Here is a 72,089-nt window from a genome sequence, read left to right on the forward strand (position 1 = left end):
TCTTCAGTACATAAAAGGAATAAAATAGTTTGGTGACCAGAACAGTAGACTGTTGAAGAGTCAGTGTTAGGTTTCCACCATATCATATACCTGAGTCTGGCCAATGGAATGTGGGCCCTACTGTGTGCTTGGAAGCCTTGTGTTCAAGGTGGCAGACCTACAACATTGCTAATTGCTAATTTGCTGTGTGATGTGTTCATCTCTTCAGCCATGCTTCAGTCATGAGCAAAATCATGGCAACTTAGGGAGGAAGGAGCAGGATCAGTACCATCCAAACAAGGTATTGGTTTCTCAATAAATAGGGCTGATATTTAGTGTTTATTACACAGAAATAGACACACACATACTGTATACATTCACATATACATATGCAGATTCCTTTGTAATATAAACACTTGTTATTAATTACATATTAAGAAATGGTTCTCAGAGCAAATAGTTCAGAAATGTTGGGAAAGTGTGAAATATTCCTAAAGACAACACTTCTGAAATAGTAACCAGTGGGAAATTGTGGGAAGGGCAATCTCATTGAGTTTTTTCTCTGTGAAACATGTATAGCAAGATGTAATTTTCCTGCTACTTGGAGGACTAGCAATGATGCATACAAAAGCCGAGAAGAAAGCCTGACATATGGAGATGATTGATAATTGTAAGTATTTGTGGCAATGCCATTTATTTTCAGAATGGCGAGATATTATTAAGAACATGTTGTTTTATAAATGATGCAAATGCTTATTCCTCAAATAAGATATTAGATACAATTGCTGCCAACATCTGACCCTCATAGAATGTGTCATTTGACAATTGTCTTTCCTAATTTTTCACATCTAAATGGTAGAAAAGAAAATGGCATTACAGAAAGTAGTACAATATGTGTTCAATAGTTTGGACACAAAGTGATATTTTGTCTCATATTAGTGATACTTGGGGGTCCTAACTCACTTGGGTGCAGCTATGGGGCTTAAGATATGTTGGATGCAGTGGATGGAAGAAGACAGCAAAGTTGCAGATCAGGGACCCGCTATGGCTTGGCTGAGCCTCTGCTCAGAATGCTAGTACTTGCTCTCTGTGGTATGATTAGGATGGCTTCTTGTTCCATATCTTACACTGATGTAGATCCAAAGTTTCACAGCATGTAGTTATTTAGAAAAATTGCCTTGGAGCTGAGTCACTTATCTTTTTATTATCTATTTTTCCCATTATTTTGCCCTCTCTGGTTTCCATTGTGTAGCCTTCCCTTGATTGCTTATTTTCTGTTATCATCTGTATCATCTTAACCATTTAGCATTGCAAGATATTTCTTAAAGTCACCTTTAATGAATCTGTTGGCATTATGCCATCTGAATCCACAAATAGAGTAAAAAAATCCAAGACATCAAATTCTATTGATTGAGATGGATTTCCACCTAACATCCTATCTAATAAAAGAGAAACATGGTAATTGGCATACAACCACTACCTTTCCCATTGACTAATCAGCGAGATATGCAAATTAATTGACAGCCAAGATGGCAGCTGGCAGCCAGGCAGCTTGAAACCAACATGGGGCTTGCTTGCTTCAGTGACAGAGGACTCCAACGTTCCCCGCCTGCCTTGCAGGCCTCTGAGCCTGCAGTTTAAGAAACATTGTAATGAATATAGAAGCTAAACAAAACCCCAGAAACCTGCTTTCAGCGAGCCTGGGAACTCAGAGCTGGAGTTGATACAGAGTTTCAATTATAGAACCTAAACAAACCAGATACCTGCTTTCAGGAGCGGAGGCCTAAGAGCTGGAGCCTCAGAGCTAAAGCTGGCCCAGAATAAAAAAGAAAAAAAAAGAAAAAAAGGAGCAGTTGGGAGCTTCAGTCACCCGCCAACCTGAAAACAGCCATCATCCCCTTACCCAGGCTGGCCACGCACCCCAATGGGGACCCCCACCCAGATCCAGGACACCCTTCAGGGCAAACCAGCCGGCCCCAACCCGTGCACCAGGCCTCTATCCTATATAGTAAAAGGGTAATATGCCTCCCAGCATCGGGATCAACGTGACAGGGGGCAGTGCCCAAACCTCCTGATCGCCCTGCGGCTCTGTGTGTGACAGGGGGCGGGGCCACAACATCTCTATCTGCCCTGCTCTGTTCCTGACAGGGGAAGGCACCCCAACACCCTGATCAGCCCTGCTCTGTGCCTGATAGGGGGAGCTCCCCAACCCCATGATTGCCCTGCGGCTCTGTGACAGGGTGCGGCACCCCAACCCCCTGATCGGCCCTGCTCTGTGTGTGACAGGGGGCAGCGCCTCAATCCCCTGATTGGCCCTGCTCTGTGTGTGATGGGGTAGAGCCATAACCTCCCCATCGGCCCTGCTGTGAGTGTGAGTGTGGCAGCGCCCCAACTCCCTGATCGGCCCTGCTCTGTGGGTGATAGAAGGCAGTGCCCCAACCCCCACCCCACGGGCCCTGCTCTGTGTGTGATGGGGTAGAGCCATAACCTCCCCATCAGCCCTGCCCTGAGTGTGACAGTGGCGGCGCCCCAACCCCCTGATCCACCCTGCTCTGTGTGTGGCAGGGTACGGAGCCCCAACCCCCTGATTGGCCCTGCCTTGAGTATGACAAGGAGTGGTGCCCCAATCCCCCAATCGGCCCTACCCTGAGCATGACTGAGGGTGGCATCACAACCTCCCAATCTGCCCTGCTCTGTGCATGACAGGGGAAGGCGCCCCAACTCCCCAATCGGCCCTGCTCTGAGCCTGACCAGGGGCTGCACCTAGGGATTGGGCCTGCCCTCTGCCACCCGGGAGCAGGCCTAAGCCAGCAGGTCGTTACCTCCCGAGGGGTCCCAGACTGCGAGAGGGCACAGGCCGGGCTGAGGGAACCCCACCCTCCCCCCTGAGTGCACAAATTTTTGTGCACCGGGCCTCTAGTTCTGTATATAAAAGGAAATGATTTAAGCACACTTTTGAAAATAACAGATATCAAACTCTTGCAAAACAACATTTTTGTCAGCTAATTGTAAATGAATGAGAAACATATGGATTAAGTTTCCATCAAAAACACACATATTTATAAATTCAATAGAATTTTTTGGCAAAAGTCTTTTTATTTTGCCAATTTCAAAATATTTGGAAACATTTGAGAATTGTTTTCAAACATTAAAAGTCACAGGATATTTATTATTTTACAAACAAAAAGAAAGAAAGAAAAGAACTATAAAGTTACTTCTACAGAAATAATTACCAAGTGGATAGGGTTGTAATCTTGATAGCCCACGGATTATTTCAAATCTAATTACCTGACAGAAAAGAACATCTTGTTTTGAAAACCAGAAGCATGTTGGAAAACTCAGGAAAATATTAAACCCCAAGACATAAAACTATTCTGTTTACTCTCAAAAGATACATTTCATATTAATGTGAATGAGTATTTATTGAACTTAAAATAAGAGAATAAAATGTATTGGGTTTCATTGGTTTTAAACAGTAATTAAACAATATGACTTTAGATCTTATAAAATTAAACAAAGTTCTGTTTTAATTGTATTTCAATAAGTGGTAAAAATGTAAGGTGATTCTATTAGTCATGAACTTTTTGGTTTTGTTGTCTAAGATGGCTTAAATAATCTTAAGACAAAAATATTTCAAACATTTAAAGGAAAAGGAATATATTGGATATCACAATGCAGAAGTCCAGGGCACGGGCTAAGTTTTTTCATAATAAATGTGTGCGGGCCCAGCTTCAGTGGCTCAGTGGTTGCGTGTCGACCTATGAACCAGGAGGTCATGCTTCAATTCCCGGTCATGGCACATGCCAGGTTGTGAGCTCGATCCCCAGTGGGGGCCGTGCAGGAGGCAGCCAATGAATGATTATCTCTCATCATTGATGTTTCTATCTCTCTCTTCCTCTGAAATTAATAAAAATATACTTAAAAAGTTTTAAGTGTCCAGGAACTCATTTCCTGGCTCTTATTTCCCCTCGCTATGTTGGCCTTTTTCTTAGGCAGTACGTCAGAAAATGTCAGTGAAACGCTTCCAGCTCTTAGGTTCCCAACCATTGCGGGAAAACAAACATCTCTGGGACAGTTCTAACAAAAGAGATTATAATACTGCAATGCTTCTGTGTGATGTATTCATCTCTTCACAGCCATGCTTCAGTCATGAGCAAAATCATGGCAACTTAGGGAGGAAGGAGCAGGATCAGTATCATCCAAACAAGATGGACTGAGGGTGGAGGCATTGATTTCTCAATAAACAGGGATGATACTTCAAAAAAAATACTAATAAGGGATACTAATAAGATAATAATATCAGAGACTTACAAGGAGGAGTATTTTTTATTTCTTCCAGCACTATCTACAATTTCTATAACATTGGTGGCATTATTCGCTATCCTGATGTAATGTACTATATTGGTTGTTTTCTGAAATGTGATAAAAATGAATGATTTAATGTTCCCTGCCTGGTTAATGGCATTTTTCTAGTGAGTTTTAATTGAACAGGGCTAGGGAAAGTGGACTCTTCCCTCTTTGAACTTTCTCTTAGATCCTTTTTGTTTTTCTTTAAGATTGCTTTGTGATCATCTTCCCTCTTTTCTCCCCAGCAATCTATCAACGAGGCCAGGGTAGGACATCTGGCCCCGAGCCTCCTGCCTCAGAGAGTTTGGGGCTGAGGAAGACAAGCAGAGCTAACAAGGATAGAAGATATGGATACGGTGATTGAGATCATATCTGCTTAGGCTTGAAGAGAAATCTTTCTTTGGTTTCTTTTTTGAACTATTCTCCTCATCAAATTGTAAGATTCCAAGAGCCAAGATCAGCCAGATGGGGTCAGGATCAGGGGAAAGGAACCCAAGAAATATTCTGGTTAACCTCTAAAATATGTGTAATGAGTTGTAGAATCTCATGCTATGCAATAAGATAAAAGACTGACTGCATAGGGTTTTGGACACAGCTCTGGCTAGTGATAAAGTCCATCCTCTGTTTATCTTCTCGTACCACTTCTATAATCAGAACAGGGCTGGTTGAGGATTCCAAGATAGTGTTTGTCATTTTTGTATTTTCTTTGATGACAGAAAGACTAGTAATAGAAGTTACCCTTTATGGGATTTTACAAAGAAAAGAAGATCTCTAAGGAAAGAGCTATATATTTAAAAAAGAAAGCAAACAAGCAAAAAGGAAGAAAGAGAAAAAAAAGAAAATAAAAAAGCCCTTAAGTATAAAGAAATATTTTTAGGTATAGAAAAATCAGGGTAAATTTAGTATTCAATTTGCTTGTGGCTTCTTGAACAACTTTAAAAGGAAGATTTTCCATTGAGAGTAAGTTTTTATGGATGTGTTAAAAAACAAATTGAAAACTAAAGAATGTTTTTAGATATTTTAGTCAGATTTAAAAAAATTCTTTTTGCATAATGTTGAGTAATTTAATCCTCTGTGCTTATATTATATTCCAATTTAACAGACAAGGCAAACAATGTCTTTGTTAGTGGTACTTAATCTGCACATCCTGTTTATGTATTCATTTGTACTACTCTCAGAGTTAAGAAGTATTTCTGAAATTCCTGTTTTATTTTATGAGTGACTCAAAAAGTATTTACTCTGTCTAAATAGTTATAATAATATTTGTTAGCCACTGAAACATTTTCATCTTCATTTAATGAAATTCTTGTTAGTAGAAATATATCAGCACTGAAGCACTAACTACTCATTTGTGTAACATTTATTTTTCTAGTATACTAACAGATGTATAATGAGATAAACAATGACAATCATATTTGCTAATATTTCTCCAACACTTTTGTGTGTGACAATCATTGGTTTCAATATCTTACATGTCTAAACATGTTTAATCCTCAAGGCAAACTATTGAAGTACTTGTTATTATTCACATTTTACCAGGACGACACTGAGCACTGACAAATAAATACAATCCATTTTTTTGCTGTTTTATTTCTTAAAGCTTTTTTAAACATGTATTAAGAGAATGCTTGAGTCTGTGAAATGAACCTTACTTTTTACAGCAATCTTTGTAATTAACGGGTGTTAAGCAATTATATGATATAAAATATACTACAATTGCTTTAAAAATAGCTTCCTAAAATTGAGGTACAAAAATAAATATTAAATATTTACAAAATGTGTACATAAAATGTTTGTCAAACTTAGAATTGTAATAACATTATTTGATTGAAAACCCATAATTATTCAACAGACATTTACTAGGCATTTCTATTTTTGCTGATTTTTTCATTTTCTCTAAAAGAAAAAGTCAGAAGGCAATTAAGAAACACACACACACACAAACATACACACAGAGTTTGGAATCTATTTTCATTAAGATAAATCATTGTTTATTCTCAGGTTCTATTGGCATTTTATTTAGCTTTATTGAGGTATAATTGACAAAAATTTAAGATATTTAAAGGGTATACCATGTGATTTAATATTCATTTACATTGTAAGAGGATTCACACTGTCTAGTTAATGAGCACACATTTTATTTATTTATTTTGAGTAAGGAACTCTAACAGTATGGGTTGGCTTGAAACTTAACCACTTTAAGTATATAATCTGTACATATAAAAAGCCTATGTGGCCATTATGACCAGATGACCGGATGACTGGATGACTGGTGAGTAGCTATGATGTACACTGACCACCGGGGGCAGACGCTTAACATAGGATCTGCCCCCTGGTGTTCAGTGCGCTCCCACAGTCAACCTCCCGCCACTGGCCAACCTCCTGTGGTTCCTCCCCCCAGCCAGCCGCCCCGATTGGCCCCAATTGGGACTGGGCAAGACAATCGGCCCCAATTGCCTACCAGATCGAGGCACCCCACCCATGCACACATTTGTGACCTGGGTCTCTAGTATATATGGACTGGTTTGTCTTTTAAACTTAATAGTTATAGTAAATAGAGTTTTCTTATCATATACTAGAGGCCTGATGCATGAAATTTGTTCAAGGGTAGGCCTTCCTTCCCCCAGCTGCCGGTACTGGCTTCTGTCTGGCACCCAAGATCCAGGCTTTCCTCCAGTCACCAACAGGCACCCGGGACCCAGGCTTCCTTTGGCTGCCGGCAAGGCATCCGGGACCTGGGCTTTCCTCGCAGCCCTGGCTTTGTCCAGAAGATAGTCCAGAAGGATGTCCAGTCTAATTAGCATATTACACTTTTATTATTATAGATCATTGGAAACTGGCTTTCCAAATGATACTCTTCAGCATAACATTTCTTCTAAAGCTGAAATAAATTATTTGGTGCACAAAGCTATGCCCCCACTGCATCTGCTACGTTCATCTTACTTCCAGATGTTCACGTCACCCCCCTTCCTTTCACAAAACAGCTCCTAGAGAAGAACCAACTCTGAGATTTGAAAAACGAGCACATATCCAGGCTCTCGTACTATTTTCCAGTAGACTAACACAAATTGGAATGGATGCTCCAAAATTTCCTTTGTTGTAACTCCATAGTTAAAGTCTACGCTGTTCCTACAGTGTTGTCATCACACAATTAGCATTATTATTATGTCTGGGATTAGTTATTGTTAACCTCAAACATCTGATGTTCTGATATAGCAGTTTAAATGTATCTAGACTTTCATTTTTTGAAATCACTTTTATAATTTTTAATCTGGAAGTGTATTACATTGTATAAAGTATATTTATTTTTATTATTTTTAATCCTCAACTGAGGATATTTTTTCATTGACTTTTAGAGAGAGTAGAAGAGAGAGGGAAAGACAGAAAGAAATACCAATGTAAAAGAAACACATAGATTGGTTTTCTGAAACTGAGGTATGAGCCCCTGATCAGAATTGAACCCTGGAACCTTTGGTCCACAGACCAATGTTCTATCCACTAAGCCAAACCTGCTAGGGCATATTGTATGAAGTATAAAAGAGGCATAGCCTGTATCTTTGGGGAGAATACAATTAATGACAGGAGATTAAGTCTGTCTCTGAAACATTTCATCAGTTCATTAGTTCACATGATAAAAAACCATGTGAACATAGAATTACAGAGATCTCAGCACCAGATTCTAGCCATGTTTTCTTCTGAGGTATGTCATTTTGGGGGCAAGACAGCTAACATTTTTACTGACAATATTTCCCCTTTATAAAATTGGAATTGTAATAACTATTCACATTGGGATGGAAAGAATTATATACAATGGTAGAAAGATACCTGGTTCATAATAGGTTCCTAAATATTCATTTTCTTCCTTTTCATTTGCATTAATAGAATAATATTATCCTGAAAGAAAAATCATCTAATAAGTATGAAAATTCATTAAAGTTGCTTGCATGGACTTCCATTTGCCCTGTTACTTGAAATGATGCTTTGATTTTTAGTCACAGCCACAAACTCTTGTACAGATCATGCATATTATGGAAGGATGGGATATGGATAATATACACATATAAAAAGAATTGAAACCCTCAATTAAGTCCACTGTATGTTGAAAGAACTTAAATTTGAAAAAATTATATTCACCATAACTTAAAATATAGTTTTGCTATGGCCCTACTCATATTAATTACTAATAAAGTATATGGCCTTGATCTGAATGTCCATGACATTCTTAATTTATCATAGAAAAATTGACAAATTATTTTATACATTTTGTGTTTATGTTCTTAGTCTTTGATTTACCATTTATTATCCACAGTCTGTGAAACTGTCACTGGAAAAAAATAAAAAAATGTGTTTATATATTGTTACAAACTTAAATTGTAGAAAATTTGAAGAAAAATTTAGCATTATTTTAAAGAGATACTGTTTTAATACTTTCTAAAACATGGAATACCCATTGACAAATAAGTCATAATATTACTATATTGATTATTGAGAGTAAATTATGAAATTTATAATCATATTGAATACATTTTATACAAATAGATAATTCTAAGCTTCTTAATAATCTAGCATTGTTTTAAAGAATAAATATTTATTTTGAAATATTTTTCCCCCATACTACTGATTTTGTGGGAAAGTCTTAAAAACATTATTAGGAAATATCATGCAAAAACTACCTTGCAGTGAGGATTAAAGCATGCAGAGCCTTCACTGTTGGCTCAGTTGGTTGAGCGTGTCCCATGCATTGATGATTTTCCAGTTTGATCCCTGGTCAGAGCACATAGCTGGGTTATGGGTTCAATCACTTGTCGGACTGTTTTTGGGAGGCAACCTATCGATATTTCTCACTCTCCCTCTCTCTGTAAAATCAATTAAAAGCATATTTAAAACATGCAGATATATCATGGTAATTACAATATTCATGGCAGAAGTGACTTAAGACACTCATTTTGGTTTAGCACAGGGATAACTAGAACAAAAATATCTTCTTTCCCACTAACAGTAAGTCTGTTCAAAAACTGAAAGTTATAGACAAATAATTTTCCTTTACTTAACGTAATTGAGATTTGCTCCATCTCTCATTTTCCTACAAGTGGGAAAGATCAGACACTTGATAAGAGCCTCTAAAAATAGAAATTAATTTAATTATTTTGCTTGTATAGATGGAGGTATTCAAGACTACGAAATAGGTGACATCACTCAGATTTAAGGAATAACTGAAACAAATCCTATGAACTGGTGCACAATGAATTATTAAAAAATAAAATCCATCCTCTTTCCCTGTGGAGGCGGAGGCAGAGGCTTGGGTGCGTTCAAGGTTGGGCTTCCCCATCACCCACCGCCATGGCCATGGCCGAGAAAGGCGTTGCTGCTGGAGGTGTAATGGAAGTTAGTTAATACTGTTTTGCCAGACGTGCTGAAGACCGCCCTCATCCACGACGGCCTAGTCACGCGTGGAATTCGCGAAGCTGCCAAAGCCTTAGACAAACACCAAGCCCACCTTTGTGTACTTGCATCCAACTGTGATGAGCCTGTGTACGTCCAGTTGGTGGAGGCCTTTGTGCTGGACACCAAATCAACCTAATGAAGGTCGACGACAACAAGAAACGAGGGGAATGGGCAGCCTCCGTAAAATCGACAGAGAGGAAAACCCCCCAAAAGTGGTTGCAGTTGCGTGGTGGTTAAGGACTATGGCAAAGAGTCTCATGCAAAGGATGTCATTGAGGAGTACTTCAAATGCAAGAAACGAACAAATAAACTTGGCTTTTATTTATATATAAAAAAAATTCATGCCCTAGCTGATTTTGATTAGTGAATAGGGCGTTGGTCTGTGGACTGAAGAGTCCCAGGTTCAATTCTAGTCAAGGGTACATGCCCAGGTTGCAGGCTTCTGGGGGGTGCAGGAGGCAGCTGATCAATAATTCTCTCTGATTATTTGATGTTTCTATTCTCTCTCTCTCTCCCTTCATCTCTGACATCAATAAAAATATGTTAAAAAATAAAAACATTCATTAGATGGCTGTCCATATCTACACTAATAAAAGAGAAAAATGGTAATTGGCTTATGACGCTACCCTTTTCATTGGCTAATCAGGGCTATATGCAAATTAACTGCCAACTAAGATTGGCAGTTAACTGCCAACAAGATGGCGGTTAATTTGCATATGTAGGCACAATGCAGGGAGGCAAAAGGGAAAGCAGGAAGAAGCCCCCTGCCACTGACAGTGATCTGAAACCCAGGGGGGAGCTAAGAGCTGGGGGGCAGGGCAAAGGCGGCCCTGGGGCCACCTTTGCCCTGCCCCCCAGCCATGATCGGAGAATCAGGCGCCTTTGCCGCCCTGGCCAGTGATAGCAGGAAGTAGGGGTGGAGCCAGCGATGGGAGCTGGGCACAGTCGAAGCTGGCAGTCCCAGGAGCTAGGGGTCCCTTGCCTGGGCCTAAAGCGAAGCCCACGATCACGGGGCTGCTGCAGCTGCGGGTCTCCGCTGCCCAGGCTGGACGCCTCAGACAGAGGCGTCCTGCAGGGGCAGGGGCAGAGCCCGCGCGATCACAGCGCCCCCTGCTGCCACTGCAGGTCCCTGCTGCCCGGGCCGGACACCTAGGCCAGAGGCATTAGGCCTGGGCAGGGGCGGAGCCTGCAACCGCGGGGAGCTGGGGGTCCCCTGCCCAGGCCTGACACCTCTGCCGGAGGCCTCAGGCCTGGTCAAGGGGCCGATCCGGTGATTGGTGATCAGAGGGTGATGAGGGTCAACTCCTCTGGCCGAGGCATCAGGCCTGGGCGGGCGGCTGGGGGTCCCCAGCCCAGGCCTGATGCCTGGGCCAGAGGCATCAGGCCTGGGTGGGGGGCGGAGCCGGGGATTGGGGGGATATGATGGTCCCCTTGCCCAGGCCTGAAGCCTGGGTCAGAGGCCTCAGGCCTGGGCGGGGGTCAGAGCCAGTGATTGGGGGGAGATGGGGGTCTCCTGTTCAAGCCTGACACCTCTGGCGGAGGTGTCAGGCCTGGGCAAGGGGCTGATCAGGCGATCGGAGGGTGATGGGGGTTTACGCCTCTGGCCGAGGAATCAGGCCCGGGCAAGGGGCAGAGCCAGCAATCGGAGGGGTCTGGGGGTCCCCTGCCCAGGCCTGATGCCTGGGCCAGAGGCGTCAGGCCTGGGCAAGGGGCCGATCCTGCGATTGGAGGGAGATGGGGGTCAATGCCTGAGGGCTCCCAGTATGTGAGAGGGGGCAGGCTGGGCTGAGGGACACTCCCCCCCCCCCCACACACACCCAGTGCACGAATTTTGTGCACCGGGCCCCTAGTCAATTATAATAATTTACTACAGTAACTTAAGAAGTAGAAAGTCAATTTGGTTAAATTTTAAAAAATCCATTTTTACATATAAACAAATATTTAATAACAGATTTTTCTGCTAAATATTTTAATCCCACTGGCTTTAGCTCAAAAATGATTAACAATTTGTATGAGTTGCTCTTTACAACCCAACTTCTATGAAAAGTTCATGATAAATTGCCATATTGGGTCAAATTCATGGCTTGCATAACCAAGTGTTCTGTTTCTGAATGACACCAAAGGACATTTAACTAAGATGGGGAACAAAATTGGCCATTGCACTTATCCCTGGAGAATCCTGTTTGTATTTTTTTCATCCAAGATGAATTCTCTCTTAGTTTACTTTTTCTTAAGCCAGTTCCCTAATTATGTCCAAATATTTTTCATAGCCTTGTGATTTTTCTGTAAAAAATAATTTTTATGAAAACCACACACACACACACACACACACACACACACACACACACACGGATGCTCTCTTATTCACACTTTTTTGCTCTCTTAAAAAATGTATATATAGACAGGCTACCATGAGTTTTCCATGGCTGACGGTGATTTATATTTCCTTAAGTGTTGTTTTATTCCCAATTCCTTATTAGAGTTTCATCTGGGCTTCTTAGAGCTCAAGAGCTATTATATAAGAGTTTCTACTAATTAAAGAAAAAGATTCTGTGTTAATTCATTCAGGCTGCTCTAACAAAATATCACAGACTGGGTGGCTTATAAACAACAGAAATTATTTCTGGAGTCTATAAGTGTGAGAACAGGGTGTGGATTACTGAGCCTTGTGGGGTTTCTTTTATGGGGACCCTAATCCTATTCATAAAGGCTCCTCCTTCATGACTTAATTGCCTCCCAAAGGCCCCACCTCCTAACACCATCACTGTGGGCATTAGGATTCTTGCATGTGAATTATGGGCAACACAACCACTCAGACCATAGCAGATGCATAGAGACTGATAGCTTTTTACATAGATGATAAGGGTGGGAAGAAGGGTCCCAAGAAGGTTCTCAATGGGAACTGACTCTTGAATGACATAGTTAAGGATGTGTAAAGGATCACCCAGTAAATAATGAAGCATCTGCCCCCAGTGGTCAGTGCACGTCATAGTGAGCAGATGCAAAGAGCAACTTGCCCAATGTCATGGAATCCAAGGCATGTTCAGGAAAGTGCAACATTCTTTTAGTAACTATAATATAGCGACTTATAATATAAGGTGCATTTGGGATGTGTAACTGGAAATGTAGGGTAGAAAATAAACTCATTCAATGGCATCATTACCAGTGTTTTTCAAACTTTAAAATGAGGAATACTTAAATTTGTAACCCAAGATATATGTATATATTCATATCGCTATCTTTTTAGAGACAAGCAAACCTTTCTCTGCATATTCATTATGGTTCTACTAGAGGCCCGGTGCACCAATTCATGCATGGGTGGGGTCCCTCGGGGTGGCCTGCAGGGATCAGGCAGAAACCTGCAGTCCAATGCTGCCTATAGCTCTTACCTGCTGCTCCTGCGCATCCTGGCCCCACTGCACCTGTCGTGGCCTCGAGCCAAATCAGTCCCGATCAGGAGAGGCTCACTCTACCACAGTGGCACTCACCAGCCATGAGCCCTGTGTCTGGTGACCTCCTGAGGGGAGTGGCCTGTGGGATCGGGCTAAAACCAGCTCTCTGACACCCCCAAAGGGTCCTTGATTGTGAGAGGGTGCAGGCCAGGACAAGGGACCCCACTGAAGCATGATCGGGGATGGGGAGGGACTGTGGGAGGGCTCTAGGGCATGTCTGACCAGACTCCAGCAGCAAGCTAACCTACCAGTTGGAGCATCTGACCCCCATGGTCAGTGCACATCATAGTGAGCAGTTGTGCAGCCTTAGCATATCATTAGCATATTATGCTTTGATTGCTTGAACAGTCAACCAGTCATGGGATGACGGGACACTTAGCATATTAGGCTTTTATTATATAGGATAGGTCAGAAATCTTTGACAGGTCTTACTGGGCTAGAAAATCTAACCAAATCATTGGGTACTAGTAGGGTTGTTCTTTCTGTCTAGAAATTCTAGGAGAGAGTCTTTTCCTTGCCTTTTTCAGTTACTAGAGACCACCAGAATTCTTAGTTTCCATCTTCAAAGCCATCAATGGTGGGTCAAGTTCTTCTCACACAAACATGTCTCTGGTTCTGTGCCAAAAGAAGAACTGGAAGAGGTTTAATGCTTATAAAGGCTCATGTGATTAGACTGAGCCCATTTGAACAAGAATCTGCTTATCTCAAGTTTCTTACCCTTAATCACATCTGCAAAATCCCTTTTGTCATATAAGGTAACCTCTTTATAAATTCTGGGAACCAGGATATGGACATCACTGGGGCCTTATTATCCTATTTAATGCAGTCAACATTCTTGTTCCCTAAGATTTACATTTGTTCCACATGTGAAATTTATTCACTGAACCCAAGTTCCTCAAAAGTCTCATTCATTAGCATCTAAACAAAGTGTCCAAAAATCTCATCTAAGTCTCATCAGCTCAAAAGTCCCAAATGCCATCATCTAAATGATCGAATTCAGGTATGGTTGAAGCTCTCAGTGTCACCTACCCTGGGGTACAATTCTCTTCCATTTATAAATCTGTAAAAGTAAAGAAACATGATATCTGTCCCTGAAATACAATGGTAGGACAGGCGTAGGATACCAGTTATAGACATTCCAGTTTGAAAAAAAGAGAGAAAATTAAAGGGGGAAAAATGGAGCGCTGGTCCCAACAACGTCTAAATCCAGCTGGGTAAACTTCGTTAGGTTTCAATGCCTGTGAAGAATGCTGTGTGGTTCGCAGCTCCTTCCAGGTTCCGGGCTTCCAGGTTTTGAATCATCTCTCCCTTTTCATAACATATAGCAGGTGTTTGCAGCAGCACAGGTTTATCAGCTTGGTTCCTGCCAGTAGAATTTTAAGGGTCCCATAGCCTCCTTTCATTTCATTTCATTTCATTTCATTTCATTTCATTTCATTTCATTTCATTTCATTTCATTTCATTTCATACTTTATCTCTTTTTGTCCAAACTGGCAGTGTTTCTGCAGCGTAACATTTCCAAGAACCTTGTGGCTCTCCCATGTATGCCATGGAGATGGGCTGCACTACAGAAGGGACTTCCACAGCTATTTCTTAGATAGTTAGTTCTCTATTTTTGGCTTCTGCTGAGATGATCTGAGGGACAACACCCTTAAACTTTCTAGATGTTTCCTGGGATGGAGGGGATCTGAGAGTCACGCTCTTGATCTCTTCAAAGAACTCCTTGTGTGACTGAGTATTGTGACCTTTTGATCCTTTTGAAGTATTGGCAGAAAATTGTTACAGCCACACCCTCAGCTTGTTCTTCAGATAGTACATTCCTGGCTGTGTTATCTCTTAATTTTAGCATCTTTTGCAATCTGGATAGGCTGAGGATTTCCCAAATCATCACCTCCTGGTTCCTTTTTGTTTAATCATTCTTCTCCCAATTTATCTCCTTCTCCTTGCATTTTACTGTAAGCATTGAAAAGAAACCAGGCTGTTTCTCCATCCCTTTGCTTGGAAATCTCCTCAGCTAAATATTATATTTCATCACTTATAAGTTTTGCCTTCCACGTAACTATAGAAGACATTCTGCTAAGATTTCTGCCACTCCAGATAAGGAAAACCTTTCCTCTAGTTTTCAATAATGTGTTGCTTATTTCTTTCTGAACCCTCACCCACAGCACCTACTATGTCCATATTTCTATGAACAGTCTGTTTGCAATGATTTAGGTATTCTCTAAGGCAATCGACATTTTCTCTTCCATGCTCGTCACACCCTTCTCGCCTTTGCTAGGAGAGCCATTGGCATCCACATGCCTCCTAACAGCATGTTCAAGGCAATCTCAGCTTTTTCAACATGCTCCTCAAAATTCATTCAGGCTTAATACCTGCCCAATCTAAAGCCACTTTGACAACTTTTGAGGTATGTGTTACAGCACTATCTCACTCTCTATTGCTGCCAAAACAGATTCCCACACGGCAGTGCCTTTAAAAAACATTTTATCTTATAGCCAGTAAAACCCCTTTCCTGGCAATGCTCCCTACACAGAATGAAGGTTCTCTTTGTTCCCTTGAGTTTCATTCAGCTGATGCCCACCTTTTCTAAGGAATAGAATCAACAGTGATTTTTGTCTCCTTAAAATTCATATTTTGCTCATAGACTGCACACTACTCAGCATAACTGACCGTGTGCTCTGCTGTTTCATTATTTATCTTCATAATACATGTCAAGTTATTTTAAGAATACAATCTGATATCTCAGAACAGAAATTTCTGGCATTCCTGGCATTTATTATAGTGTTTTTATACAGTAACCACTCTGATTCCATTTGTGAATGATGACGCAAAACATGACAGACAACAGGATAGTTAAAGAAAGTTTGCTTTATGAAGTGAAATTTTTAGAAAGCCCAAATGCATACTGTGCTAACATTGAGAGATTGTGCATGTAATACCTAATCATTACTCTCCAATTTCTAAGTTAGTGATTATTTATAAAATGTTTTAGTTTGTAAATGCTTTCAACACACATCATCTCTTTGATCTTCAGGCACACAAACACTCTTACACTAGGGAACAAAATAGAATAATATTTAGATTTCGTTTGTGTTTGCTGACTTACACAAGGTCAAGGAAGGTGCTGGTAGCAAAGCTGAAACCTAAGTCCAAGACTTATGATTCTAAAAACTGGTGTTTTCCCCACTGTGCTATACTTTCCTCTTTCGTGCAAATATTATACTAAACTGATAACTGACACACATACTAGTCATCCCATTACGTTAAAGTTCGTAAGAAGTAAAGATGTTACAAGAAGGAGTAATTAATTTTATAAACCTCCTTCTTGGTGTTGTTATCAGTGAAAATATGGTAATACTGTACTTGTCAGAGAGAGTAATTATTCTAATTGCAAAAGAGGTCATGTCAGGAGCAGTTGAGTTAAATCATTTCACTGAAAGAACACTGACTATTTAAATTCCTTTTTCTAAGCATTCAGTACATTTTGATAATTTATTCTTACAATGTCTTAGAGTATGTGTTGAACTTTTTATAAAAGCACATAATAAACCAGAGGATGTGCCTAATAGATAGCAAAGGAAGTCCCAACATTTAGAAAGAAGTTGTATTATTAAAAATGAAAATATTTTATAATTTATAATTATACTTCTAAATGATGAAATACTTATATTTATGTCAATTTTAGAAGTGCTGGTATAAGATACAAGGCATTTTACATCTCACAGCATTAGCAGTAGGCAGAGAAAAAAATTAAAACGTGGAACATCAATAATTAAGTGGGTGACTAAGGAATGTTGGTTGATGTGCTTCGTTGTTACTTGAGAAGTAGCAAAGGAGAAAATTTGACATTAAAATGTACCAACTGGAATGCATCATCAAGAAATATTAAAAACTAGAGATCGGAGAGGAAATAGCTGAGGGTGCCCATCTAAATAGTTGATGGTACCCATCTAAATATGGAGTTTAAAGAGAAACTCCATATTGCTTTAGCCAGGATAGCAGAAGAGTCCTGCTAATGAAAGTGAATCTAGATCAGAGACCCATTGCTTGATCCTGTGGTCAGCTGTAGCCATGCGACTCATAAAACTCTCTCATGGATTCCACGTTCTCCAGATCTTCTGATTAGAGTATAGATTGCAATATATACTTCTCTTTTAAGGACAAGTACTGGGTGGGTATAAATCCCCAATGCCAACCCCTGGCTGTTTTCCTTTTTGTTAATGAACACCTTTGCATTGACTTCTATAAAATAGTCTCTCATGAATTGTTTTGCTAAGTCAACTTACTGCCCTCAAGGAACAGATACTGTCTTCAGTTAACTTCTGCAGCCAAGCCATTTCTTAGAATCACATGCCGAAGTGCCCAGAAGTGACATGAGGACTCGGGAACCAGACTCATGAAGTGGTCAGCGCTCCAGGGAATCCAGATAGGACACTTCTTTCAGATGTTTGCTGGCACCACAGACTCTCGCTGCTGCCAGCATGGCTGCTATGAATTTTTCATAACTGCACACGGTGTTCTCAACGGCTCCGTGTTCCCCATTCCCGAGTCAAAGGCCGGGGCGGGAACATCTGATTGGCAAAGCCTGCAAGAAAGTGAGGAGAGTAAATATCTCAAAAGAAGGAAGTGTGTTTGGATGCTGAGCAGCCAAAACATGGCAATCATCCATGAAACCAAGGTAGATTTTGTGCTATAAAGTGAGGACAACTCGTAAGGATCCGGACTTTTATGAAAGGCTGGGGGCCAACATTTTTTCTTCTCTTTTTCTTTCACAAAATGAGCAGTTTTCAGTGAGGGGGAGACCTTTAACTATCATCTACTTCTCAAAGCTTCAGCTGAATAGGGAAGGGTAATAATAACAACGTGTTCCCCTTAGATAGAGTCCATTTATTTTTTGGAGGGGGTAGTGCAGATTGCTTTGAGAGAAAAGTATTTCCTGTACCAACCTTTTAGCATTACTTTTAGAGCTACAGAGGAAATAGACCTAATTATTCTAAAAATAATGATCTCTTTTAAGTTAAAGATATGCATGACTTTTAAAAAATAAATTTCCAATTTAATTAGTCCAACTGTGTTTAAAAATTCTTCATATGGTGCTCTCTTGGCTCAATATCCCTGCTTCTGCCATTCCCCCTTGACACACACAGACACACAAACATACACAAACACACCGCCACAGACACATGGACACACACACACACACACACACACACACACACACTTGTGATACTGAGAAATGAAAAGAGAATAAGGTCTGACAAGTGAACGGTGTGGAAAGGCTAGCATTCTATATTTTTATTGCTAACTTAGGTTACTTCTTTGGAGGCCACATAGCACTATTCACTCATATTGAATTTTTCTACATTTGTTTCTAAAGTGTTCTCTTGTGGGCATAACCCGTTTGGCTCAATGGATAGAGAGTCAGCCTGTGGACTTAAGGGTCCCAGGTTGGATTCCGGTCAAGGGCATGTACCTTAGTTGCGGGCACATACCCAGTAGGGAGTGTGCAGGAGGCAGCTGATCGATTCTTTCTCTTTCATCAATGTTTCTAACTCTCTATCCCTCTCCCTTCCACTCTGTAAAAAATCAATAAAATATATATTTAAAAAAAAAGTGTTCTCTTGTGAAATCATGTCTCTCTTTTCAAGGAATGATGTCTTTATCTCAGTGCCTGATATGGGTTGAACCTGCGAGTTAGATTTCCAGTGTGGGTAACATTTGGGCATGGGTCCTGAACCTGCACCCAGCTTGGGGGCATTCTTTCCCAAATGCCGTCACCTTAATCACATTAAGCATTATCACATTAATACAATACTGAAACGTCCTTTAAAAATCTCCATCAGATGACACTATGAAAGACTCTGATAGCTGCATTTTGGAAACAGATCCATCCATGTTTTGTGTAGGTGTTCTCAGCTGGTAAGGAGATATCAATATCTCTGCAAGGCTTTTCAATACACACATTTCTTTCACACTCTAGAGGTCAAAGAATCTCCTTCAGAATCTCCATGATTCATTTGGTGTGAGAAATGGCTTGGTCCTAGGTCTTTTTCTAATCAAATTCATTCATGCATGCCAAATCCAACCCTGAAGTTAGTATTATGTGGCTATGGGAGAGGGTGGTTTTGTCACTAAATTGATATTTCTTTATGCAACTCCAAAGAGGAATGGGGATTTTCCATTAATTCAGGGCCAGGCAAATCCTATAAAATAATTAAAATGAAATATGTGCCTTTGAGGACCTGTCATTCTATGTTTTATCCTGCTTTTGACAAAGACATCATCCTCTACAGAGAAATCATTCTTTCCACTATAAAACTACTAGAAGTGTGATGATAAATGGCAATCGACACTCAAGTTCGGGATTGGAGAGTATTAAGGAGTGGTGAGGACTGTGGTAAACAGAAGAGTACATTTTTTCATTGTTATTGTTGGAGAGCCATTACATAGATTGAGCCAATTGTTGTCGTTCAGGAATGTGAGTCACTGTTGCTAGATCTTTCAATTTTTTCAGAAGAGGCCAGAAATCTGGGTTTTTATGTGAAATTTCCCACTTTTAAACATTCGTAACATTTTAAAAGACCATATAGGAGCCAAATACAACATATCTGTTGGCCAGGTTCAGCTTGCAAGTTGCCAGTTTGCAACCTCTGTTCTAGAGACCTGGAGCTGGAGCCCAACAACAATAGCAACGTGCTCAGTAATCGTTGCTCCCCGAGGACCTGTGGCTCTTAACAGAAATAGATCCTTGATAAATCTTCCCTGGCAGCCTGCCCTCATCTCTCCAGATTCCCAAGGTGGCAAGCCTCATAGGCGCCCTGCAGGGTCTCACGGCATCACTTTAACCATTAACTTTCCCACCAGACCATGAATTCCTTAAGTGAAGGGAAAGTCTTTGCTCACACAAATTGTGCAATAACTGAAGCATGTTAATTGCCATGAATAAGCCCCATTTTACCAAGAATTCTTCTATAATAGAATTTTCAACATTTCTCCCCCCATGTTCAAAGAGAAGATGCTCTTGAAACACTGAGTTACTTTTTTTTTAATTATAAAACTATTTTTATTGATTTCAGAGAGGAAGGGAGAGGGAAAGAGAGATTGCAACATCAATGATGAGAGAGAATCATTGATCGGCTGCTTCCTGCATGCTCCCCATTGGGGATCGAGGCAGCAACCTGGGCATGTGCCTTGACCAGGAATCCAACCATGACCTCCTGGTTTCTAGGTCAACGCTCAACTATTGAGCCACTGCAGCTGGGTTGACTTATTTTTTTAAAACATAAGTGTGAAAGATAATTTTTAATCTTTTGACTGAGCAGTTTTCCCCTCCTCCTCCTCCTCCTCCTCCTCCTCCTCCTCCTCCTCCTCCTCCTCTTCCTCCTCCTCCTCCTCCTCTTCCTTTTTCTCCTCTTTCTCCTCCTCCTCCTTCTCCTCTTCCTCTTTCTTCTTCTTCCCAGTGTCATTTTATTTTTTGTCCATCATCATTTATCCCCTCTATGCCCTCTTCCACCTCCAACCACCCCTACTCCCCCTGCCTCAGAATAATTAGTTCTTACCTGTTAAGAATACAGCATAGTGTAGAACAGAAACTAATTGATAAGATGTTTCAAGATCAGGTAATAGGTATTGAGTATCTACTAAGTGCCCCCAAACATAGATGCAAAAGTAAGCATGCATGAGGTGAGCAACAAGTGTCTGACAAAAAGCCACTATGTAAAAAAAAAGAACAAATGTCTGTCAGAACTGCCGCAGAGGTGTCCGCCTACGGTCTCAGGACCTGATCCTCTTGGGTGAAAGGCGTCATGGCTGTTCTTCATTGGATCTCCTCTGAGGGCGCTCCGGAGACAGGTCTGGATGTGCTCCCTGTCATTCTCAGATTCTCTCTTTTGTGTTTTGCAGATTTTCAAATATCCCTGCTCATGCCAATTTTTGTAAATCCCAGAGAGGATCTTGGACCACATATGTGTTTTAAAATACCATTGGAAGAAGCAAGTTAACAAATGCCAAATAGTTATATAATATAAGCTTTTAGGAATTATAATTTTGGACTGGTGTCATTTCAAGAAAGCAATTCTGAAGTTACTGTAACAGTAATAGCTACTATTTATATAGTGTGGGCTATTTATGTTAAATATGATTCATGTGTTAGTTTGTTGAGTCTTCACTAAAAATGACCAAGGGATGGTTATATGTGCTGGATGCTTTATATGTGTTACCATTTTATTACTCACCAATAAATAAATAAATAAATAAAATAATAAGAAAGGTATTATTATTTCAATTAACACTTGGGGAAAAACAAGACTTAAAGAGGCTTAAATATTTTGCTTAAATTTGCCTTGTTGGTTAAGCGATTGGGCCTAGATTTGAATGTTACCCCCATGAAAAGTCATGAGTTTTCCATCACACCGCTAATTCTTTGTTTGGGGTCTAAAACAGTTTCACCCAGCGATTGCTATTTGTGGGGCATTTCACCAGGCTCCCAATTGCCTCAGATACTCATATATACATTAGAAACAACGCGGCCACAAGTAATTATTTCTCACAGAAAGCCAAATGGCGGACTACGCAATATGGTAATCTGTTTTCTGTGAGACATCAGTTTGAGACGGGGACTAGCATCGGAAGTTTACGTGGGCAGTGTTCTTAGAAACACCACCGTAGGGAATGTGAAGAAAGGAGTCTGGGTCGAGGGAGAGTTGGTGGAGCTTTATTTTCAATAAGGATTCAGCTGAGTTTGGGAGGAGCTCCAAGATGGGATGGCTCTTCAGAGTTCTCCTGTGTTGAGGGGAGACACACAGGACTTCAACCCTCACGTCAACCAGTTACTGGATACAGGCTTCCCCAGGAAGAGGACATGTCTTTGAGTGAGGAGGTATTCTTTAGCTTATGCCATTCTGGAAGAGGGTTTGACAGTTCAAGAGACATAAGTTCATAATCTTTCTAGAAGCTGGGAGAAATCCTGAACGGTGAATCTGGCAGCCCAGGAGAGCACTCACACAAACACCCTGACTTCCTCTCACATGACAAGAAGACTAGATATCAATGGTCGCCAAGTCTGGGTTCAGCCATTCAATGATGTCAAGATTTCCGCATGACTGTTTTCCTTGGTCTTTTGTTTTGGTTTTTTTTAAATTGCGAGATGTCAACTCCAACTCTAGGCATCAAGCTGAGAACAAGGGAAGAGAGGCATACACTGTACAGCCATACACAGACTATATGAGTGTTTGGGTGAGGAGGGGGGAGGTGAGGCTGGGAGAGGAAAAACAATACTCCCCTTCAATGGTGCTTATCCCAACTGAATCCATATGAATCTGCAGAATATGATGGAAGATGAAGAATAAAATAGGGATGAAAACAGAGTGAGGGTAAATCACTGATTACGTGGAAATTTCAACCTTATAAGCAACAGGTAACAAAAAGGATGAAGAAATCCAGTTCTATCTAATGAGAACTAAACTGTGCTTTTATTTATACCAATCTCTGTTTGCACCATCAAAGACATTTAGCTTCTTATTAACTGTTGCTCAATGCTGATGTTTATTGGCATTGACATTGGATAAGAGTCCATCTGTGGTAAATTAGCTTAGTAAGGCGTGTAAGTGGGGTCATAGAGTCCTAGTACTTTAGGGATGGAGAGACTTTGGTAAATATCTAATGCAAACTCATCCTTTTACACACAGGAAACTGAGATTACGTAGGGGCACGTTTAAAATAAATATAGGTATGACCTTTTGAAAATCGCTTCCCCCTCCTTTTCCATTGAGCAACAGTTATGTGCTTTTCTGGTCTTGTACTTCTCTGTGAGCAAAGTTGATCAGAGTAACTGTCACACACACAAAAAGTTGAAATGATTCACCTCAGGGAAAAGAAATAGAGACATGTAACTCAGCAATTTTCAACCTCTTTCACCTCATGGCACACATAAACTTACTGGAATTCTGTGGCACACCCAAAAATCTGACAAAAAAACAGGTATACTTTGATTTATCACACTGGGCGGCTATTGTTGTGTTGGCTGTTGTCATGTTTTTATTTGACAACCTAAGAGAAAAGGGGTCCGTGCCCCTGACTAAGTAGTCAGGTATTGCATGTTTTAAAAATTCTTACAGCACACCGCTGTGCTGTGGCATACCAGTTGAAAATTGCTGGCTTAAGTAGTTATTGTGAGATTGAAGTCTACTTCATGAGCCAAACAAATCAAACATTAGAAGTACCATCTTTTGACAAAGTAATTATTTAAAAATAATACTTGATGATTATTGCTTTAGTTACAGAACAATTAACATGTTTCTGAATCAGCAAAATAAAACGGATCTTTTAGCAAGCATCTACTTAACTTGATGACTTCCCAATAGCCCAAATCTAAGCAGATTTCAATAGCAAACATTTGTTTAATGGGAAAATCTATCCAAAGAGAAACTTTTGTTTCCTCTATAGCGGGGAAATATTGATATGCTATTAGGTTGATCCAGAAAGCCAAGTGTTTTGTAGAAATTTTGACTGGTTTGTTGTTATGTGTGATCCACGTGAAGGAACTATTGAAAAAAAATAATCAATGAGCTAAGTCAATCACTTTTGAAAATGCTACTTTGAGGATTGGATAGTTTAATAAAGTAACTTTTTTCTAGCATTGGATGTGCTACATTGGGGGGTATAAGCAGAGTTCCAGTGTGTGAGTGACATGGCACAGATGAACAGGCTAGTCTAACTAAACAACACAATCATTTGCAATAGTGATGATCATCAGATGGACTCTTAAGATGTGTGATGCTTTTTTTAGATTCATTTTTATCTTGCATTAATTAGCAAACCATCCAGATTATTACTTTGTTTCTGCATTTATTGATTCTAAAATTTGTATTCAGTCTGATTAAAGTTGTATCATAAAAGTTTATGTTTTAAGAGGGTACTTTGGTTAGACTGTTGGTTAAACTTCCTCATTTTACAAACAAAGGAACCAAGGCCAGATAGGGTAAACGATTTTGTCAAGACCACAGAGCTAGTTAGTGACAAGCTTCCAGATTTTTTCATTATATTGCATTAGTCTATGAAAACAGACAGGAGATTTCCTCAGTCTCTGCTGTCTTACCATAGTCTATAAAATTAGACTATTCTTTGAATCAACCTAGCTTTTTATTTTTTAGAACAAGACAGTATATGAGGAAGATACCAAGAAACAACTATTAAAATTTAACATAGAAGAAACAGAAATGCTATAAAATCTTACCATAGACTATAAAATTAGACTATTCTTTGAATCAACCTAGCTTTTTATTTTTTAGAACAAGACAGTATATGAGGAAGATACTAAGAAACAACTATTAAAATTTAACATATAAGAGAAGAAACAGAAATGCTATAAAACATAGAGGTTTAGTATACTATTGGAGGGACAAAAAACATATTTCAGTGGAACATAAGGACTGAACTACATGAAACACATTTTAGTAGTTGAAGGTCACATGCCTATATTGAATCATCAAGGCCCTTAGTGTATGTATATTACATATTGCATATACCTAAAATTTGCAGGGAAAGAGAGACTTCAGAGGAGATTTAAAATATGAATAGGACAAATTTTGCCTACAAATTGTTGCACTTGGAAACAAAATTCAATTCAGCGATATGCAAATATTTCTTGGGACTTCTAATAGAAAATGAAGTATTGACTTAATTAAAGTCAGTGCATTATATAGCATATAGCTGTGTTATATTTTATTAAAGTAATTCTAATATTTTTGCTCTTAGAAATTAAACTTTTGCTACTTCTAACTCCAGGTAGATGTGGATTAATCATAATAATAATTAACTATTCAAGGAAACATTTCCTTTTCTCTTTCAATTTATAACTAGAATGTGGTTTCAGTCATACAGTCATTATAGACATCTATTTCTAGGAAGTAGGTATTTTCAGTGTGGGATGTTTGTGATAGTTGTTGCTTATCAATCATTTTTATAGTGAAATATAATGTAGGCTCTAACCAAACTTGACAAGTAGAAAACATTAGCATCAAAATTATTGTAAATACAATATTTCACTATTTTTATCTAACTAATAAGTAGAACTCCATATTCCCATGGATTATAAAAAATGCTCCTTAAATCAATAGAGAACTAGAAAGATTTATTTATTCTAATTTTCTGCTTCCTTCCCCTCTCCAAATTAGACAGAGCTTGGCATAATTCATTTTTCTTGTGAAATAAAGTTCAAACACATAATTCTCAATTGTAGTTAATAACAACAATTCTGAATTAAAAATGTGACCTCAAATCTTAAATAAAATGGAGGCTTCCAGAGCTGAGAATATAGTGCTTGGAAAGATTTTATGATCAATCATGCATTTCTGACTAGCCAATAAATAATGCTGTTGCAGGCATATAAGTCAATATCCATTGTTCCTTAGAGCAATCTAGAAATATGCACTCCTTTATTTATTTTTTTTTAAATTTTTATTGATTGAGGTATTACAAATGTGTCTTTATCCCCCCATTGTCCCCTCGTCCCCCCATTCTTGCCCTCAGCCTCACCCCGTTGTCTGTGTCCATCGCTTATGCTTATATGCATGCATACAAGTAATTATATATGTGTATTTTTTCATTATGAAACAATTAGATCAAAACACTCTCATGCCACTCTCTGCTTTTTTTCTGTTAAATTCCTTCCTTGATTATGCCTTCATAGTGACATGTAGGATCAGAATGGAGAGTGGGGAAGCTGTTTTGTGTCTCTTGCATCTTTATGATTGTTCTCTACTATCAGTTGATTAAGACACAGACACCTCAAACCCCCACCCCTGACATTAAAACAAATCCTCAGTGTTAAAATAGTTACGAGTTAATTCTCTGATATTAGAGTTAAAACCCTGAGATTATTTTAATCAAGGGCTACTCATGGAAACTGATGTCAGAGAAGACTTGAAGGGTAGTGGATAGTCCAATAGTAACACAGCCATGTGACAAACCCAGTGCCAGCATCAAAGCAGGCCAAGATGTGAGATGGTTGCCACTTGGACTATAGCTTCCAAGTTCTTTATCTATACCACCCAAAGGAAAGTGAAGCAATAAAAACATAGAAAGGCAATGAAAAAAAAATCTGAATTAGTGTACCCCTTATTTTAATGGTTTACATACCAGAAACAATTTATTTTAAAAGGATACCTATTGTGAATGCATTTCCATTGAAGGCCTTAAGAGTGATCTTTCAAAATTACTATGTATAAGAACAATTTATACATACTATGTGTTTATACATTATTTTTTGTAATATGCAGGTAAATTATCCATCTTTGGTCTTTTAGTAACTATTGTGAGCAACACTGAATTTATATTTCCCTGGAGAGATAAAAGAATTGGAAACGGATCTGTACTATATATGTCTAGCCATGGAGTAACAGCTATAGGAATGACTTATTCCATATAAACAACGGATCTGGTGATTTTCTATAAAACAACTTAGACTCAAACATGGACGTGTGGAATGACTTATTAAATACCTCAGCGTATTTATACTCGATGCATTCTATTTTTATAGTCCTGGCAAAATTCAGATGCTGTTGGATGTTGCTGTTGAATTAATGTGGCCACATCAGGGTGAAGCAACTATAACACAACCCTAAAATGGGATTAATAAAATACCTATGTATTAATAGAACATAATGCTAACTTAGTTTCATGTATGTTCGTGCTTTTTCACTCACATTTATTCTTAAAGCTCCCTTTAGAAAACTTAAAAGTTGACAGACAGTAAGATGAAATATTTAAAGAAGGAAAGGTGAAGAAGAATGAATGGGAAGAGCATAAATCCCAAGGAAAGCTTTACACTGTAGGATAAATAAAAAAATGTAAGCTATCTAAAGAAAAATAACATTGCTATGCAAATCTGAGCTATGGTTAACTAACCTCCCCCCCCCCCCCCACCTCTCACCATGCACACACTGTTGGTGCAGCATTCACTGGGGAAAATTCACGAAATGCTCATTTATTCCAGAGCCGCACATCGTCGGGCAAGGTAGGAAAGGCAGGCTGTCAGTCCCTGGGAGATGAGTCCTCATCGCATGACTGAGGCTTCTAAGCTACGAGATTTCAGAAGAGCCAGTCCTCTGCACTAGTCATTTGACAGGACAGAGACTCTGCCCCATTTGTGTGTTGCCAGCCCGTCCCCTGACATGATCAGGATCAGGGGCCGTGCCTTTCAGGTGATCAGAATTGGTGGCCTAATCACAGTGCTGAATGAGTTAACATGGAGCTTTGTGGGACTGCAAATTTTTATCTGATAGGCCAAGGGAAAGGGCTCACTCAGTTTTGGACAAGTTAAACCTTATCTATCAAACATGAATAACCATTATTTTTCATGAATATGGAAATTATCAACTATTCATGATATTTCAGATAACCGGTCTTGTATAGTCTCTGTTCCTTTTTTATTTAAAAATTTTCAAAATTGATTTTAGAGAGGAATAGAGAGGGAGAGGAGAGAGAAACATCAATGATGAGAGAATCGTTGATCGGTTGCCTCCTGCACACCTCACACTGGGAATCGAACCCACAGCGTGGGAATGTGTCCTGACTGGGAATCGAACCGTGACCTCCTCATTCATAGTTCGATGCTCAACCACTGAGCCATGCTGGCTGGGCAAGTCTCTGTCCCTTTTACCACTTCACTGAATTAATAATGTGGCTATTTATTGCTATCTGGTTTATGATACTGGAAAGCACTATTACTCAAATATGAGACTTTTTTTTTTTTTGCCAGATTATAAAATAAGGAAAAGGTAATTTTAATCAATTTATATAAAGTTACCTTTTGCTTAAGAAAATGTTTGAATAGTAGCAAATTGGCTTTAAATCAAATTTCAGTTAAAGGAGTCATATTTGTCTGCATGTATCTGACTGAGTCAGGTACTAGGTATTTAACAAACTTGCTTTTCTTTTTTTTCCTTTTAAATGCCAGTATAACTCCCACTATCCTGCCTCTCATGACACTGGTGTGGACACATGACTAAGTCTGTCAAATAGAATGTAGAACTTCATCCTTGGTCCACAAGAATCTACCTCCCATACTCAAGTCTCTCTCTCTACATAGCTGGCCAATCCGAGGTCAATGCATGGGGTGTTCTCAAGATTTGTAAACTATGTGTTGAAGATGATAGACTTTCCTTTAACTTAGAGCCCTGAATGCCTCGTCCCACCGCCCCCCCCCCCCCAACCTCAACTGCTGATGTCAGTTTAAACTAGTAAAACATAAACTGCTGTCAAGGTAAAATCACTGTGATTTTTGGTTACCTGAAATACCACAGAGAAGTCCTTGATAAAGTATAGATGGACTTAAGGTCATCATTTCAAATAAAAAAATTACATACATAGGGAGACACATTTCTAATAAATTAATCTATTCAAATCAGCAATGGCATTCTATGTTTTCATATGGCTCATGAACTAGGAATAGTTTTAACATTTTTAAAAAGATTGTTTAAAAAGTAAAGAAAAAAACAAAGAAAAAATATATCACAGAGACTATTCTGTGCCCCCCAAAATCTATCTGGTCCTTTACAGAAAAAATTTGCTGACCCCTCTTCTAAAGTGCCTGCTGTGTTTATAGTTGGTGCTTAATGTAAACTTATTGGATTACTAGGAGGACTTATTAACAGTGAGTTTAGGGGACATGTGGATCAAAGGGTTTAAGGACTGAGAGGTGCTCTTGTTATTACAAACATAACATTTATAACCTAAGCTTCTCAGATAGCTTGTGGTTAGTTTTGTTTTGGTTATACAGGTAGATAATTTATTATATATATATATTACATTCAATTTCAGTCAAAAGAAGCACCCATTTTCTATCATATTCTATTTTTGGAGGGACAGTAGGCCAGGTGGGAAATCTAAGTTTGAGTGAAATAGGCAAGTATTATAACTGATAAATAGAAATTTCAACATTTCTAGAAGTGATAAGATATTTAAAAATAGGTGTTGTAAAGTTAGCAATAGCAAATATTTAAAGCATGAAGCAGTAGAAAATACTTGAGTAATCAAAGATGTACTTTATGATAGCAAATTACTCACAAAATTTCCCCATTTCCACTCCATGCATTATTAAGCATTGTAATCAGAAAACAATAATTTTAACTTTTTCCTTCTAGCTCTGAAGTATTAAAATCAGATTTCTGATAAAAATTTTAATTTGTAGCGTGAGGAATAAAAATAATTTCCTTAATAGTTCAGGGAATAGAAGTTAGCTAAGTACATGGGAATGTAATGTAGGTGGTATTGACCTGTTTTTCTATCACACATGTCCTTTGAGTTCCATTGTAGAATTAGATATATGTAATATAGAATATATATGGAATTACTAATTTTATGTGCTTTTGTGTCTGACTTTTGCTCAGCATTCTGTTTTGAGATTTATCCATAAATGAATTGAAAATATCAAGTTTTTTTCTTTTTATAGTTAAGTAATATTTCATTATATAAATATATGAAATATATACATATGATTTGTTTATCTTTTTAGTTGGTGATGGACATTTGAGTTTGGGAATATTAAGAGTAAAAATGTTATAAACATTTTGTATGGGTCTTTTGATGGATACATTTTTATTTCTCTTAAGTAAATGCCTCAGAACGGTACTACTGAATAATATAGTATGTGTATTTTATTAACTTTATAAAAAAGTGTCAAACTAATTTTCAAAGTTAATGGACCATTTTTCACTTACAACAGAAATATGTAAAATTTCCAGTTGCTAAACATTGTCTTTAAGAGAAAGGGTTCACAAAATCTCAAAATTAGAAACCAGCAGTCTTTTTAAATGTATTGGTATAGAATTGGCTCAACATTCTTTATGGGCAGGGACCATGTAAGAGTTTAAATTCTGGGAGGCTGGTTCATTGGGAATGACCTTCGAAGACAAACTACCACAAACTGCTAGTATATATTTAGGCAGTAATATCTTAAGTGCTTTTCTTAGCTATTTCTGTATGTGAATTTCAGGTAACATCTTTTGAATATAATCTAGTAACTCAAGATGTGTAGATTACAGTTAACTTTTCTACTTATATATATCCCACTGCTTTTATAATTTAAAAAAATATTTTTTTAATTTATTTTAAACCTCACCCAAGGATATTTTCCCACTGATTTTTAGAGAGAGTGGAAGAGAGAGAGAGAGACAGAGAGAAATATCGATGTGAGAGAAATACATAGATTGGCTCTTGCAAGTGCCCAGAACAGGGAGGAGCCTGCAACTGAGGTATGTGCCCTTCACCAGAATGGGACCCAGGACCCTTTGGTCTGCAGTCTGATGCTCTATAAACTAAGCCAAACTGGCTAGGTCCCCACCACTTTTTCTGAAGTATTTTTACTTTTAAAAGTAAATTACAGAAGATGTAACATCACAGATTTGTACTCCTACTAAATTATATTTTTATATATTAACACATATAATCCTGTATAATAAAAGGGTAATATGCAAATCAACCAAACAGCAGAATGACTGGTTGCTATGATGTGCACTGACCACCAGGGGACAGACACTCAACACAGGAGCTGTCCCCTGGTGGTCAGTGAGTTCCCACAGGGGGAGTGCCACTCAGCCAAGCCCTGCGAGCACAGTGGCAGTGGTGGGAGCCTCTCCCGCCTCTGCAGCAGCACAAAGGATGTCAGACAGCCAGCTTAGGCCTGCTCCCCATGACCGGGCCTAAGCCAGCAGTCAGACATCCCCTGAGGGGTCATGGACTGCGAGAGGGTGCAGGCCAGGCTGAGGGACCCCCGAGTGCACGAATTTTTGTGCACCAGGCCTCTAGTAGAACTATAATACCAAACCACCAGAAAAAAATATTTGAAACAAATATCAAATTAACCCATTTATATAAAAATCTACATGAATTTGAAAGATAAACACTAAGACCCAAACAAAAATAGAATAAAACCTGGGACCATTTATTAAAAATGTTCAAGAGTTTATGTGAGTGAACATGAATAAGGTAAAAAAAAATATGCCTAATTGTAAAATACTGTTATGTTTATAAAAATCAAAACAAACCAATGGACAATAAAAGACAAGCAAATCTTTTTAAAGCAAAATTCTGGAGTTAGCCTTGCACTACAGAGGGTTTCTGCAGGTGTTTGCCTTTAGGAAATCTGTGCAAAATAGACAGTGTGTCACCAAAGGAATTATTCCTAAATGTATAATTGATTTCTACTGAAATAAATACAAGAGAATTGTATAGCTAAACAAGCTAACATAACTGATGAATACTGTATTTATAGAAGAGACATTTGGTAAAAAATGTTGTAACTAAAGTCATCTCTTAATTATTTAAAGATGATTATTCAATTGTGCATTAGTCAGCCTGGTTCCTTGTCCACCGCTATGCCATTTAGCCCTCACTATGCTGTTCAGATTCTCAGTGCTCCATTTAGTTATGCCTTTTCTTCCCTTCTCTGGACATCTACATCAGACATTGCCAAGCACAAGTCATAACTTTCCAACAAAGTCTTCCTTGAGTAGGTTGGTCCAAAGTCAGCTCTCCATTCTTCTTGCTCTAATAACTGTCTATTGTATCAATTACTTGGGATTATTAGTCATCTTGCATTGTTATTTCATTGTTCTTATACTACTGAGATTTTCTCATTGAAATTCTTCATATTCCTATGACTAGAGCCCAAGCCTTGTATCCACCATGCCTCTCATATTTCAAATAGTAAATGCATACTTTAAGGCTATAAATAAATATTTGTTTAATTAAACATAATGCAATCTAAGCTTTTTTAAAAATATATTTTTTATTGATTTTTTTTTTTTTTTTTTTGCAGAGAGGAAGGGAGAGGGATAAAGAGTTAGAAAGATTGATAAGAGAGAAACATCAATCAGCTGCCTCCTGCATCCCCCAACCCCCACTGGGGATTAAGCTTGCAACCAAGGTACATACCCTTGACTGAAATTGAACCTGGGACTCTTTAGTCCTTGGGCCAATGCTCTATCCACTAAGCGAAACTGGTTAGGGCCAATCTAAGCTTTTTAATTTCTCTTTTTTTGTTATCCCAATTTTGACATATTTTCACTAACTTCTCAATTAGAAGTCAGTAATGTAAAAAATCATTTGCAAAATAATTTGAACATGTAATACTCTAACCTTAAAATACTCAGATACTACAGAATGCATATACTAGTACACATGCACAAGCCTCATTACAGATTGTTTGTATGGAAAAAATAATTCTCTACGCATCACTTAACCAAACCATATATTGTGTCCATTTTAAACTATGTTCTACAAAAAGTACTGTGTTTAGATACTCATCAAAATAATAACATCTGCCTGGCCTGTGTTGCTCAATGGTTGAGCGTAGACCTATGATCCAGGAGGTCATGGTTAGATTCTCTGTTAGGGCACATTTCCGGGTTGCCAGCTCAATCCCTAGTGTGGGGCATACAGGAGGCAGCTGATCAATGATTCTCTCTCATCATTGATGTTTATCTCTCTCTCTCTCTCCCTCACTGAAATCAATAAAAATATATTAAAAAATAACATCTACTAATAGTTCTTAAGTACTAAATCCCATTTGGCATCACTATATCATTCAGATTCACAAACTTCATGAGTTTTAAGGTTGAGCTGGAGAGGGAATTTAACTCATCTAGTCTTTAACTCATCTAGTAGCTTTGGGAGAGCAGGGATGTGTCTGAGCATCGCTGTATCTTCACATCTAGCGGGAACATTACTGAATGAACACTCTAGCAAATTTCAGGAGCCAACATCAGTTGCATTCATGAATCTATTTGGATAGGCGTAGACATCATTAAATCATTTTCTCCACAATCTTCATACATTTGGACTGTGACTATACCTCAACAAAAGTTGTTAATGCAATGGATAACATCTATCGGAAAAAATAATCTTCATTATGATAATTTACTCAACAGATGTCTATAGAAAGGACTTTGAGTAACATTTTATCATTGAATGAAAAAAGAAACACCTCACCAAAACCCAAATATTCTTATTAACAATAAAACTTTCTTGTTAAAAATACAAGGAGGTGAAACCAAAAAAAAAATGGAGACCCCATATGAAGCAGAAAACACTTACAAGGTAAATAGAGCCATGTTTTAGCTTGCAATTATTTTATTTTATTTTATTTTTTTTGTTTCTTTTGTTTTTTTATTTTTAACTTGCAATTATTTTAAACAAGCAATTACATTTTGTGGCAGAACAACGTCAAACTTACACAATCATTAATGAGGTGCCATGATAGTTTCATGAATCTAGTAGCAACTAATAAGGTCAAAAAGAAAAGTTTTGGCTAAGGGTCAAGGTCTGCATTTCAGTGGTGAGATACTGCAACGTACCTTACCTTCAGGCCATGTAAATAGAAACACCCAATAAAAACAAAACTTGGTTCTCATGAAGCCAGAAAATTAATATTAATAAGTGTGGTTTTAATCTGACTGTAGAAAATCATTATTTGCTGTTGTACCACTAACCTCTATTGGGGGCCTACCATTTATTATTTACCAGCAACCTGTGCTGAATTCAATCTTGTCCTAGAAGGAAAAATCGGCATTGTGTACTAACAAGTCTCTTTGGTTGCTGAGGACAAAGTCCTTGACTGCATGTGCACCGTGTGTGTGTGTGTGTGTGTGTGTGTGTGTGTGTGTGTGTGTGTGTGATGTGTTTGAACCAGACTTTCAAAATACTGCTTTTAGGGGGGGAATTCAGATTGTGGGGGAAGACAGTATCTTTGAATACATGTTTAATTATGTTTAGATAAGTTTAGAGACTCAGGGGTCTTCAAAATGTTGGCCTCTTTGCTTCTTTCTTCTCTCCCCTCTCCCCAGTGTATTGTTCTGCAACTCAGGGAATTTTAACCCTTCAACTTGATGTCATTTTCTTTTCAATGGATAGCATGTACAGGTAAACCATACGTTGCCTTACTGCACACTAATTACCTTTTTAAAGCATGGTAGGAGCTAGTTATTGCAGGGGCTATTATTTATCCTAATTGATCCCAGCTGAGCTTGGAAGGGAGCCCGGCCTGAGAGTCTTCAAAGACTTGCCAAGAGGCTGTCAGATTTGATAACTCACACCACTCCGAACTTGGCTCAGAGAGGTCAGTCACAGAGTGACCACTAAGCTCTCCCTGATATCCAAGCCTGCTGAAAAATGCAGGTCCGCTGCCAGCTGACGCGCAAGCCACTAGATTTTCAGCTTTGTTTTAAGAGGCTCATGTGTTCTTGGAACTAGGGATGGGCTGCTTAACAATGAGAAGACATTCCCATGTGGAACTACAGAGCAGATGTGACTGCCCTGTGTGCTGGGAGGCATCTGTGTTTGTTAAAACATGGTTTATGCCTTGGCCTAAAGATTTAGGATGACCTGGAAATATAACAAAATCTTAAATTATGCTTCTCTGATTGAATAACTGAAAGCATCCACGAATTTGTATTTTATTGTTCTATGTTACATTCATCCTTTCTTACATAAAAGTTCTCATTTGCAGATTATACAAACACTGTTGTTCTACATTATCAAAGCCCCAGCTGAATGATATTTTCAGTTAATTTATTACATTAAGTTGTAAATGCCATGAAGGGAAGAAAACAATATTTGCCTCTTCACTGTTATGGCTTCTTTGTCTAACACAGTCCCTGGTCTCATGAAGAGCCCTGAAGAAATACAGGGTGGGGCAAAAGTAGGTTTACAGTTGTTTGCATGGAAAATAATACAGTAATTAATAAATAATACAAGAATAAACCATTTCACCTACTCACAACTGTAAACCTACTTTTGTCCCACCCAGTTCTTGTTGGACAAATGAATAAATAAACAACTGTTGGACTGAACAATCTGGGCAATTTACTTTAAGCCTTTTTTTTTCTCTGAAATTCGTCAGTTGATGTATATCTTAGTTAACTAACCTTATTGTGGTAATCATTTTACACTTTATAGCATCTTGTTGTACACTTTATCAGTAACTTACACTATATGTCAATCAGTACAGTTAACTTGGGAAAAAGAATACAATTTTAGATAAATAAATAAATTCTCACTATTGCCACTTTGAAAGGCATTTTGATAGAAATATACCATTTAAATAAGATATCTCCAGCAAATTCAACCTTCAGATTTTTAAAAATGTCATACTATTCATGGAGAATATTTTTAAAGTTGCCTGAAATTGAGAAGGAAATTTTACATTGAAAGATTTTTTCTTCTCTATTTTTCAGTTTATGTACCTTCTTTCTATTTCTACCTTCATTTCTGAAATGTGGCTTTATTGTCATTAAACTTTTTATTGTCATGATGGACCCCAAATTCTTTGCCCCTCCTACTTGAGAGGAGGGGTTATTTTCCTTCTTCTTGAATCTGGGTGGACCCCGTGACTGATTTTGACAGTAGAATGCCTCAGAACTGACCCTGGGTAACTCCCAAGCATGGACCTTAAAAGACTTGAAATTTGCTTTGTCATCTCTGTTGGTGTGCTCCTTGCAGGAAGCCAGATGCCATGTAAGAGGTGCAGGTGACCACCATTTGTGTGGAAGGCCCGTCTTTGCAAATGGAGAGAACAGAGGAAGGAACGCATGGATGTCAGACAAGCGAGTGAATTTCTTGGATCTCCAAGCAGAGTGAAGGGAGAGAGCAAATGCCAAGGTCTATTCTTTTCCAAACTCCTGACCCACAATAAAACGTGAGCAAATAAAGTGATTGTCATTGTAAGCCACTAAGTTTTGGGGTACTTTTTATACATGGCAGCATATAACAACATGTACTTTCAACATTAAGAATATTACTTTTCTCAGCGTAATAATTTAAGTATGCTCATAATATATGTTTTGAGGAAAATAAGAAATAATCCCATAACTTTTATCAGTAAGAGCCCTTGAGATAGATGGTTTATTCCAGCATATTCGTATAATGTTAACATTTTACACTGATGGTTAGAAATAAAACTGATTGAAGTTTTATCATGTCATCACAACACTTAATACTCAAAACTTCAACTTCAGAAAAATGGCTCTCAAAGTTAGATGTTTCCTAGAGTTTATCCTATAAACATTTTTAAACTAGAATATAGTTACATTCTGTTTACCATAAAGAAATACCCAAATTCCTTGGGTTATATAGAAAATTGTAACTAAGTAATTAATAAAGTAATGGGGTTATTTGCTGCATAACAATTGCGAATGTTTTTCATTATTTTCCTCTGTGACTTTCTATAAAATAATTCAGCAACAATTGACTTAGCACTTTCTATAATAGAGATAAATTAGACTGAAGCTGTAAAAACTGTTATATCTCACTATTCTTTCTTACTTTCTGTATTAGTTAGGATTTAAAATGGAGAGTGAGCAGGAACCCCAAAAGAATGAATTAAACATGATAGAAGTCTATTGTTGTCTCATAAAATGCCAAGCAGCTCTCTGGCAGCTCCCTTCTGCTAAATCAAAAGGAGCTTAAGTTTCCTCTATGTGGTGGCACTCACTCTATTACTTCCTAGAATGCTGTACTTCAGGATTCATTAAGGACTAGTGAAGAGAGAAAAACTTGAAGGGGATGGTATACTCTTTCCTCTAAGGACACTACCTGGAAGGTGAACCCATGACTTTTACCCCAATCCCAATATGTCTGTCATATGACCACACTTAAATGAAGGAGGCTTGAGATATATTCTTTAAAAATGTATATATTTTTATTGATTTCAGAAAGGCAAGGAGAGGAAGAGAGGGATAAAAACATCAATGATGAGAGAGAATCATTGATCGGCTGCCTCCTGCACTCCTCACACTGGGAATCAAGCCTGCAACCCAGGCATGTGTCCTGACTGGGAATTGAAGAATGACCTCCTGGTTTATAGGTAGACACTCAACCACTGAACCCCACCGGCTGGGCTTGAGATATAGTCTTTATTCAGAGTATCTATTTCTCAAGCTAAAACTTTTACTACTGTGGGAAAAGGGGAATATATATTTGGATATTTATTACATTTTTCATTACTTATTCAATCCCTATGACCATCTAGTAAAGTTGCCTTCTTCATGGCCAATCCTCATCAAAATGCTGAAGCTGAATACTAATGCAACACTTACGTTTGGGAAATACCTATTTATTTTGTGTCCTCATTCTGACTTTTGCCTCCTCAAATTTCTCCACTGACCTACACCCTACGCCAATGTGGCACATTAATTACACCTGGAAAATGTTTCAAGCTGTGTCCTCTTACTCCCTTCCTCAGATAAGTTAAAACAAAAATATTTTAAAAACTTATCATCTAATTGCTAAAGGATGCTGTTGGATAATATTATGTAGAAGCAGGTTACTCTCATTTAAGAAAATTAGCTAAACTCCTTTAAAGTTAAATAGTCAAACTAATGATGAACACTCAGATATTGTATTACATAAATGGTGGAGAATTTTCATTAAAAATAATCTTTGGCTTTCTTCTATTATACCATGGAATGGAGGCGTAAAGTGAGTTCTGGTCAATAATCCTATCCAATATAATCAGAAAATTTTTTTCTTTTTTTTTCTGCAAAAAGCTTTATTGTTTCATTTGGTCCAAATGCATGGGAGAGGGCATCAGGGTGGTTAAAAGAATGGCGAGTAGTTTGGGGGAGAGGCTCAGGTAAAAGCCAGACACCGGGGGGATGCTGAGGGGCCCCTCGAAGGCCTTTGGGCTCCAAAGGCTCCTAGTCCTGCTTGAAGGTGGGCCTTTCAAAGAGATACTCACCCAGCCCAGCGTGGGGGGCCAGGCAGCCTGCGGAGGTGAGTCAGGTGTAGCCCATCATCTTGATGAATTTCATCTCCTCACCCCAGAAGTAGTCCTTCAGGAAGTTCCAGAGATGAGGGTCTGCGGGTAGAACCCAGGGCCTGCAGCTCCAAGAGGGCCTGGTCAGGTTTCTCTCCAAGGCCAAGGTGGCTTCCATGGCACCCTGTGCTTTGCCCCACCCATTCTGGGGAGGCTTCAGCATGCCCTGGAGGGGAATGTGGCCACCTTGCTTGTTTTGCAACTTTAAGAGATGCTCAGTGCCCTTGAGCTTCTTCTCTGCTAACTCTCAAAAGAGAGCCACATCCTCATGGTCAAAAGGTAGGTGTGGGTGGCCCGCAGATCCAGGTTGGCTAGGGTTGACTACAGCTTCCACTTGGGTGGAATAATTCTGATGAATTTGGGAGCTCATAGTTGTTCGGCAATAAGGAGTTAAGGTAGAAAACAAAACAAAACAAAACCTGGCATGTTGGCTGGTCTTGGAGGAGGTTCTGAAGGTGGTGACTGGATAAGATGCTGGAGGATGGCTGGAGGCTGGGAAAAGGGAGTTCCTGGGTCTGTTCCATCCAAACACTGTTGAAGCAAGAGACAGATCTGGGACTGCTGAGGGCACTGTGAGGAACTATTCACTTTTATTTTGGATTATTCTATCGGTCTCTATCATCTATCTATCATCTATCTATCTATCTATCTATCTATCTATCTATCTATCTATCTATCTACCTATCTATCTATCTATCTATCTATCTATCTATCTATCTATCTATCTATCTCTATCAATAATCTATCTATCTATCTATCTATCTATCTATCTATCTATCTATCTATCTATCTACCTATCTATCCCTATCTATCAATCATCTATCTATCTATCTATCTATCTATCTATCTATCTATCTATCTATCATCTATTTATCTATCTATCATCTATCTACCTATCTATCTATCAATCATCTATCATCTACTTATCTAATCTATCCATCTATTTATCTATCTATCTTCTATCTATCCATCTTCATCAGTTATCTATCTATCTGTAGCCAAAGTACTGGGAGCAAACCAACCTTCAGGACAAAGACCTTTTATCCATACTTGCCTATTCTCAAGGTGAATCTTAGAAAAAGCCACGTCCATTCATTACCCCAATGATTTCTAAAGCAGAAAGTCTGAGATAGAACCCAGCCTTCCACTCTCATCCTGCAGTAATGAATCAGCACCTCTGCTGAGACTTTGGGCAGACCTCTGACATGCACTCTACTCCAGCAAGAGGAGGCGCACCTACTGGATGATCCTCCTAGCACACTGGCTCAGAGTCCTTTAATCCTTATGAAACCAGTCTCTCCCGTTTATCTGTTACTTAAAAACATGAATGTAGCCTTGATCGAAGTCATCACATCTCTGTTTCATCTCACTCTACAATTTTGAATGCTAAAATTTCTCCTCCTTCACAATGAAGAATTATAAGAACAGTAGTTCTTTTTTCCCATGTCCATAACCATATTAACTCGGTTTTTGTTTGTTGTTTTTTAAAATCTCAATTCTAACTTCTACTACTACTTTATTCTTCAAATCCAAAGCTTACTTCTGATTTAACTTTTCTTCATTGCTAGCCAGGAAGCCAAAAACAGCCATGTCATCTCCCACACGTGGCCTCCAGGGGCTCCAACACTCAGGACACACCACTGTTGACTACATTGACAATCCTTTATTATATCCACTGTTGGTTTTTCTACATCTGTTCTCCAAACTGCAGTTGGTTAAAAAAAAAATAACATGCTGACCATATCCACTTCAAGTTTATGTTATTCTCATCATTCCTCATTACTTTTTAAATTATTATCATGTCCCTTTCAGCAGGTGTTTCAAATGATCGCTCCACTATCTGCCAATTCCCCTATTCCCAAAGAAGCAAACTTCCTCCATCCTCAAGAACAGTGAAATCTATGACAAGAATCATTTTACCTCCATTGATCCATATTATAAACATACATTGAGGAGCTTGCTATTGGCCAGGTGCTAGCGATAGAATAATATTAAGTCAGGGTTCATCTATTGCAAAGTTCGTTTCTGGAATGAGAAAAACATAAACAGTGATTTTGACTTAGCATGTTAAAGGTTACACCTGTGGTTCTTTTTTTCTCTTTCCTACCCCCAGCCCTTATCTTTATCTTCTTTTGCTTCCTACGTATGAGGAACAAATGTCTCTCTTCTTTTCAATGTTCTCTTTTTAAGGAACACAGTTATGCCATTATCGCACAAAAGCTTGATTACTTTGACTGACTGCTTATAAGGGCTTACCTCCTTCACTGTGTATTTTTAAATATCTAAAAGCATGACCAAGTATTAAGATGAAGGTTGGCTACCATATATCTAGGCAACAGTTCAGCATTGTCTGTGTTCTGGTGAGTAGGACCAAAACACAGACAATGCTGATATTCCCTGTGTAAATGATAATTTAGAAAAAAATATCTTCACACAGATCAAATACATAGCAGGAGTAAATCTTTACAGAACACATAATATAAGACCTGTGCAAAAATTTATAGGAATTATGGATATATTTATATAATATTTTGAATTAATTAAAATATGTTGCGTAAGCAATTTTTTGAAAGTCTAAATACTGTGTCCACTTTTCCCTAGATTAATGTATACCTTTGTGACAGCCAAGCAGCAAGAATATGAGGATTCTAGTGTGACAGCTGCAAGGAACCGATTCGGCCAAGAAGAGAGATGAGCTGGGGAAGGATCTCCAGCGTCAGATGAGAATGCAGCCTGCCATCATCACCTTGACTTCAGCCTGGACAGCCAGCCCAGCCACAGTGTGCTGGCCTTCTGACCTTCAGAACTGTGAGCTGCTAAGCTTGTGGTAATGAATTACACAGCAATAGAGAACTATTGTGACATTTAAATATTCCCGGTCAGAGTCTTAAGGGAGCATTTTTAATTTTAACATGATCAGTCTAGTAATTAGGAATAACGAGCAGTTTTTTAAAAGCTATAAACACATAAATAAAAGTTTGAATAAAAAATAAGTGAACTGACAGATCTTATAGATGTAAACTAATGTGTTCTATTGTCTCAATAATTTATGTGTATTGTGGAAGAGATTAGAAAGCCCATAGTTAACTTCTGTTTTTCTATATTCTTTATTTAAACATCTTCAAAATCAATGAGACAAACATTTACCACTCAAAATGTGTGTTTGAAAATTAATTAGAAAACAAAATAAAATTAGGCCCTAACCGTACAAAGATAAATTACAATTAGATTAAAACAGAAATGATTAAACCACCAAAATCTAAGAGATAATAGACTTAGAAATTGCAATGACTTTCTACATACAAAATAATGCAAGAAAATAACAACTCTCTGCATGGCAAAAAGCAGAAGCAAAGTTAAAAAGACAAAGAAAAATAGGAAATATTTACAAAGAATATATCTTTAAGATAAAAGGAGCTTTAAGGAATAATTGGGAGTTACAAAGTAGTCATGGGAATATAGTCATAGGAAATATAGTCAGTAATATTACAACAAGTATGTATGATGCCAACCGCATACTGGAAATATTAGGGGGAACACTTTGTAAAGTATATCATTGTTTAACCACTCTGCTGTACATATGAAACTAATACAAAGTAATATTGAATGTAAACTGTACTTGAAAAATTTTTTTAAATTATTGAGATAAATGGGAAAAAATGTCAGATAGAATAGGTTTCTCAGAGCAGTAGTAATGGAAATGTTTAGAAGTATGCCAATAATAAAATACGTAAATGAAGAACACTACTTTCCATTTATGGAATTGGTAAATATGACTTAAGTAATAATGCTGAAAAAGATACATTGCATGCAACTTGAATCGAGTGCTAAAATGTTCATATCCTTTGAAAAAGTAATTTAGCTTCTGGGAAACCTAGCATAAGAAAATAATTAGAAATGTGGAAAATTATTTATCCACATAATACTTAAACTAATAAGATACTGGACAGAATCTACATATTTCACAGTAGGAAAACTGGTCTAATACGTTATGGTATAACTACATGGCAGAATCTTGTGTCCACTTTAGAAAACATCAATTACATGTGGAAAATGCCAATAGTTTTTTAAGTGGCAAAGTTAGACATCAAGTTCCATGTCTATTAGGCAACTATATCCAAAGAAAAATAATGAGGGAATGCCCCATAAATGAATGATTATTTTGGGATCTGAAGATGATAGGACTTTTATTTAAATAATTTCTTTTTTAAAGTTTTCTTTCTTTCCTAGGTTCTAGGTAGAACATCCTTATTAACTTTTTAATCAGTAACCGATGTACATAAATTACCATTTTAGTTGTTGCTGTGCCCTGGCTACTAAGACTGATGTGGTCCCCCAGCAGGGGCATCGCCTGGGTGCTTGTTAGACAGCAAAGCCTCCTGCAGGAACAATGCCATTTTGAAATCAGATGATCTTCAGGGATAATTTTGAGTCTTGAAGAGGCTATTTTCCCCCTTGCTTCCTAACACTACACATGTTCATTGGTTTCTTCCATGTGTTTAGTTTCAATATCTTTGTGTTTTAATTATTCCCATGTCTAAACAGAAGAAAGCCTTTTTTTTTTTTTTAAAGAAAAATCATATTGCTATTATGGCCCTGGATTTTAGATAATAATGGTCTTTTTTATAAGTCTCTTTTTATTTTTTTAATTTTTTTTTATTAAGGTATTACCTATGTGTCCTTATCCCACCATACCACCCCCCTCCAACCTCCCAACTCATGCCCTCATCCCCCTGTTGTCTGTGTCCATTGGTTGGGCTTATAGGCATGCATACAAGTCCTTTGGTTGATTGTTCCCCTTACCCTCACCCTCCCCTACCTTCCCTCTGGAGTTTGACAGTCTGATTGATGCCTCTCTGTCTCTGGATCTGTTATTGTTAATTAGTTTATGTTCATTAAATTCCATAAATGAGTGAGATCATGTGATATTTGTCTCTCTCTAACTGGCTTATTTCACTTAGCGTAATGCTCTCCAGTTCCATCCATGCTGCTGCAAATGGTAAGAATTCCTTCTTTTTTACCACAGCATAGTATTCCATTGTGTAGATGTACCAAAGTTTTTTAATCCACTCATCTACTAATGGGCACTTAGGCTGTTTCCAAATCTTAGCTATTGTGAATGTGCTGCTATTAACATAGGGGTACATATATCCTTTCTGATTGGTGTTTCTAGTTTCTTGGGATATATTCCTAGAAGTGGGATCACTGGGTCAAATGGGAGACACCATCAACAAAACAACATGAAAGCCCACTGCATGGGAGAACATATTTGCCAATGTTATCACCGATAAGGGTTTAATCTCCAACATTTACAGAACACTCATACAACCAAACAAAAGGAAGATAACCCAATCCAAAAATGGGCAACGGACCTAAATAGACACTTTTCAAAAGAAGACAGAAGGAAGGCCAAGAGACATATGAAAACATGCTCAAAGTCACTAATCATCTGAAAGATGCAAATCAAAACGACAATGCGGTGCCATCTCTCTCCTGTCAGAATGGCTATCATCAGCAATCAAGAAATTTCAAGTGCTGACGAGGATGTGGAGAAAAGGGAACACTCGTGCACTGCTGGTGGGAATGCAGACTGGTGCAGCCCCTGTGGAGAACAGGAGAACAGTATGGAGTTTCCTCAAAAAAACTATAAGTCTCTTTTTAAAATAACAATGTTAATGTTAGCCTTATTGGGTCAAATATTCTAAAAATAATTTTGCTATGAATGGAAATATAAAACATTATCTTCATAGGTTCATATACAGTTCATTTAGCAAGGAATTCAATGAAATGTCATGTTCTCTAAAACTTCATTTTCTAAAATGGAAAACTTTATAATTTAAAAACTTGAAGGGCTCCATTAATTATCCATTACTGAGGACCCATACATTAATCTCTGTGTTAAAACTTACGTCTTAAATTATCCACTGTGTCCTTGGTTTTCACAGAGAGATATCAAAACTGAATCAATCTAATGACATTGACCATAATGTTATGCAATCTAGCATAAATACAATTTCTCAAAATAAATATCTTTCTGCTAGAAAAATTCTGCATAAGTGTTCTTATAAAACTGTGAGTGTTATTGAAGATAATAAATGTTGTGTATTAAGATGTTCTTTATAGTTTCTGAACTCAGAGTGAATTTAGTACTAAAATAACAGTAATTTATTCATCCTGGATGTCTTGTACACATACCTTTCTTCACCTACATGCTTTTTGACTTCTTCAACTTAAGCAGATTCCTCATGTGTAAAATGGGAGGAACCATACTTGAGATGGTGGTCCATGAGAATCAAATGAGATTACACATGTTCCTCAAGGAACTTTGTCTAAAATGGGATGATATTCTGTAAATAGCAGCTAGTATTACTAAAAAGTTCCTATTTATAAAGTATTTTAAAATAAAACTAAACAGAAAATTTTGGAAGTAGAGATAAATACAATTGTCATTATTATTTTATAAAAGTTATTTTAGGAACTTCTTAAGGAATACTTCTCTATTACAATAAGTTTTAAAGTTTTTATAATGTTTTGAGATTTAAGAACACTTATTAAAAGATGCCTATTAATTTCTTGACCACTCATCTTAAAACTATTTATTTATAAGTGAACATTTAATCACAGATTGTGTTTTAACAATGTGTAAGTCAAGGGGAAAGGAAAAGTCGATGGACACATTTTGTTTCCAGTTGCTACTATCGTAGGATTTAGAAGACCTGGGTTTTAGATCAATTCTTCAATTAAACAACTTATTTAATTTTCTCTGAGCCTCAATTTCCTTATCTGCACTATGATAGAATGAGACCATGTTCTTGCTAAAAATCAGAAGGCTGACTTCATCTATCATTCATTTTTAACTATCTATTATCTATCTATCTATCTATCTATCTATCTATCTATCTATCTATCTATCTATCATCTATCTAATCTATCATCTATCTATCATAATCATCTGTTACCTATCTAACATCTACTTATAATCTATCTACCTATGTTTCATCTATCCATCTTAGTAGAGTATCTAATTTGCTATGCCACAAATAAGCCAGTGCATTCTACAGAAATTATGTTATGTGCATGACAATAGTATGTGCTTCTGTTTTCTAGAAATAAAAGTATTGAGATTAATAGCATGGCAAGGACACCCAAACTGTCTGTAAGGAGTATTTGTTGGAATTGGGGACTGGGATATAGTCATGCATAAGGATGAAGTTCTAAACTGATACAATAATATTTTATTTTTTACTTTAATGAAAAGCAACATATTGAATCACTTTGTGAATGAACATATTTAGAATAAGCTGTAGACCACGGAACATGTACTAGCAGGATGATGATTATATTTGGACCAGATGGACTTTCTGGGTGGTCTTCAAAGAGAAAACCAGTAAAAGATCCATTGCAGCAAGGTAATTTGAAAGAGTTAATAAAAGCATGGATTGATATTGTGTGGTCCATATTACATTAAAAATAAACCTTAATATTTTTGTAGAGATACCTAATACAAGTATTTTTATTTGGCATACAATAGCCCTGTTTATAAGGTAACTTAATGGACTACTTCAAATATTTTAGACTATGAATTTAGTCTAATCAGGTTTAAAACTTGGACTAAAATCAATTCCAATTTATTTGAAAATTCAGTTTCCAAATTTAGGGATCAACCAGATGTTATATATATGATTTATTCTTAGTTCCTTCAGAAAAGGCAGCAAAACTGATGTAACACTTTTCAAAGGGATTTGCTCTATACCCCTTCTTCTTAATACAACGTTTATAAGATCATCTCCATATAAGTAAAACCAGATGTTTCATCATAGGAGATTTATTTTAATAAGTATAAACTCATACCATCACTTTTAAAATTTAAGTATCATCATCATCATCATCAGTTTTGTGTATAGATTCTATTTGTGAAAATGTTTAAAACTATGAATAAGAATGTCTTACAATTGGCATATTGAATTCTTTGTTTAAAATGTTCTTTTCAGCCCTAACCGGTTTGGCTCAGTGGATAGAGCGTAGGCCTGCCAACTGAAAGGTCCCAGGTTTGATTCCGGCCAGGGGCATGTACCTTGGTTGCGGGCACATCCCCAGTAGGAGGTGTGCAAGAGGCAGCTGATCGATGTTTCTCTTTCATTGATGTTTCTAACTCTCTATCCCTCTCTCTTCCTCTCTGTAAAAAAATCAATAAAATATATTTAAAAAATATTTAAAATAAATAAATAAATAAAATGTTCTTTTCAGTTAGCATTATCAGAAGACTTTTCTTGATGAGAAGATCAGGATGCTCTTCAAATGCAGTTATAAAGTTTGTTCACTATTATTTACAACGCATAGACATTCGAAAAAATATAGCTAATATTTTACAGGTATAACTGTAGCTTCAATAACACTATTGCTGAGGAAGAGAATTGGTCTTCTGGTCCTGAATTCCTAGCTCTGTTCACCAAATCATAGAATGAACCCTCAGGATCCTCTCACAGTAATGCAGTTAATTGAGAAAAAGCAACAACAATGACAATTTGTGTTATCAAAGGTAATTTCTAATTTGATATACTTCCCTGATTAAATTACAAAAGAGCTTCAAGTTTCAGTCTGACTGTGAGCATATTTTTCTAAAATACATTTTATATTGATTTCAGAGAGGAAGGGAAAGGGAGAGACAGAAACATTAATGTTGAGAGAGAAACATTATGAGAGAGAAACATTGATTGGCTGCCCCCTGTGTACCCTAGACTGGGGATGAAGCCTGCAACTAAGGCATGTGCCCTGACCGGAAATTGAACCTCAACCTCCAAGTTCACAGTTTGAAGCTCAACCACTGAGCCACTATGAGCATATTTGCTGGTGGCAATATTTTTCTCAATTATAGAATTATAAAATATTAAATAAATAATAATATTGTGGTATGTCTGTACTCAGTAACTTAACACAAGTCACTCAAGTGCTTTTGGATACTTTTATACTCTCTCACTGGTGTAGAGATAAGTCATTGGCTTTTGGCTATGCTATGTCCTTGTCAATAGCTTTTCTTTCCTTTAGAATTTCATAGCTTAATCAGAGGTCCCTGAACTGTAAGATTTAGAAGGACAATAATCAAGATTATAATCCTACCATTTTTAACTGCATCAAACTTTTGGAAAGTATTTTAATAATGACTTTAATAATTTAATAATGACTTTGCAGAAAAACTATTTGAAATAATATTATCTATACTCCTAAAATCTTAACACATGATGAATTCTGTTTTAACATCAGAATGTTAATTTATAGTTCCCTGCTAAGTAATACACATTTTACAAAATGGGCTTTAAATTTCTGTAGTCGTACATTTCACTGCCAGGATATTTATTCTGTAGGATGTTTTTATTGTATATTTTATTTCTTAAATGTTTTATGCATAATATATACAAATGAAATAATGTAAGTGATCTTTTAGGAGTGAAAGTCATTTTATCATCATCATCTAATCTAGAATGTCTGATTCACCATGCCAAAAATTTCCTGCCTGACAGGAGCTACCAGACCAAGCAGAATTTAAGAACTAATTAGCCCCAGGATGAATCTGTTAAATGTTGTCAAGTTAATAAAAATTCTATCCTTCTCCATGCATTTGCGCTGCTTATTTCATATTCCATTTTGCCAAGAAACCTAGTCAGTATGAATTAACTTTTATATAATAACTTCAATAAGGTCTTTAAAAAATGTAGTTACATAAAACAGGCCATTTAAACAGGCTTTCAATTAACAACATGATTCTTAATATGAAGAACAGTATCAAATAGTTGGTCTTACGTAAAACGGAGCAATTTACCAGTGAAACCATACTTCTTATTTAACGACAATTGGAGCTAGCGTGAACGGAGTATTTTTCTGAGGAGAGCTTAAATGGAAAAGATGATAAATAACCCCTTCAATTTAAAAATGAAAAAATAAAGACCACGAGAAGTTCATTCTCTTTAATTATAGCAAGAGAATGAATAGGTAAGTCCACAAATGACTGTTATTTCTGTTAGAACTTAGGCTTTGATGTTAAATTCAACAGTAGTGCTATAAACCGGTGGCTCTTGAACTCTGCAGCATGCATCAGAATGGCACAGATGCTGGGCTCCAGTCCCAGAGTTTCTGTTTGGTACATCTAATATGGGGTCTGAGAATTTGTATTTCTAACTCTTTCCCAGGTGGTGCTGATGCTACTGGATTGCAGACCACATGTGGAGAACCACAGATATGAACAATACCATATATTGAATATGATAGGGCCATATAAATTATAAGCAAGTGCATGGACATGACAATTGCCAGATTCAGAATAGTGTGTGTGTGTGTGTGTGTGTGTGTGTGTGTGTGTGTGTGTGTTGGAGAAAATGGTATGGGAGGAGTACATAGAACATTCAGCTGTACTAGAAGAAACAATTTATAAGCATTTAACAGAGTGAATAGATGAGTATATGCTGTATCATTGTCCATAGCTTTTGTATGTCTTGAACATTTCACAATTCATTTTTTTAAAAAGAGGAAAAATTTTGAAGACTAAATTAAGTTTTAAATTACTAATTCTGTATAAACTAGAGTACTGTCAATCAAGTACATTCTATTTGCCAAAATATACAGAACTGTTAGCTTTCAGTTTCTTTTAATCAAATAGTTTAATATAATCTGAAAAAAGTAGGAATCCTTCAAAAATATAGTTACACCATCTACATAATAGAGAAATGTATTTGGTAATGACTGTTCTTTTTCTGTTCATTAGTTTACTCAACAAATATTTATTGAGAGCCTAATCAGAAAATATTTAGGCACTTAGGAATACAACAAGGGCCAAAACAAACAAAAATCCTGCTCTCGTGGAGCCTACATTATATAGAAGTTATTTTATATTTGCTCAGTAACAAGCAAAACAAGCAAACAAACAATGCATCACTAGAGCTGCCCTGGGTAAAAGAAAAGACTAGTAAACCTAAACTTAAAAAATAAATCTAATTTTGAGATCAAAAACAACCCCCGATAAAAAAAACAAAAAAACAGCCATGAGAGAATAAAGGTGATTCTAAGGTTTAAAATTTTCTCAGGATATGCTAATAAGGAAAAGTAAGTCTCATTGCAAATATATCAAATTAAAATTAAACGTTTAATATAATTTTCATGAGAAATTGGATTAAATTTATAACTAGATTTCTTCCTTTAAAGTCACAATTTTCAAGTCACAATTTTCTCCCAGTGTTTTTCTTCTAAATGTCTAAATCACTAATACGTAACAGTTTTTTCTCCTTCTATGCATATACAACACATTTTTCATGGTAACATTTCCAAGTAGAGCCAATGATTTGGGAGTGAGGGTAAAGTTATTGGGATGACTCCCCCATACACCAAAATGCATTCCACCCCCCCTGCAAAGAGTAATGCTCCCTTTCAGTTGGGAGTTAGTGAACTAAATCAGTAATAAAACATAATGTTTACATATTTCTTTACTGCTTAACTAATTTATTTACTCAAAAAGCATGTTTGGACATCTAATAACTTACTAGCACAGGGCATAGTACAGACAATAACAAGATTAGTCCGATATGGTCCTGTTCTCAGAGAGCTTTGAGGTGGATGGGAGAGATATGAAAATGGGCAGAGGAGAGCTCTGATATAATTATGTTTTGGAAAATCTTTGTATAACATCAGACATACTCTACACAGAACAGTCAAGGATTCCCAGAGGATATGTTGCTTAGAGCTGAGCCTAGAAGATTGAATAGAGTTAGTTAAGTAGAGAAGGTAAGGGCAAATTGAAAGGTGACTATAGCAATAGAGAAATGACCGAAGCATTTGCTTTGGCCATGTTTGTGATCGAGAAACTTGAGAAAAAAATGATAAAAATACTGATTTGTATTTGAATGTGTGTATGTGCCTGTGTGCGTGTGTGTAAAGTGCTCTTTCTGGTTTCTGCTAAGTGTTAAAAATTTAAGACTTAGTTCAGAGAATTAAATCCTCTCCTGGAAGTCAGGCACTGCCATTGTTTTCAGGCATTCAAACATGCAGGAGACACAGTCTTCCTTTCAATGAGTTTATACTCCCACTAGAGGTCCGGTGGATGAATTTGAGCACGGGTGGAGTCCCTAGGCTTGGCCAGCGATCAGGACCAATCAGAGCCTTCCGGCTGCCAGCCAGGGCCTTTCTCCCACAGGGAGGGACCAGGGGAGGTTGGCTGGTTATGGGGAGAAAACGGGGGAGTTTGGCCGGCCGTGGGAGGTTGGCTATGGGAATGCACTGGCCACCAGGGGGCAGCTCGTCTACCTCCTGGTGGTCAGTGCACATCATAGCGACTGGTTGTTTAGGTCATCCCAGCATTCTGTCACTTAGGCTTTTATATATACAGACTAGGGACCCACTGCACGAATTCATGCATCTTGAAAGGAACTGTGGGTTGCAAGGCTGCGGTTGGCACAGGGCAGGTCTTGGCTCATCCTCCATGCCCCTGCCTGGCCCCTCCCACTGCAGCCCCCTCTCCCCTGTCTGCCAGCAGCCCCGCTCCTGCCACCACTGCTCCCATGCACTGATGGTGCCAGCCCGTGGAGCGATTGGGGCCGGTGCCAGCAGCAGGTGTGAGTGGGGCCAGTGCCATCAGCGGGTGTGAGTGGTGGCTGCTGCCTTGATTGCCCCTCAGGAGCAGGGGGAGATGGAAAATCCCTCAGGGGGCAATTGGGGCCAGAAGCCGCTATTTGCACCCACTGATGGTGCCGAGTAATCAGGACCCGCGCTGGGCACCGGCAGTAGGTGCAAGCGGCGGTTCTGGCTTCGGCTGCAGGTGTGAGCTGGTCTGGTGCCAGCAGCAGGTGCAAGAGGCAGCTGCCACCTCTGATAGCCCCTCCGGAGCAGGGGGAGATGGAGAAGCCCTGAGGGACAATCGGGGCTGTCAGCCACTGCTCACACCACTGATGGCACCAAGTGATTGGGGCTGTTACCAGGTATCAGCAGTAGGTGCAAGTGCTGGGTGGGACCACGGCGTGCGGGAGCAAAGAATTTCAGTAACCACCAGAGGCTCACCCCAATGACAGTGACTGGCACCCCCTGCCTTGGTCTGGTGCCCCTGCTCACTTGCTCCACCATTCTGCCGTGGCTGATACCCTCCATGTTCCACGCTCTGCCTCCTGGTGTCGACGCCCACCATGTTCCACGTGTGCCCTGTGGTGGTCAGCACATATCATAGCAACTGGTTTTTCAGTTGTTGGGTTGTTCTGCCGTTCGGTCTATTTGCATATTAGGGTTTTATATACATAGATAGGAGATTTGTCAAATTGCTCTTTAGGGCCATTAAATATATAAACTTTATTGGGTGAAAACTATAAAAGTTCTTAGCGGAACTATCTGTGCCTCCCAAGCTCTTAAATTTTGTGATTTAATACTATGCAAACTCAATTTCATACATTTTTTATAGGTCAAGTATGCCAACCTTAAAAAATAACCAATTATTTTATCAGCAGAAATGAGTTTATTTCAGAATGGCAGAGGAAATGCAATTCAGGGCATGAAAACTATGGCAAGCCATAAACAAGTCAGGAGAGCAAAGGAGAGGAACATTGCTGTGAAGAGAAGAAGAGAGTTGAGAGAAACTGTTCTAAACCAAATGTTCATTGGAGAAATTTGGAGTTCCAAGTGGAGTGGCTTCTCATTGGCTGTCATGGCGATTTCTCATTGGCTGGGCTTGTTGCTAGGCAAGAAGAAAACATTCCTCCCGCTGAACTAGTAAATTAACTTTTTTCCTGTTGAGAAACATAAGGGACACTCCCTGTTGTTGTCTACAAGGTGTGGTGCATGGTAATGAGTGACAGCTCCCTCTTCAGGACTTCCAAATTACATTTTAAATGTGGTTTCCTTTACCCATTTTCACAAGTTTATTGAAATGACTTTGTTTATTGAAGTATATTGTTTGTCTATTGAATGATTTTGCAGAATTCTTTAGTAGACTTTTAGTACATCATCTTATTTGTATTTTATCTGGAAAGAAATTTAAAACAATACCGACCAACCGTTAAACCAAATAAGCAAAGCAAAAATTGTTTTTTTTCCCAACTTTAAAATGTTCCAGCGTTCTCTCTGCTTTCTCTCAAATAGAAAAATCTTGTATTGTAATGTATTTTTAAATATATCTATTAGCTATTGTTTTGGGTTGTTTATACCTCCTTCTAATATATTAATCCAGATAATGATCCTATATAATAAAACCCTAATATGCAAATCTACTGAACAGCGGAATGATCGGTGGAACAACTGGTCACTATGATGCGCACTGACCACCAGGGAGCAGATGCTCAACACAGGAGGGGGCAGGTCCTGGGGGCAGCTCCTGCGTTGAGCATCTGGCCCCCTGAGAGGGAGGCGACCGGCAGCAGCGATCAGGGGGCTGGGCCAGCTGGCGAGCCCCCAACCGGTCACCTTCCACAAACCAGCAGTCGGACATCCTCCGAGGGTGAAGGCCGGGCTGAGGGACAACCCCCCCTCTGTGCACAAATTTCGTGCACCACGCCTCTCGTATGAGAATAAAAGCATGTCTTCTTTTAAACTTTTATTTCATCAAACCGGAATACTAGCAACTAAAGAGAGGTTATTCACCCAAATATAGTATAAACTTGTTTATATAAAACAGACATATAGTATAGGGACATGGTTTATAACACATTTCCCTCTTTATAACAAGTTTTATTCTGCTGGTGTGCTGCAGTTCATGAAAAAGTCTGTGTGGGTATTAAAGTTCTGTGTTTTAAATGGAGTCATGTAGCACTCTAAGTTAAATCCCTTAAACCTTAAATTATTGTTTCTTTGTTAGCAATATTAAAATGAATAGCATTCATCATTTTTCTTTATTAGGTTTCAAATCCAATGAAACTTGAAACTATGTTCGGTATCCTTATTAATTGTTACTTAGCTGTCGTTGTGAACAGATGGATCAGCATAAAAATGAGTGAAGCTTTCTTTTTACTTATAAAGTTCAGGTTTATGCTTAGTATTATGGTCATATGGCAGACTTCAGAATCATGATGAGTACTATTCTGACATGCAGATTTCATGTAAAATGATTTTATTATAAATATACCTTTTAAAATAGTGTTTTGATAGAATAACGAAGGAACAAGGGTGATAATCTACATTGTTTTACCTTGGAAAACATTTTTATTTTATTCTAGTGAGGGAGTAGAGGTATCACAAAGAAACTTTTAAATTACATTGTTGCTTATTTAGTAGCAATATTTCAGGTATGGACAATCCATGAGGTAAGAGCTACCCAGAGCTCCTCACACACACTGCTCCAGAACAAAAGTTATGATTTGTACATAGCAATTTACTAGCTGAACCAAAACTTACTATGCTAACTAAAATGCTAGCCTGTTAAGACTTTTCTTGATGTATTATCACATCTATAAGGTAAACTTTCCACTTTTAGTTCTAAATGACTCAATCTTATGCACATCAAATAAACGGACTTACATATGAAAGATTAAAAAATCTTATTTTTTTTAATGTGTAGGATAGAAACCTGTGAAATCAATTCTCAATACCCACTAAAATGCTTTCATGTTCATACTGAGGAACAAAATTTGCGATGATTTTGCCCAAGAGACTAAATACCCTCTTAAGACCCTTTCTTTCCATATTCTCATCCCCAAGTAAAGAAGTTTGTAAGAAAATGAGTTTTCTATCAAAACTTTTTCCAGCCTATTTCTAGGTTGGTACTTTCATTGACAACCTCCTGATACTCATGTTTAAATATCATGTTTGATAATTCCATGAATATAAATGGAAGCAGATCCTCATTTGATTGCCCTTCCCAACATAATTTTCTTTCATTTTGACATGGCTTGTGAGTAATATTTCTTGCATCAGCTTCCTCTTCAGATCACTGTGAAGACTGTAGTGTGCTTACAGTGGTCGGCAAACTGCGGCTCGGCAAACCACGGCTCGTGAGCCACATGCGGCTCTCTGGCCCCTTGAGTGTGGCTCTTCCACAAAATACCGGCTCTTCCACAAAATACTGACTTCTGCGCATGGGCCATGAAGTTTCAATCGCACTGTACGTGCGCGCTCGCACGTGGCATTTTGTGGAAGAGCCACACTCAAGGGGCCAAAGAGCTGCATGTGCCTCACGAGCCGCGGTTTGCCGACCATGGTCCTAGGAGGTTTCCCTTTAATCTTCTGATATTTCCCGTTTCTTACGAAAATAGCTAAATTGCATTCTTCCAATGATAGTGAATTCCACACTTGGGAGGAGAGGGGGTGTCATAGTAACTCAACAAGAGAGGTTGATCAGTGAACTACTTATTTCCATGCCCATTCCTAAGTAGACTGGCAGAGATTCTACAATAAGCCAGTATTTAGTTCTACTCGGTTATATTCATGCTTAACATATAAAACGTAATCTGTCTTGATAAGTTGGGAACATGTGAAAATCTTGTTAAATTTACGTTTTGAAATTAATTTTTAATTTCCTAAAATAATAAAACAGATTATTGAGCCTACTTGAACTGTAGGAACTTTTGACCCTGTCAAGATCCAAGGAAAGTATTTAACATTTGCCTCTTAGAATAAGCCCGTACGCACGCTTCCTTTTTGAAAGTCTTATATCGTCAACTTGGTTGAAAATTCATTGTGTCCACTGATAGACTAACTTAGAGCCTCTTACCCACCCTGCACCCTCTCTAGTACAGCTTACTGCTTTCCAGAAGTTTAATGTCTTCACTCTCCAAGATACCAACCTTATCTTGTTCTACCACGTTAGCCCAAGCCAGTAGAAATGAACTCACTCAAAATGAAATTCTAGCATATTTTGAAGATACAATTTTGCTTCTGAGGTTTCTTTTGGTCTCCAAATTTCAAATATCTGAAATCCAGATAATGCTAGAATCTATGTACATATGATTCAGGGCCCTGGTACAAGATTACATATGGAAGTGACAAGATTTAGGGTAACTGCCTAAATCAATGATATAACATCCTTTTGTATCTAATTTATCTTCTGCTATCCCTCCTCTCTTTTCAATTATTATGGATATTTTTTTGTGGCCAGATTCAGGCTAGGTAGCCTTATTAATAGCCAATATCTTGCAAGTTTACATTATGGCAAGATTGGTAGGTAGCAAGTTAGTTGCTTGCCCATTAGAAAATCTGGTAGGTCTTCATAAATTTAGAATCTGGATATCAAAATAATTTTGAATTATTTTTTATAGCTATATCTCTTCATATTTCATATTTATCCCTCATTTGACACAATGTAAGTTTACTTTTTTAAAAAAGAAAAACATTTTAAACCCACAAGGTATTTTGAGGTAATTACATGCTGTCATTGCATTTTGCCAACTTTCAAGAAGAAAAGTAATAATGTAAGAAATAGATTTATTTTCACACTGACTCAATGTTTTGCTTTCATTGTGGTGTAGGGCTAATGCAATTTTCAAGAATTTTAGGTATTTATTTTGTGTGATTTCCCTGGACCAAACTGTATCCTTTTTGAATTTTGGTACTTTATAATGGGGAAAAATTTTGCAGCAAATTAAACTGGTTGGATTTTATAGTTCTTCTTTAGAACATCTTCCCCATCTTTCATCAAACAGCAATTACCCACAGTCCACACACTATATTACTTGATTTTTTATGAGACCTTCTAGCTACAGAGAAAAAATAATAATTTTCCTTCTAACTGTTCTATTATAGAATTTTCCTTTCACAAAGCATCTATGTTCCCTATTAGAGTGATTAAAATCAGTTTCATGTAGTGCCAACAGGAGGATCATGTCTCTCCCTCAAAGAACTATTGTAAACACATAATCTCTCTTATTTATATTGCTCCTACTGTATAAGGCCCCTTTTATGATATCGCTGACTCCAGGGTCACATTGTCATGTCCCGGATCTTTATAGGTGCACAAGGTCTTTCATCTTCCTCCAATATTTGCTTTAGAAATAGATGAGATTTGGTTTTTGACTTGGGTAGTCCACACTACAGACAGTAGCAACTGACTTATCAGGATCCAAACACCCGCCCTGCCATCCGTAGGGAGTTGGCACATCTACCTTAGACAACAGATCAGATTATAAGCTCTTCTCTGACCACATGGACTCAAAATATTATTCGAGTTCCTTCATAGCCTTCATCACATTAAGAATGTTCCAGAATACACTGCTTTCTAGCCCCGTCTCCCTGCCCCCTATAATTAGTATTGAAGCAAATGCTTTCAAAACTTTTGAAAATATACTTTATTATAAAACTTCCCATCTTGGGCAGAGTGCTACTAATGGTCCCCTTCAAGGCACCAAGTTTGCCAGTTTACCAGTAGCAAGTCTCCTGGGGGAACATTGTCTTTCACCACCCCCACCAGCCAAATCTGTTGTTTAGAGGTTAATGCGTCTATATCAGAGGATTGCCTCCTAACTCAGCAGAGCCAGATTTATGTCGTTTAACCTTGCTTTCAAAGGACAGGCCTACGCAAACAGAAGAAGCAGACACTCCTTCTCCACTAGGTAGGAATTCTGAAGGATTAAGTGAAGAATATGTCAGAATACCAGAGTTTAAATCCAGGTTTTACCATGTATTAACTATATGATTTGGGGCAATTTTTTTTAAAAAATATATATTTTATTGATTTTTTTACAGAGAGGAAGGGAGAGGGATAGAGAGTTAGAAACATTGATCATCTGCCTCCTGCACACTTCCTACTGGGGATGTGCCTGCAACCAAGGTACATGCCCTTGACTGGAATCAAACCTGGGACCTTTCAGTCCGCAGGCCGACGCTCTATCTATTGAGCCAAACTGGTTAGGGCTGATTTGGGGCAGTTTTAACTCTCTGGGCCTTGGTTTCATTATCTTTAAAATGAGGCTAATATCTTACTTGTGTCATTGCATTGTTGGAAGAAATAAATGTAGGATAAAATAAGGCCTAGTTAAAAATAATAAGCAATTAATGATTATTAGCAATTATTATATTTTTAACATCATTAACTCTGAGTTATTCATCCTTTTTCTCTTTTTCTGTGGGAACCAGTCTAGAAAAATTAGTGGTTGGCATGTACCTTGATAAAGGTTTACCTTGACAATCTTTAGCATATTATTTGTACTGACATCATAATACATGTATTTACTCTATAGAACTAATAAACAATCAATATCCAATATAGTATTTTGTATACCACTCAAATATACCAACTGAGTTCATTACACGTTAAATTATTAACTAATTAAATTTTAATCACTTGATATTTTGCAGGTATTTTTTTTCTAGATCATTATTTTATTGTTGAAGTATATCTTTGTGATATTTGGAGACATTGGTTGAGGTTCTCATAGGGCTAGAATGTGTTGGCTTTTTTCTCCCCAAATAAAAGAATGGAATCTGAGCTTTTGCTACCCGAATATTCACTATCCTAAACAATTTTAGAAATGGATTATATATGGTAAGGATGGTATTTGCTGTCTTAATTAGGTCTCCCTTATGCTATTATGCTCTTCGTTGATTTTATTTCACCTTCAAATCCTCAAGGAGTAAAGTACCACTCTTCACTTGTTCACTAATTCTACATTCAATTACACACACTATGACTACTTATGCACCTGCCCCTTTACTGACTTGCTTTCTTAAAGTTGACCAGTCCACAAATAATTAGTTTCCACATTCTACCTCTTAAGTTGTACTAGCATCCTTAGAATTTATTACTTAATTTTTATCTCAGTTTCATTACCCTAGATCAAACCCTAAATGCACTGTTTGACACTACAATAATATCCCAACTGTTCTTTGTTTTTTTTTTTTTTTGTTTTTAAATCACATATGAAGACTGGTCAGAATTTAACTGTTAATGATTAAAGGAAATATGAAACATAAAGGGCATAAATTTGTTTGAAAATCTAGTGCTTGTTTTGGGAACTTTAGTAGAGAGCTTTATACAAATAGATGAATAATAAAATCTGAGTGAAATATTAAATCCTAGACGATTGAGAAATACTGGTGAACATGATTTATCTCTCATGTTTAGTTTTTCCTTTAGTATCCATAGTACTTAGCAAAATACTTTGCATATTTCAGATGTTCAAGAACTGCTTATTTCAGAAAGCAAAGGGAAATATTGCAAGTATATTAAATTACTAAAATGCACATTGATTTACATCTTTTACATGTATCTAGGACAGCCTAGCTGGTATGGCTAAGTGGTTGAGCATTGACATATGAACCAGGAGGTGACAGGTCAATTCCTAGTCAGGGCACATGCCAGGTTGTGGGCTTGATCTCCAGTGGGGGACATGCCAGAGGCAGCTGATGGATGATTCTCTCTCATCACTGATGTTTTTCTCTCTCTCTCTCCCTCTTCCAACTTAATAAAATATACTTTTTAAAAATTATCTCGGACACAGGGAATGTATTTCTTTGTTCCTATAGTTCATTTAAAATATTTAAACAGTAATATAAATTTTATTGTTTTATTAGTTATTATTGACTAGAGGGCCAGTGCACGGATTTGTGCACCAGTGGGGTCCCTTGGCCTGGCCTGTGGGTATCCGGCCAAAACCGGCTCTTTGATATCTCCCAAGGGGTTCCAGATTGCGAGAGGGCACAGGCCAGACCAAGGGACCCCACCATTGTACAAATCCGTGCACCAGGTCTCTAGTATGCATATAAAATCTTTGGTTAATCTCTTCCTGCCCTTCCCCCTCCCCCTTTCCCTCTGAGATTCATCAGTCTGTTCCATGTTTCCATGCCTGTGGTTTCTGCTCCTGCATTGAGCATCTGCCCCCTGGTGGTCAGTGCACATCATAGATACCAGCCGGTTGGCCAGTTGGCCAGTTGCTTAGGCTTTTATATATATAGATTGTCATATATCTGCACATGTACATATGTATTTACTGCCTATATTATATAGATACACATATATGTATATGTAGTATAGCCAAAGATAAGTCAATGATTAAATTGAGTCTTGCTTTGCTTTTGAATTCTTATTTTTGGTCTGCTCTGCTTACAGAATATCTATCTCCGTTTAGTATTTGATGAATCTCCTGAGCTAAAATTAGTAACTTCTGGAAAATAACTCAGTCCTGGTAGTTAGCCATATTATTCATCTTATATGGCTAATGCTTTTATAATGCAGTGATTCAAATACACGTGGCTTTTTAAAATTTTCAGAAAATATGAAGTCATACATCACAGATTAATATTCTTCTCTTGCCCTCCGCCCCCCCCGCCCCCCCCCCCACACACACATCCACACACAAATGTCTCTCTTGTGGTTAGTGATATTAATCCGTTCCTGTGGTTTTGCAGTCCAGGGGAATATAGTGCAGCGAGCCTCCTGATTTAAAACCAAAGGCTTATGGTGTTCTTTGGCTTTCTGTCCCCTGGGCTTTCTGCAAAGGCCAGCATCCATGGGAGGGATTTGCTTTGTTTTTCTAATTACCAGCAGCTGGGTGAAATAGCATCCAAAATTGGGGGAAAGCAACACAGAGAACTTCGAGCCATGCAAATAACAGGTGTTCCCAAGGATCACGTTCTTAAACAACCGGAGGCGTCAGATGAGATGTGCCCTGCAGCTGATCTGTCTCTGATGATAGATTCAAAACATCAGAAATTTGCATACAGTAGATGATTTGGTTCAGTTCCAGCATATTAAATAGATTTAGCAATTTTTCAGAAGGCAACTGTGGCTAAAGAGAAAGAAAAGTGTCCTAACATGGAATGTCTATACATAAGAATAATTTTATTTTGGCTTGGTTTCTTATGCTTCTTCTCTTTGTCACATATCCACCCCAATACGCTCAGACGCACGCGCGCGCGCACACACACACACACACACACACACAGACACTCATATGTTTAGATATTCATGTGTATGCACACTTAAACACTGATAACTTTGTCTAAAGTGTTGAAATGACGCACAGGGTCATCCGTTATAATTTAATTTATAAATTAAATAGATTTCAAAAGACCACAAGAAGGCATCATGAAATACCTCCTTGGGTCGATCCTAAGTTGCAAGATTCATTAAATTATTTAGAAAAGTATCTTGAGTTTATAAAAGCTGACCAATGTTAGCATGGCAGATTTAGATAAAGAAAGGTACAAACAATTACCTCCTCATGAAAATAGTCTTAAACAAATATAAGCATACATTAAATTTATAACAAAATCACGACCCCCAAAGAGACAATACCTCATATAAGGAGCCAATGTTAAAAATTAAGCACCCTACATCTTCTACCAGAGCTTTTAGAAGGTGGGTAAACTAACCCTTAAGCTTTAATCACCAGCTTGGTTCTTTCAGTAACATGTCACAATCTGCTATCTTATACAGTGACTCAATATACCAAAGGCTAATCAGTGTCAGAGAAGCAGTGAAAGTAAGAAGAGAGAGAATTACAAGAACACACAGTTAAATAAAGACACTCATCATTTGGCTCCTGTTTCTCCCCACTCCAGCACACTATGAGAGCCAGGAGGAGACGGATCAGAGACATGGCTTGCCACACCCAGCCCTAGCTTCCTGCAAACATCTGGGTCTCAGCTCAGATCCAGAATGAGTTGAGGGAAGCTCATTCTTACATTGATTTTGAGATGAAACTTTAAAGGGTATAAATCAATAACTAAAAGCTGTGAAAACATTTTGGAAGTTGCTCATCTGTCAGTAAAGGATAAGAAAAGATGATTAACAAAACATAGTTGAAAATAGTGATTGTGGAAAAATCAAATCAAATTACTGAATTGAAGTTGTGTACCTCTCTACTCTCATATGGATGGGACAGAACTGCTTTCTACCAAAGAAACCTGGTAGAGTCTTGAAAATTCCCTGAAATAACCTTGTATTTTCTCTTTTACCTCCTTAACATAAATGTAAAAGGGCAAAATGCAAAGTCTGTATTTGAGACTTTTATTACTCAATGACTAGATTCAAGTTCCATTTATTCTATCATTTTTAATATGATCAACTCTATTTAGGACACAAGTTGTCTATGAGTTTTCATCATATGTACATTAATTTTCTATGTGGACTTGTCTTTTTCTGTTAGTATTATTTTCAATAATAAGGCACAAAGACAAAATATACTCTTCCCAACATATATGCTAACATATTAGTTTACCAATTTTTTCTTTTCAGAATGGTTTTATGGGGAAGGGTTGTTACTGGTAGCAGGCACAATATTATAATACAGTTTCTGCCAAGACTTTCACATTTACCTTTCGACTAAAGTCTATGTTTCTATAAATATCTATAATAATAAAAGGGTAATATGCTAATAGACCAGGCAGCCAAACGACCTTCCAAATGTCATTCTGGACATCCTTCCAGACGAAGCCGCCACAGTGGGGGCCGAGGCAGAGTCAGTTAGGGGCGATCAGGCAGGCAGGCAGAGGGGTTAGGGGTGATCAGGCAGGCAGGCAAGCCAGAGATAGGTTAGGAGCCAGCGGTCCTGAATTAGGAGAGAGATATCATCTGACTGCCGGTTTAGGCCTGATCCCTGAGGATTGTGAGAGGGTGCAGGCGAGGCTGAGGGACCTCCCCCTCCCCACACAAATTTTGTGCCCCGGGGCCTCTAGTTGTTAAATAATAAGATCAACTTTCTCAAAAATATTTTCTATATAATCTGAATCATGTACTCTCTATAGGTAACACCAGTAAGTAATGCTTATATCAATGAAGTTTTTTGTGTTTTTTTTTCTAAAAAATATATTTTATTGATTTTTTACAGAGAGGAAGGGAGAGAGATAGTCAGAAACATCGATAAGAGAGAAACATCGTTCAGCCTCCTCCTGCACATCTCCTACTGGGATGTGCCTGCAACCCAGGTACATGCCCTTGACCGGAATCGAACCTGGGACCTTTCAGTCCGCAGGCCGACGCTCTCTATCCACTGAGCCAAACCAGTTTCGGCCCTTTATAATTTTTCTTTTCCTTCTGTCCACCATTTCCTTGTGTCTACCATTTCCTTGTGTCTAGTTCCTCCTCTCAGAACACAGACTTTTCCATTTATTTCAGCTTTCCTTATCTTCTGAGCTCCGGGCCCTGAATGACTGTGCTTTTCTAGTCTTTTGTTCAGTGGTTAGCTAACCAGGCCCACCACCCCTCTGCATGTAGGCTCTTCTCGGTTAGCGAACCGGGTGAGCACTGTTGTTTTCTTTACCTCAGCTCTAATGAACTTTATCTGAACTGTAGTGTTCAGTTCTTCCTCTGACTGCAACGTCTGCCCTTGCAAAAAAGGCAACCATGACTTGAAGGTTCTGGTTAAGCAAAATGTTACTCTACGTAAGAAAATGGTCTAACATAAATGAACCCAGCACCCAAGAAAAAACATAATTGCATCTTAGATCTGACTTTTGCAGCATAAAAACTAAATAAATAAAGGTGATAGCAGTGTTATTTTATTCAGTCAACCAAATCAAGGTTGCTCTCCTTTTCTTTTTCTTTTTCTTTTTCAGAGGGCTTGAGCTCAATAAAATGTACACGATCCTTTGCCAAACAATTAAAAAAAAATTTTTTTAAGCCCATGGGTATTTCAAGGGAAATTCAACCCACATGTTTCTGATTCATTTACACTTAATTCATTAAAATGTTGTTTACTAAGAGCTATTTGATGTCCAAGTGCCTTATGAGCCTCTTTAAATGACTTTTTATGCCATTTTTTTTCCTCAAAAACAGGAAGTGGTATTTGCTATTAACTCAAACTCAAAAAGGGTTAGATTTCATGTGACTTACATAAAGCACACCAAGATGATTGTATCTCTCCTGGGTCATCTTTGCTATGAGAGAGCACCAAACACAGTAATCTGAATAGACTGTGTTGTTAATGAAATTCCAAATTTCTCCAACATAACGCCAAAGTTTCCCAACAGAAGGAGACTTCCAAAGTCAATCTTTAAAGGGGCACATAAAATAAATCAATTTAACCCAATATTCCTATGGACATAATATTATACAGGATAGGAAATATTATAGCAGAGACATCTCACATGTGCTGGTGTTAGGATACTTCTGGAGTCCATTTATTTAAATCCAATTTTTCCTTCTTTCCTTTTTTTCTCCCAAGAAAAGGACTTTGTGCCCTAGCCGGTTTGGCTCTGGATAAAGTGTTGGTCTGTGGACTGAAGGGTCCTAGGTTCGATTCCCGTCAAGGGCACATGCCCAGTTGTGGGCTCAATCCCCAGTAAGGGGTGTGCAGGAGGCAGTCGATCAATGATTCTCTCCCATCATTGATGTTTCTATCTCTCTCACTTTCTCCATTCCTCTCTGAAATCCATAAAAACATTAAAAAATATGTACAAAATAATATTTCCAAAAAAAGAAAGACATTTTGAATTAAAAAAAAAACATACAAAGAGAGCAAGAGGGGAAGGAAAGGAAAGAGAGAGAGATATTATAACAGATTAAGCAAACAATGTGTGTTCATTGACAATAAGAAACAGTCGTGCTTTTTTAAATGGAGGGAATACTTCTTTAAAGAGATATTTAGATAGGGAATGTGCAGTATTTTCTTTGTGAGAAGGCAATGTTGGAATGTGTGAACAATGAGTCTGCACTCCCTCAGACATGCCTTTTTACTCGCACAGCACTGAAGACTCTCCTCCAAAACTCTGCAGGTCCAAGTGGAATCCAGCACCAAAGCCACTCTGAAGTGTTCTGGTTGGTTTTGTTTCCAATGTAGACAAATCTCATAAAGGAATCCAAGTAGCACTAAACAGAACCCATACTGTTAGTTTGGATCAGATCTCCTGCAGCCAAAATAAAAACGATTAGAACCACTAAATTCATAGAAAACTCACTCATAATCAAATGGCCTGATTTTTCTAGGGCTGGACTCAGTCCCACATAATACATGTGAGATCTGTAAAGACTTCACATTATCTCATAAAAGACTTTCCTACTGCTTCCAATGATAAATAGCTGAGGTCCTAAATCCTAAACCATTGCTAATTCTTTCAAGGATTCAGCAATATTAATGAAAAAACACAATAAAACAATGTGTAATATTCTGCATTGTACTGAGAATCATTATTTTGATTGAGTTTTTTTTAGCATTAATATAGTTGGGAATTCAGAGTCGAAGAAAATATCATGAGTTATTCTGCAAATAACGTGTCTTTTCATAGTTGGTTATATATATATACATATGTATATATATATATATATATATATATATATATATATATATCAAATACAATAACTGACTTTGGAGTAATAGACTATTTTTGAAAATTGAATATTAGCTGCAATTCAAATTAATCCTTATGGCATGATTTTATTTGAGAGAAGAAAATGCTAGGATTGAATAAGTGCCAATGAGTGATATGTAAAAGTAACTCATATTAAAGTATTACTTATACTTTGAAATTTCCAACATACCAGTCAATTTCACAATAGCTTGTGTTGAAAGTCATCCTAACATTCAAAGAAAATCAGGTGTAGAGCAATTAATCTTTCCTTATCATTATTATTAGTGTCTCATATATAAGCCAGTTATTGAGTGATCTGAGAAAGATCTGAGGGGGTGCTCATTTTAGAGCAACCCTTTGGGAGGGAGAATTATAGATTTTAATTTTAAAATATTGTACCTATGTTTTAATTGATTTTATTTTCTACTTTTATTTAAAATTCTAGCGATATTGGATATTAAAGAAAAAGGCATTTGAGAATATATATAATTTTGCCTTTGAAAAGAATCCAAATGTTACTAGAGTCTCAAACCCAACAGGAAGACATTTTTCCATATAAGGTAAATATATTCCCTTATAATGCTGCTTTAGTGTTATTTCATATCAGAAACTCAGGCTCTCTAGCACTTGCCTGCTTTATGGAATTTGCTATATGTTCCCACTGTTCAAGACTGAGTCAGTTTCATTCTCTTTTCCCCACCTTCTCCCCATAATTCAACCTGCGGAGATGTGTTACTGGTCTGTGAACATTATCCTTCAACAGATGCGGCAATTGTACAAGGGTCTGTGTCCTCGTTGCTTTGATCTTCTCACGCTCAAATAATGCAGATGCCATTATTGCGGATCCTCTTGGAAAGACCTTAAATCATGGGTAATTCTAACTTGTTGTGTCAAGAATGATTATCTATAGAAAACAGGAAGGTGAGGAGAATGCATCAAATTGGGCCCACATGTGTTTATCACAGGAAGAGTGCAGGATCTGAATACCCATATGTATGTATGTCTGTAGATAACGATAAAATAAAGATATCTTCATAGCTTCCAAAATGTGTTCCTAAAACAAAATTTTATATAATATCTACATTCCCCTTATAAAGAACAAAATAGGAGTTGCAAAACTTTCCCCTAAATTACACATATCCTTACTCTCACCATTCTTAAAGCAATTGTTAGAACATTCATACAGGATTTGCCATTGGATGACCCAAAACCTATGCTGCTGACCTTAGTACGTTACCCATTATATAAGACAAAGGATAGAAGTGAGCAAGAGGGACAGAGGGTTTATTTTGAGGGAATATCACTGTGACTGGCACTTCACTCATCCACCACCATCTACGGGAGACCGGAAGAAGACATTATTCCTTTAGCTTCAGTCAAGTGATAAGGAAACACTTAGGGAGGAAAAGCAAAAAACTCTGAGAACTTTATTTGACGGTTGGACTTCAGGAGACACTGGGCATGTTATAGCATATTGAACAAGGATGAAGTGAGCTCTTTATACATTTTTTATAATGATACAGCAAATAAATGAATTTTCCAAGGTCTAAGAACATGCTTGGCTTCTGTTATTGTAAGAAAGATCTTGATCAAAGGGCTATCCAGAGAGCAAATGGAACTCCAAGGAGGAGAGGCCTGCTTCAAAGAGTAGTAGCTGAAAGACGCCAGAAAGGATCTGTGAGGAATCTTCAGTAACATCACACTGAAGAGCAAGTCTATTTCAGCATTCACCAAGTCCACAGAGCACCAACACCGTGACACAACTGTATCTCACACATAAGCCTATGTTCAGTATTCCAGTATCACTTACCTGGGTCCTACTGAGGGCAAGGTAAGGGAAGGAGAGGGAGAGAAAGTCACTATAGGCTCCTAGGACCTCAGGATTGAGTTAGAGGAGGCACACATGTTAAATAGATTTAGGATAGAGAAAAAAAAAATATTGGTTTGTTCTGCATGGTAATACACCCATGGTAATACACCAAGGGAGGGTTCATGTGAGTGTGTCTGAACACCTCGATGTTAAAGTATTGTTTCTATAAGATACAAATAAAATACCCTGGGTGTACAAAATATGTCTGAGTTTTGGCACAAAAGCTGGAGGGTAGTAATTTCTTTTTCCCCTCTCATCAAATGTATATGGTGTTATCAACCAGTTGATCTATGCCAAATATGCCGAAGATAAGTGCTTGCTCAGTCCATGAATGTTTCAACCAGATTATTCCACAACTCAAACACATCAAGAGAGAGACATTTAATAAACTGTGGTACTTTTCTATGAAACCTTACTTTTGTTCTGTTAAAAAAAATAAAGGTTATTGAAAATGTTAGGGGTTTAAATGTTTCGTTTCACATAATACATTCTAAAACTAAAATTGCATTGTAAACACAATAGAAAAAGGAAAACATACAGAAACTCTCAGTGAAAAGGCGTTTTATATGTTATCAAGATATAAACACATTTTAATATCTGAGTGTATCTAAAATATTTAATTTTACTAATGTATTACAGTTTGTTTTTGAAGAGTCAAGAAGCTCAAACTACTTATTGTATCTCTAGCAAGGCAGGTAATGGATATTCACAAATCTGGTCGTATTTATTTAAGGGGAGAAAAAAAAGATAGCAGCAGAAATTAACAGGGCAAGGCAGCCAAAAAGACAAACAGTACAGAGTAATTTTAATATTATTATTTGGTTCAGGTTTGAAATTATATTATATATTCCTTTTGACTCTGTTAGTCCCCTAAGGGCAAACATACCCCTCCTTTTAGAATTATCAATCAAAAATACTTCACTCATATGTGGAATCTAATGAACAAAATAAACTGCTGAACAAAATAGGTCCAGAGACATAGAAACATGGAACAGACCAATGAATCTCAGATGGAAGGTGGGGGTGGGTGGGTAGGTGGAAAGAGATCAACCAAAGAACTTGTATGCGTATACCTGGTATACATAACCCATGGACAGAGACAATAGTGTGGTGAAGGCCTAGGGTGGGAGAAGGGAGTAGGGTCAATTGGGAAAAAAAGGGGCACATATGTAATACTTTCAGCAATAAAGATTTAAGAAAAATGAAAGGGCAAAAAGAAAGTGAAAAAAAATACTTATGTTTGGTCAGGCACTATTTTCAGGCTATCACTCTTTCACTGTTTGAAATAAGGTTTAACCAGAAAGTTTATGCAGAGTTAAAAAGTGACCAAATATTGAAAATGATTCAAAGTGAATTTGATTTGTTTAGTTCAGGTCTGTTAAATATCAAGGGTGGAGATGCCAGCCTTGCATAAGGTCAGCACTGAAATCGGTCAGCTATCTCTATAGATAAATACCAAAGAGGCAAAGATGACATTTTCAATTAAATGGTCATGGGAAGGTGGAGGCTGGGCCCCTTGGAAGTAAATCCATAAAGACACATACATACGCCCCAAGTCACTTCTCAGGAAATCATTTCTTCAACCGCCAACATACACATTCAGGGAACATTAACATGGAGGAAGATAGGAGAGTGGCAATTTCAGTGGAAGCAAAACAATGCCTAGACAAGTTGGCTCTTCTCAAATGGAATACCTGGGTTAGCAACAAAGACCACATTGGCAAGGGAGTTAATGATCACCAACCGTCTGAAAGCAAGGGACAAAACACACACTGTGGGATTCCAGATCCGTCAGCAATCTCTCTCCCAGGTCACTCATCGCAAGGACCCTGGCCTCACCAGCGCGGGCCTCACCCACTTCAAAGACCACAGGAAAACCCATCTCTTCAACAAAAGTCGCCTTTCAGCCTACGTGGAGTGGTGTTTTTCATACTCTTCATCCCTGAGGTTAATTTCAGGGTTCTCTGATACAATAATCTTGAACAATAGAGAATGCAACCTAAACACTTACAGCTGACCTTTCTTTTAAAATGAATAGAGAAAAAGTTAGTGTGATTTGTTATGTCCTAGGTGTTGATTTTTATGAAAGCCTATAATTTGGGAGATGGAACTGTTTAATTTGGTTCATATTGTGGCTAAAACAGTACTCTGTAGGAATAGAAAATGAAAGGCAGTATTTATCAGTGATGGCTGGGTTTCAAAGACTTCTGATCCATGACAATACATCCCAAGAACCCATAGAATGTGCAATTTAAATAGATTGCCATGAGGACTTGAATGCATCCATATAAGCATAACCAATGGACACAGACACTAGGGAGGTGAGGGCATGTCCTGGGGGGTGCTGGTGGCAGGGGAGAGGTCAATGGGGGAAAAAGGAGACATACGTAATACTTTAAACAATAAAGAATTTAAATAGATTGCCATAAAACATTTATAATCACTTTTCAATTACCTTGGAGATTCTTGGTGTCAGCAATATCATATTTATTTATTACTAGAGGTCTGGTGCACAAAAATTCATGCAGTGGATGGGGGGTGATCCTTCATCCCAGCCTGCCCCCTCTCACAGTCCGGGAGCCCTCAGGGGATGTCCTACTGTTGGCTTAGGCCCGCTCCCCATGGGAGGCGACCAGACCGATCAGGGGAAGATGCTGCCCCCATCACCCAGCTGCTGCTGCCACTGCTGGCCCTCCTCGGCCCTCGAAACCACTGTGGCTTTGTCTGGAAGGACATCTGATATATCCAGTCTAATTAGCATATTACCCTTTTATTAGTATAGATTACTTTCTCTTTGCCCATGTTTCCCTTTGTGTATGTTCTCAGGAAACAACATTTGACTTGAACACTTTCCCTTTTTGTTTATATGTAATAAAAATGACTTACAATTCTCACATGACTGGCACTGTGCTAATCTTCATCACATGAAATAGATACTAAGTTTGACTCTGTTGTACAGATAAAAAAACTAGTGAGGTAGCCTGCCCGAGGTCCCACCACAGCAAACCATGGAAGCAAGACTCCCACTCAGCTGCTGTTTCTCTTTACAGCATGTTACGCTGCCCACCTACCAACAAACTCATGCTCCTTTGTGATCCCTTTTCTGACCGCTAGGACCCCAAGCCCTTGGCTACATCCCTGAGGCATTGACCACGTCATGTATTAGAAACCTATGTCGTTCCATTTTCCACTGTCAGTTATTCAAGTGCACTAAGAGCTTCTACCCGACAAATCCCAAATCATGAAGGACCTAAATCATGATGACCTAATGTCATCCTATGACTCAAATCTTAGTTGTTTCATGGTTTTGTAGCCTTCCCTGAATCATCAACAGGTACATATAAAATTAAAAAAAAATAGTTTTGCATAGCAGTGTCATTGATTTTAATACCATTATATTACATGTAGTATGTGTGTATATAGAATGTTTATTGTCATACAAAGCATGAGGAAAACTATTAAAGTGGTTTATTCACTTTTAGTTTGATGATGGTTACCCAAGTCATATCTATAAAATGTAGGCGCAGATGACAGTCATATAAGAAAGTTTCAAAATCCCAGTAAGCATGGATTGTTGGACACAAAGGGCAGATTCTTTTTCCTTGACATGCAGAATTAGTAAAAGAAATAATTAAGAAAGGCCCTCTCCCCCTTTTAAAAAACAACAACAACAAAACATTAGAAGTGCCGAAACCGGTTTGGCTCAGTGGATGGAGCTTTGGCCTGCGGACTGAGGGGTACCGGGTTCGATTCCGGTCAGGGGCATGTGCCTTGGTTTCGGGCACATCCCCAGTGGGAGATGTGCAGGAGGCAGCTGATGGGTGTTTCTCTCTCATCGATGTTTCTGGCTCTCTATCTCTCTCCCTTCCTCTCTGTAAAAAATCAATAAAATATATTTAAAAAACCCAAAAAAGAAAAAAACATTAGAAGTGAAAGATCTCTGTATTACTCTTCCTTTTGATGTTAAGAATGAGGACTCCAGACCAAGATAGATTGTTTTCCCTGGCACTAGTTAATCATGATAATTTCCTAGAAATTTTCAAATCCAACCACTAGATGTCATGCAGAGACCACAAAAGAGACTGCCTTGCAATTTTTCAGGTTAGTCATACTCAATTTTGTAAGCTTCAATATTTAAGGTGGTTTGGAAAAATTTTAAACACAAGGCATTAAAGATGCAGGTCAATAGAATTATTCCACCTGATGCATATACATACTTTATGTCAAAAACATACAGAAGGAAAGGACTACCTCATCTACTGAAATGTGTTACTTTAGGAATCTGAACGGTTAATGTAAGTGGTTTCAAAAGATTCTATAGCCTCCCTTGGGCAGTAATTATGTCCTTTACCCAGAATTACCCAGGGAAGTCCCAGAATTCAAACTACTGGGGGAAAAAGTAATATAATAGGGGAAAAAATCAAAGGATTTGGACTCAGGAAGCTCATGGATTAAATACCCTCTTGACTGTGTGCTAATTGAGTAAATCTGGTATAATACTTAACATCTGTGAGTATCTGTTTTGTGGTCTGTGCAGTGAAAATACCTAACAAGCAGTGGTTGTAAATATTCAATAGAATATTGTATACTTATCATTTGGAAAAATTCTTGGCATACTGTACATGCTTAATGAACTAATAGTTTTAATTTAGCATCATCTTCAAAATTAAAATATGATGTAAAATGTTATAATAGAATTCTGAAACCATTAAAAGGACTTATAATTTAGAAAAAGAGGCAAGGATGGTTTACACATAGGGTCAGTAGTGAATTCAGTCTAAGAGGATGGATAAGGGTTCCAGGCCATGGGAATGGCATAGACTTTGCTTGAGAAGGAAAAGCAAGCACAGTTATTTATTTTATTTTAAATATATTTTTATTGATTTCAGAGAGGGAGGGAGAGGGAGAGAGAGAGAGAAACATCAATGATGACAATGAGATAGAATCATTGATCTGCTGTGTCTTGCACTCCCCACACTGGGGATTCAGCATGCAACCCAGGCATGTACCCTGACCAGGAATTAAGCTGTGCCTCCTGGTTCATAGGCCTCAACCACTGAGCCATGTTGGGTGGGCAAGCACTCTTTTAAAAAATATATATATCTTTATTGATTTCAGAGAGGAAGGAAGAAAGAGAGAGAGAGAGAGAGAGAGAGAGAGAGAGAGAGAGAGAGAGAGAAATATCAATAATGAGAGAGAATCATTGATTGGCTGCCTACTGGGGATGTGCCCTGACCAGGAATTGAACTGTGACCTCCTGGTTCATAGGTTGATGCTCAACCACTGAGCCACACTTGCTGGGCCAAGCACAGTTTTTGTGTTTTTTTGTTTATTTGTTTTTTGTTTTTGTTTTTAAATAGCAAGAAGTTTGGTTATGCCTGAAATGGGAATTGATGGTGGGTGAGTAGTATATGTATGATTATAAGAATAGGAATTTTTCATCAGTTAGGGTGAAAATTATGAAGGTTCATGTAAACCATTCTGAGGAGTTTGGACGTTTTCTTTTTTGGTATATGCAATAATGTGTTTTTGAAGAATTTCAAGTTAGATGAGTAACATAATTAGCTGCATTGCTCAATAAAGATATTCCTGTTTTCAGTGTATAAGCTGTATCTGAGGGATCTAAAGTTTAATTGGTTATTATGGGTTAGGGTTAGCATAAGGCAGTGTCCTTGTCACAAAGAGACGGAGTGGATTCATAAGATTCACATGGATAAAAAGCTACAGAAAATGAAGAGGATTTGATACAGAATTATTGTTTTTGCTAGGGTATGAGAAACATATTAACTCAGGAGGTAAAGAAAAGGAGATACTACCACTTTAAGGATGAACAGGATTGGAGGCCTTAATCCATTAGGTAATTGTATATATATTTGGATCTCAGAGGAGTGTTATAAATTTGGGAGTTAGTAACTGATAAGTGAGAGCTGAAGCCACTGGAAGAAGATCAGGCTGTTCAAGAAGATTGCATTAAATTGAAATAGCATCTGGCTTTAGGCACAGAGAC

The 72,089-nt window shown here is 37.9% G+C and overlaps 1 pseudogene across 1 annotated transcript; it reads left to right on the forward strand.

Annotated features, from left to right (window-relative positions):
* Nucleotides 1-9,672: 9,672 nt before the first annotated feature.
* On the forward strand, nucleotides 9,673-10,135 carry LOC308517060 (small ribosomal subunit protein eS12-like; annotated as a pseudogene). Its single transcript has one exon. The product of its transcript is annotated as a small ribosomal subunit protein eS12-like (transcript).
* The last annotated feature ends 61,954 nt before the right edge of the window (nucleotides 10,136-72,089 follow it).

This window comes from Myotis nattereri (genome assembly GCF_964212035.1).
Source record: "Myotis nattereri genome assembly, chromosome: 3".
In the NCBI taxonomy this organism is placed as follows: Eukaryota; Metazoa; Chordata; class Mammalia; order Chiroptera; family Vespertilionidae; genus Myotis; species Myotis nattereri.